The 72,089-nt window shown below is 35.8% G+C and overlaps 4 protein-coding genes across 5 annotated transcripts in view; all 4 read right to left on the reverse strand.

The window, feature by feature from the left end:
• Positions 1–2,387: 2,387 nt before the first annotated feature.
• Positions 2,388–3,014, reverse strand: LOC123315298. The gene has a single exon (XM_044900947.1). The coding sequence runs from the start codon at positions 3,012–3,014 to the stop codon at positions 2,388–2,390; it is 627 nt and encodes a 208-aa protein (XP_044756882.1).
• A 4,152-nt stretch (positions 3,015–7,166) lies between these two features.
• On the reverse strand, positions 7,167–24,054 carry LOC123315299. The gene is made up of 3 exons (XM_044900949.1): positions 23,539–24,054; positions 13,420–13,520; positions 7,167–9,852 (listed from the first exon to the last, which is right to left on the reverse strand). Exons 1-3 carry the CDS (start codon positions 24,052–24,054, stop codon positions 7,167–7,169), a joined length of 3,303 nt encoding a protein of 1,100 aa, XP_044756884.1.
• Positions 24,055–60,290: 36,236 nt separating this feature from the next.
• On the reverse strand, positions 60,291–64,975 carry LOC123315687. Its single transcript, XM_044901511.1, has 3 exons — positions 64,539–64,975; positions 62,571–62,644; positions 60,291–60,461 (listed from the first exon to the last, which is right to left on the reverse strand). Exons 1-3 carry the CDS (start codon positions 64,856–64,858, stop codon positions 60,418–60,420), a joined length of 438 nt encoding a protein of 145 aa, XP_044757446.1. The 5' UTR covers positions 64,859–64,975; the 3' UTR covers positions 60,291–60,417.
• Positions 64,976–70,595: 5,620 nt separating this feature from the next.
• Positions 70,596–72,089, reverse strand: part of LOC123315815 (MFS-type transporter clz9-like) — a 5,912-nt gene continuing 4,418 nt past the window's right edge. For both annotated transcript variants that reach the window (XM_044901678.1, XM_044901677.1), the window contains one exon: positions 70,596–72,089. This exon is cut by the window's right edge and continues 217 nt beyond it. In XM_044901678.1, the coding sequence (XP_044757613.1) occupies positions 71,511–72,089 (579 nt within the window). In that variant the 3' untranslated portion in view covers positions 70,596–71,510.

Raw genomic sequence — 72,089 nt, forward strand, 5'->3', positions numbered from 1 at the left:
TTTGACTAAACCAAAAATAAAAAGTATGTTAATCCTGCAAATCTATGAGTGGAGAAACAAGAAATTGATTTCGCCATCAAATTTTCCGTGTTGATTTTCCGATCAGCGAAAATTGGCTTTCACAAAGCTTTTTCAGTCGTTGATCGGGGAATCAACAACCTCTGACTTGATTTCCGAATTCTTGGCAATAAACGCTTTATATGGCAGATGTGAACCGCGTAAATTTTTACGACTTTCTCCATCATAAAAAGTAAATAAATTATTATAGAATGGAAACAATAGGTCACCTCACACACAATTCAATACTGTTGGGACCTCACATCACTATTACCATTAACTTCACTGTAGAATTGTTATTTTGCTAAGTAAAAATTATGATTCGATTCACTTTCATCATTATCTATTCATGGCCTAATGTGTAAACTGGCAAATTCGTCAAGCCATATTGATAATGAAACCCCTAAATGTAAGTCTTCTCCTTCTTGTGCATAACCCAATATTTCTGTATTTTATAAACGTTCGCTTGTTCTTTTTTTAGAGTATACCATCTTCCCTCAGCAAATGAATAGGTTCTAGAAAAACCACCTCCCTTACTTTATCATTTCAACTGAATATTCAGGATAATAGACACTCAGTACTCATTAGTTGAACATAAATCTGAAGCATATTACCTACTGGAAAATGAACAAAAACTAAAAAGATATGTTTTTATTGTTAAAAAAAGCATAACATTACGCATCCACATTCTTACACCTGCTTTTGTATACATTTTATGTTTTCAGAACAACATTGTAAAATATCCTTTGGAATATTTTGTGATTGAAACGATAACCTAGTAAGTTGATTTTTCATCAGATACTTGAACTGAAATAGATATCTAGTTGTAGTCTTATGTTATCTCCTAGTAGAGGCCAAACTTATCATTAGTTATTATTATTGAAAATTTCTTCCTGTTCTTAATACAAAGTTAATACCAAGGAAAATTGTGCAGCAACCCAAAAGAATCTTTTTTCAATATTTTCGTGCTTGTTCATCTCACACATCTTCAACTGTTACATTCTTCAATTCACAACATAAATTTTCAATTGCAATTTTGTTTTGTTCTCAGTTTTGTATTCCATTGAGTGTTGGGTTCATTGTCCTGTACCTATTTAGTAAATTTAAAGATTCGCGAAACTAATGCTAGACTTTTTTTGTCAAATTGGAATTCATTAGGTATTTTATGTTCTACAATTATATTTGCTTTGCTACCTACAAGAAATCGACAAAAAGTCAGGTTAAGTGTTAAGGTTAAGGTTCTTGCTACAAATGTTGTACTCACGCATGTATTTGGAAACTTGCATGTGAAAGATGTGACCTTTCGTCACACCAAAACGCAAAATACCCGAGGTGCCAAGCGAGGGTATCCACGGCTCACTCAGTGAAGATGTGGTGGGTTCAGTATTCGGAACCGATAAAAGAGAGTAGGGCGCCAGATAGATAGTTATATTAGACTATTTCAGAGAAGATTCCTGAATATTTTATTATGTTCAAATTGTTTGATATTTTGAGTGTAAAACCATGTCGGAAACCTCAGATAGTGAGGGTTCCTACATGGAAGCGATCGATGCTGAAGAATTCAGCGGCGGCGAACACGAGGAGCTTGTAAAGCCCAGAGAAGAAAATGGGCAGTTGAAAGCTCAAATTGTCAAACTGACTGAAACTGTGTCACAGTTGGTCAGTGGTCGCCTTTTGAGGGAGGAAATGACCCGAAATAATATGCCGAAATCTCCCATTTACGCCGCAATTACAAAACCGGTAGCGGGTTCCTAAAATAATTCCCTTAAAGGAATTGTTTCACAACCCGAAACAAGGCAAAATGATGCGACGCTGGTTGCGAAGGCCCCAAACGCGCCCCCAACTAAACGCGCGCGAAAAGAAAGCTCTTCTGATGAGGAGACCGTCAAGAAGACAACGGGAGTTCCTAAAAGGGATAAAATCTCACCCATCACGATGATGGGTACATCAGGTTGGGTAAAGATCTCATAAGCTCTCTATACCAAGGAGCTCAGTTATAACTGGGCTACCGTAGTGAAAGACGGTATAAAAATCATCGCGTCAACCTTAGATTATTATAGAAAAATTGCTAAATTTTTCGAGCAGCATGGTAAAGAATTTTTTACCTACGCAATTGTTGTGTATGTTGTAGGTAATTAATATAAAGATGAAATAGAACACTTTCTTGTACTTTTTTAATAATGTACGTTTTTACAATAATCGTGATGACTAATTTTTCAGAATGGCGGATGGCCTAACCTAGAACTACCTAGAACCTAGAATAGAACATAGAACAACCTAACATAGAACAATATATAACAATTCTCCGTCACTAAAAAAAAAAATAATTTTCACAAATTCAAACGATCAATAGGTTTTCTTTCCCGTCGCGAACGACGCAAAGGTTGCATACTGGATGCCTCTCCTGCATTAGAGTCCCTATGACTTCCTGGGGGATGCTCTTCAATGCTACTATTATTCTGCGTTTCTTCAAATACTTCATCTGAAGTAACATGTTCTTGACCTTGCATGTCTTCTGGTTTATGAAGATTCGAGAATGTACTAGTTTTTTCTGATTTCGGGGTGAAATTCCATGATTTTCCCATTCCTGGAGGTGTTGTATCAAAAACTTCAGTTTCCCTTAACTGATTGATATGCCTCTTAAGTATATACCCATGGTCAAGTTTTATGAGATAATGCAATCTTCCTAATTTCTTTATAACTGTTCCAAATTTCCACATTTCAGGACCGGAATAATTTCGAGCTTGAACTCTACTTCCTGGGTAAAATTTTCTAACTGGAAACGTTTCTTGTGTATCTGTATTATCAATAGGAGGTTGAATCAAATGAAGTCGAGTTCGTAGTTTCCTATTCATGTGAAGTTCAGCTGGTGTTTTTCCATTATTTAAAGGTGTACTCCTATACTTGAAAAGAAATGCATTTAATTTGTCTCTTAGAGTTCCTGGTTCTTCACTCATAGCTTTAAGTTTTTGCTTCAAGGTTTGTATAGTGCGTTCAGCAAGTCCATTCGTTGCTGGGTGATTTGGTGCAGAAAATTTCTGTTGTATGCCATTTGTTCTGCAAAAATTGATAAATTCTTGGGATTTAAAATTGGTGGCATTATCTGTTACTAAGTCATGTGGTAATCCATTTCTAGAAAAAATTTCATCTAGAGCCAGGATAGTTGATTTTGAGGTTGGTGCTCTAGTAGATATGGAAATTTCGACACATTTCGTTTTTGCATCGACCACAACAAAGAAATAGTGTTCTTTAAATGGACCAGCATAGTCTGCATGTATCCGCTGCCATGGTAGTTCTGGTTCTTGCCACGTATGTAGCGGTGCTTTTTCTGGACTTTTCTTTACTTCTGCACAACTGCGGCACGCTTTAACAAGAGCTTCGATTTCGGCATCAATTCCTGGCCTGGAGGAGGAGAAGAAGATATATGCCGTCATCAGGCATTCACCAATCGACGCTGATCTTACGTTGATTAAAGACGACCTGATATTCCAGGGAATATCAGACGCTGAGGTGTCCAGAATGACATCGAACAAGACGAAGAAGCCCATACCTCTCTACCTGGTTAAAACCCAGAAAAAAGAAATCTTCGAAGTGAAGCGACTCTACTGTAATGTGGTTGAACACAAAAAGAGGCCTGAAAGTCCAAGCCAGTGTTTTAGGTGCCAAAGGTATGGACATGCACAGAACAAATGCTCCTTCCCGTGGAGATGCGGAGTGCTCAGGAAGCCATAGCAGCAATGACTGCACACTCACCAGAAAAGGTGAAGAGAGAAATGCCACATGCGTGTTATGTGAAGAAGAGGACCATCCAGCTAGCTACAAAGGATGTAGCGAGTTCAAGTTGGTGACCAGAAAGAAGAATTCCCGAAAACAAGCTGAACAGAAAAGGCCGGTAACAAAAACAACAACTACTGTTCAAAAAATTCAGGAAGTTCAGAAAAAAGTAGAACAGAAGAAGCCTCCAATGAAACAGGCTGTGAATTGTCAACAGGAGAAGAAAAAGATATCTGAATCAGCCGATGATTTAGTTATCTTCACGGAAAAAATTTTCAACAAGATAATGTTGAGAATTGAGAGGGAAATGGAGAAAAAACTCCAAGCATTATTCAGTAAACTGAATTAATGGACCTTACGGATATTAGGAAGAAATCCCTCAAGATAATCTCGTGGAACATAAACGGGATCAACACTCGGAAAGCCGAGATAGAAGAAATAATATCAGAGAGAAAACCTGATATTATAGCCCTACAGGAAACCAGAATAAACCGGAACAGACGACTGAATTTCATGAATTATGAAACATATAGATGTGACAGAATTACAAACACCGGAGGAGGAGTAGCAATATTGGTGAGAACAGGTCTGAAACACTACTTCAAATGTATATTCGACAAGGAGAAACAGGAACAGTGACGACTGTTGCCGAATTAAATCGTCAAAAAGTCGAAATTACCTCGGCATACAAGCCACCACAAAACAATTCATTAGAAGAAGAGATGAACAACATGTTGGAAGGGACAAACCCGAAAATCTGAATCGGAGATTTCAACTGTAAATCTCTATTATGGAACAGCAGAACAGAGAATAGAAATGGCAAAAAACTCAAGGATATCGCCGAAAAACAAAATGCCATAGTGATTGGACCAGAGTTACCGACATATCTTGCTTGTGGTATAGGAATACCAGATGTAATAAATATCGCGATATTGAAAAATATGACTCAAAAATTCTCGATTGAAACTTTGGAAGTTTCCAAAACACAATCCCGTGGAATTGACAATTGGAAAAGAACCAAGAGAAAAACTGATGGAAATGAGAGAATATACCAATTGGGCTAAATACAGTCATGTAAAACAATCAGAAATATCAAAAATTCCAACAATAAGCTCTCCAGAGGTTCCGAAAAATCCAAGAACCATGCTAACGTTATATTTATTTATTTATTTGTTTAAGGCCCGGTACTTTCACGTGCGAATAAATAAATTTATTCGCATTTATTAAGTCTTATTCGTAAGATTAGTAAAAATGCAGTCTTTTCAATTTCAGATAGTGTTATTCATCGAATAAATCTGTCTTTGAAACTTAATTAGAAGAGTTTATTTGTCATAGATCGAATGTCGGTAGGTCATTATTGGTTGAATAAAATTTATTCGAAGGTGAAAGTACCGAGCCTAAGACAAATAGGAATACAAACAGGTGGTAACACCCAATACAGCATTCACAGTTTAACAATATATATATATATATATATATATATATATATATATATATATATATATGATATATATATATATATATATATATATCATACAAAATACCAAATCATTGAAATGAAAATTTACACTATTCTATAAACTAAAAACGAAACATAATATGAATCTAAAAAAGATGAAAAAACTATGAAACGTAGGGCAACTTCAACTTCAGAAATTTCTTCAATTGATGGAGTTTTATATTGAAAATATCAACACCACAGGAATATAAGTTAAATGTTGATAGCATTCTACAGAGTGGAGAATTTTGAGTAATATTAATTCTACGGTATGGAACAGCGAACAATTCACGGGACCTTAGCCTTCTCTCGGGAACTCTAAAATCGATAGATTCGAGAATTTTCGGGACATAAAGTAAACCATTAACTATTTTGAAAAACATACACATATCGTTTAATCTTCTTATATTTTTCAAGCTCAATATTCCAAAGCTTTGTGTAATCATGATCAACAATTTGAATTCTACTTCTGAAAGACAAGAACCTCAGAAACTTATGCTGTACACTTTCTAATCTGTTCACGTAACATCTATACTTTGGACTCCATATTGACGTTGCAAAGTTAAGCCTATTGAACAAATGAATAATAAAGGGTTAGTAGAGTTTCATTTTTCCTGAACAACTTTCCATGTCTAAGAGTAAACCCGAGCATTTTATTCGATGACTCGATAACTCCGTTAATATGTACGTCATAACTTAACAGACCTCATATTGCTCAATAAGGATGAGGACAGAGCACTAATCATCGATGTGGCGATTCCAAATAATAACAATCTTCTAGATAGGCATACTGAAAAAATTTCAAAGTTCAGAGATCTCGAGGAGCAAACCAGGAGACAGTGGAAGCTGAAAGATGTCAAGACCATCCCTATTGTCGTATCATCTACAGGCCTGATACCGAAGAAACTATTGGAGAACTTGTGGAAACTTCAGCTGGGCGAAAATATCTATAGAGTCATGCAGAAGGCGGTACTGCTCGGAACGGCGAGAACTGTACGCAAGTACATGGGAAATTCAGAGGAACACCGTCTGCTCCGACAGGAAGTGCGGATGGAGCAGGAATCCAACCGGCGGCAGGCAGCCGAGGAACGACCACGAGCCCGAAAACCTGGAAAGGGCTCCAACAGAGCTTAATCCTTTTGATATCTGAGATATCTGGGATAAATGAATTTTCCTCTGGAGAGGAGTGTGAAAGCCGCAAGGCTAAAGTCATAATAATGGTTTGTTACGGTAGCTCAATTAACGTTTGATTTAAATTAGAAAAGAAAATGGAGAATACAAAAGATACGCTGGAAGCACTCGAACCTACCTTTATTGGAACGATCGCCAGAATGGGGAGCTGGTACTATCCTGGTATCTATTTGCAGTCCTTGGAAAGCTTTCACACACCTTTTCTTGAAATTATGAGATTTCGAATATCGAGAATTCAATGAGAAATTTGCTTCGCACTTCGTGAACCGAGAATTCGAATTGAATTCATCTCTCGTCCATATGTTCCCATATGTAGCCCGAGATTTTCCAACGTATTTATTTACAACATAAAAATGAAACGCGGCTATTGATTCAACGCTCAATTCAAATCCGAAAAATAAACTTTACTGAATATTAATAATGAATAATTATGAAACCGAATAAATACTATAACTGAGCGTTGCAGTAACATAACCGCCCACCTAAAATAGTTATATTTTAAGTAGAAGATAAGAAAGAAGAAAAAAAAAACACTAATATACATTTATATAATATTGTGAGAGAGGGAAAAAAAAATATTATATAATTACTTGTAGTGAAAATATATGAGAGAGAGAGAATTAAAAAAAAAAATAAAAACTCGTCGCTATTGTTCGGGAAGCGGACAAAGCTTAACGACAGGTCGCTGCAGTGACCCATTAACGGTTCTGATTGTAGCCACACGAGCTATTCCATCGGAGCCAGGGTGTAATTTTTCTATACGTGCCAAGCGCCAACGTAAAGGTGAGATTGGCCCGTCATTTACAATGACCAGAATTCCTGGCTTCAATGGATAATTGGATGATTCATTCCACTTTTTCCGCTGTTGCAAAGTGTGTAAATATTCCCTTTGCCAACGCTTCCAAAAATCCCGATGCATTCGTGTTAATAATTGCCATCGAGAAAGCCTTCTCATCGGTAGATCGGACAAATCTTCATCAGGTAGTGCTGAGAGAGGCGCAAGAGTTAAAAAATGTCCTGGGGTTAAAGCTGAGGTATCGTTGGGGTCACTGCTAAGAGGGCATAGAGGGCGCGAATTTAGAACGGCCTCAATTTGTGTGAGCACAGTGTACAACTCCTCATAGGTGAGCTTTTGTTCACCTATTACTCTCAGGAGATGAGTCTTCGTAGATTTTATTCCCGCCTCCCAAAGTCCTCCAAAGTGAGGGGATGACGGGGGATTGAACGTCCACTCAATTTTTTCACTTTCTACCGCATTTTTCATCAAATTGAGTAGAATTCCGTGAGCACCTCGGAAATTGGTACCTCCGTCACTAAAAATTCTCTGACACCTACCGCGACGGGCAATAAATCGTCGTAATGCTGCCAGAAAGGCCTCTGAGGAGAGATCAGAAACTAGCTCAACGTGTACTGCCTTCACAGCAAAACATATAAAAAGGCATATATATGCTTTGGTATATTTAGTTCCACGACTTCGTGACATGGTAACGAAGAAAGGGCCCCCAAAATCAACGCCAACGCACCTAAAAGGTTTAATTTTATTTAAACGAACAGCGGGTAAATTTCCCATGAGTGGTTGGACAGGTTTTGGGTTTACTCTGAAGCATGTATTACATTTAGAAAGTACACGATGAATCGCTCTTCGTGGTGAAAGAATCCAAAACTGTTGGCATAATAAATATTGTAGCATCTGATGCCCTGGATGCAGATAAAGAATATGAAAATGTCGGATAATTAAATCTGTTAAGAGATGGTGACAAGGAAGAAGTGCTGGATGTTTATTCTCGTAGGAGAGTCCAGAAAAGGCAATACGACCGCCCACCCTGAGAATTCCATCTGAATCAAGAAACGCGTTTAATTTTCTTAGCGGTTTGGAAATAAGTTTCTTTCTCTGAAGATTGAGTATATCATCACTAAAAACCTGTGATTGAACAGTTTTCACGATGAGATAAAGAGATTTCTTTAGCTCCGAGGAAGTCAAGCCACCACGTCGGCGTAGAGAAGGATATCTAGAATTGAAACAAAACCTCAAAACATAAGCCAGAACATTCTGAATTTTGGAGAGCGTAGAAAACCTGGACAAAATATCATCAACCAAGGTTGTTTCGATACAGGTTGTCAATGCAATTTTTCCTGCCTCTGCTGAACATAAGGGATCATCAGAACCTGAAAACTCCACCTCCAAGTTGAATGGAGCTGGTGAGGACAACCAACTTGGTCCCGACCACCACATGGTGCATCTCACCAGTTTTGATGGCGTGAGTCCCCTAGATCCAAAATCAGCAGGATTGTCTTCAGACCTCACATGAAACCAACGTTCCGGCGGTACCAAATCCTGAATTTTTGTCGTTCTATTGCTGACAAAGGATTTCCATTTATGAGGAGAAGATTTAATCCACGCTAGAGCAACTTTAGAATCTGACCAAGCGTATATATCATCTATTTTAATAGATGAATAAGTGGATTTGATGAAAGAAATTAATTTGGCCAGTAATAAAGAGGCACATAACTCTAAACGAGGAAGTGAAATTCGCCTAATTGGAGCAACTTTAGACTTGGCGCAAATGAAAGAAATCGAGACCTCTCCTGCAGTGTTTAAAAATCGGAAGTAGGCCACTGCAGCATATCCTCTCTCGCTTGCATCACCAAATCCGTGTAGTTCACATCTCACCCTTGAACTAAGACTTAGACGTCGCGAAATTTGTAACTCCTGCAGATCAGACAATTCGGACCTGCACTGACTCCAATGATCGACAAATTCCGATGAAGGAACCTGATCCCACTGCAATCCCTGAACCCAGAGCAGCTGAATAAAATATTTCATAAGAAATGTGAAGGGTGTTAGAAAACCCAATGGATCATAGATGCGTGCAAGTTGTGAAAGAATACTCCGTTTCGTACAACTATTTTCTATTCCTGTAACGGCAAATGAAAAACAGTCTGAGCAAGGATTCCATCTCAAACCCAGAATTTTGACAAAATCGCCCTCATCGAAGGAAAAGGATTGTGACAACTGATGGTCATCTGGAATACCTTCAAGAATACATGGATTATTACTTGACCACTTTCTCAACTCGAATCCACCCCTACCCAATAGAGCAATCAGATCATCCCTGAGGTTGATGGAACCTTGGAGATCATCAGATCCCGACACGACGTCATCTACATATACGTCATCACGAAGGATTCTAGCTGCCAGGGAAAAAGATGTTTCTTCATCATCTGCTAATTTATGCAATGTTCGAAGGGCCAGAAAAGGCGCCGAAGAAACTCCATACGTGACCGTGTTGAGTTCATAGCATTCAACCGGATCTGATGGACTGAACCGCCATATATATATTCTTTTGAAAAAGAGTGTTACAAACTTTTACAATCTGAAAATAACAATGAAGCGGGTGTAAAGAAATGGAACAAGAAACAGATCCTAAAAACCTGTTCCAGGTTCCAGATCTCAGTGTAAGCAGAGGAAAAATGTCAACGGGGTACCATACATATCTTCGTATGATACATGAAAAAAACAGAGATAAAAACCTCAGAAAAAACTCTCTGTTTGCCCGTATAAGTGTAATGATGATGTATTTGTGTAAAGAATAAGCTGAAAATAATTGAAATTGAAGGACATCTTCTTCATATGCCAAAATCCAAAAACTTCCTCCCATTCTTTGTACTATGATGGTTGACGAAGAATAATCTGAAAACAAAAAAGAAAGAAAAAACGAGAGGGGTGTGTTGCATTTTATATTACTCATTAAATAATTTTGAAATTAGTAACCCAACTCAAAAAAGAATCGGTAACCGAATGAATACCTTCGAAACCACCCCGAAAACGATATATTCCACAACTGTTCACCAAGTGGTCTATAGTTTCTTCTTCTGCACCACACTCACATCTTGGACTATCAACAGCATTCCACCTAAAGAGCATGCTATTACACCGACCATGGCCAGTCCTCAGTCGATTTAGTGTACACCAAATTTTTCTTGGAAGATCAAAGCCAGGAACTTTTTTTAAAGGATCAGTAATCAAATCTTTATTAAAGAGATTACATGAATTCCATTCTGATTGCCAAAATTCTTTATGGTTATTAGTTGAATACAGAAAATCATTAGTCCATAAAGGCTTACGAGATTTTAATCTGGCACTTCTAGAATCTGGTAAATATGATAAAATTGGAAATGAATTTGGGTAGGAATGGAATTTATTCCAAGACTTCGAGACTGCCACCTGTCGGCGAATATGAGGTGGTACGATGTTTGACAGAACGGGTAACCAATGCAAAGGTGTAGATTTGATAGTCCCCGTAACGATCCTCATAGAATCATTGAGTATGGTGTCGATTTTATTGACGTGAGCACTGTTGAACCAAACAGAGCAACAGTACTCAGCAGCAGAAAAAACTAGGGCCAAAGCTGCCGTACGAAGTGTGACGGCATCAGCACCCCATGAAGAACCAGCTAATTTTTGAATTATATTGTTCCTCGATTTTAATTTCAAACGTAAACTCTCCAAATGAACCTTAAAATTCAATGAAGAATCTAATTTTATTCCGAGATATTTAGGATTGAAATTATGTTGTAAAACATCATCATTAAAAGTTACTTTCAATTTTCTATATTTTTGCTGATTATTTAAATGGAAACAGGAAACTTCTGTTTTATTTGGATTAGGACATAACCGCCATTCAAGGAAATAATTTTTCAGGATTTCTAAGTCTTGCGTTAAAGTATTTTCTATCACTTCGAAATCAGAATGGCGAAAAGCAAGAGCAATATCATCGGCGTAAATAAATTTTTCGGAAGACGTATCGGGGATATCACATAAATATAAATTGAAAAGAAGAGGAGATAATACCGATCCTTGTGGAAGTCCATTATTTAAAGTTTTGAAACTACTGCTTTTATCATTAACAAAAACACGAAGTCTTCGATCAGATAATATATTTTCTATCAAACGAACCATTTTACCACATTTTAAGTGACTGTGAAGTTTAAAAATTAAACCATCTTTCCACACCGTATCGTACGCCGATGATAGATCTACAAATGCTGTTCCTGTTTTCTTCTTATTATTGAAACCCGATTCAATAAAAGTAGTCAGGCTCAGTACCTGATCAGAACAATTTCTATTCTTTCTAAAACCTCCCTGGCAATTTTGTAAAACATCCTCAACATATGTTTCAATCCTAAATTGGATCAATCTCTCAAGAATTTTAAAAGGGACACTTAATAAACTTATAGGACGATAATTATTCGGATCCGAAGAATTTTTACCATGCTTCAAAATTGCAATAACTTTTGCTTTTCTAAATTCAGTTGGAAAATTACCAGAATTCAAAATATCATTATAAAACGATAATAGCCAAGATAAAGCTTTTACTCCCAAGTGTTTTATGAATTCTGGGTAAATGCCATCAAACCCAGCAGCTTTTCGAGATTTCGTGCATCTAATTGCAGATTTTAATTCATCCATATTAAAAGGATTAGAAATAACATCTACAATAGATGCCGATTTCCTTAATTTATGTAATTTTTTCCTCATGTCTTCAACTTTCGATTGGGAGATTTTAACTGTGTTCGCTACATTTACAAGTCGGCGAGCAATCAGTTCTGGATTCACATTTGAAGGGGCTTTAGTTAAAGGAGCAGCTTCTCCTAATTTCCGTAAAACATCCCAAGAACTCCTACTCGAATGAGTAAAATTCATATTAGACACAATTTCATTCCATTTTTCTTTACGACCGACATTAATAGATTTTAATAATGCATCTGATTTCTGTTCTGTTGGGGATCGTTGATATTCCTCATACAAACTTTCTGTTTCCCTTGACCAACCAGGGATATAATTTTTTCGAAAGCCTCTAGGAATAAATTTTTTCGCAGCAGCTTTAATAACACCCATAAATCTAAAGTAATTTTTATAAGAAGGACGAAACCATCTTATATCACTATCAACTTTTTCCTTAAATTTATCCCAGCGAGCTTTCTGGAAGTTCCACCTTGACTTAGGTAAGGAAGCATTTGTGTGAAGAATATTACCTAAACAGAGTAAAATAGGTCTATGTTGACTGTGTGGGAAATTATTTAAAACTTTACGGTTTACAGAAAGAGGTCTGGAATTTACATCAGAGGAAACTATACATAAATCTGGATTATATCCTCTGTTCCATCTGGCCGAATGAAAAGTAGGCCTATCTTTTGCATCGAAAATTAGATGAAGGTCGTTATTTTCAATCCATTCAGTTAAAGCTGTCCCATTATAATCGTTAACTGCATAACCCCACATAATGTGATGACAATTAAAATCTCCACAATAAATTGAAGGATGAGGAAAAATAACATCGAAATTTCGAGGCCAAAGAGTATTGGGGGGTTTGTAAATATTGATAATAGAAATGTCATTAAGTTTGAAAGCAATGAAAAACACTCCGTCAATATCACCTTTTCGAATTAAGTTAATATTACCAATTAAAGAATTCTCAACGTAACAAGTCAGACCATAAATGGGACTCAAAAGATAATCAAATAATACATAACCTGCTAAAAGGCCTCTTTTTTGGAGTTGTTCTTGGTTTGCACAGTGAGTTTCTTGGAGAAGAATAATGTCTGCACCGCAATCAATCGATAATTTAGATAAATAATCGCCTTTGTCTTTGGAGATTCCTTCAATATTCAACGAAATAATTCTAATAATTCCACTCTCTGACCGGGAGATTCCTTTGGAACAGGTCCGGTCTTCCAAGTGATGATTCAATCGTTCTTCAGGTGTTCGAGGAACGCTACAGGACCCTAATGTTGGGGAATCATCTCCCGTAGATGTACGGTTATTAAACATTGAAAAATAATTAAAAAAATCAGGAGCAAATTAGAAAACTTCTGACAGCTATCTTGACATTAGTCATAGAATCCGCTGATACTTACGGTGAACAGGGTCAACCAAGATCTGACGGTACATTTGCCGAATGTCGGCTGTGAAAACATACTTATGCTTGTAGCTTCGGTCCTGTAAGAAGGCAGTCGTTTAAGGAAGGATTATCCATAACCTTGGCTGAAGCATCAAAGACGACTCTCAGTTTCGTAGACGAACTATCCGGCTTCACAACACAATGATGGGGAATGAAATAAGAATCATTCAATGATGAAGCCAAATCTACTATTGTCATATGACCCGAATCCAGATAATCCTGCATAAATTTGCAGTAATCATCCCGAAGGGTGGGATTCGTGCGAAGTCGACGCTCTAAGGAAAGAAAGCGACGTGAGGCCATGGAGTACGTATCTCCAAATGATATAAGTGGGGTAACTTTAAAAGGCAGAGAAACACTATATCGTCCAGACGCAGATCTGCTGACATCTCTGCTGAAGATTTCTTCGCATAAAATCTCCTCTGGCGATCTGCATTCAGAATTTGGAAGTTCTTCTACCTCCCAGAAGGATTTCAGAGTAGAATTCAGCGAAGAATCAACAGAAATATGTAGTGAACTGACACCTTGGTTTGGAATTATCGTTCGACCCATCAACACCCAACCAAAAACTGTTTGAAGGGCAGAAGGCTCTCCTTTCTCCCCAACAACACGACCACCGAGAAGTAATGAAGGAAATACCTCGGCGCCCAACAAAAGATCGATATTACCTGGGGTGTCAAAGTTGGGATCAGCCAAGTCCAAAGTGGATATTGAAGGTGACGAAAAGGACACTCTCGAACTCGGCAGGTGAGAACAAATCTTGTTCATAACAATTGCATCAAATGTAAATGATGGACTGAGGGCAGACCTAGGACACACAGTGCATATAACACTGGATGAGGATGGTATCGAACTATCTCCTATTCCCCGAATACATAAAAATGATTTAGAAAGGTGAAGACCTAACTGAGAAGCACACTTCTTCGTTATTAGATTCGTTTGGGAGCCACTATCGAGGAGAGCTCGAATCATTTTGAAGTTACCATAGGCATCTCGGATTTTCACCTGTGCAGTAGCCAAGAGTACACCGGAATCTGAAGAAGACGTCATTATAATAGCTTGAGAAGAACCCGATGAATTCGACGGTGCGGCAGAAGATACAATTGAATTAGAATTTTCTTCAACAGTTTGGGAATCGGAATTTGGAAAATGAAGGAGGGAATGATGTTTGCCCGAACATGAACGACAGGTAGATTTCGAGGCGCACTTAGATACGTCATGTGCTGAGTGAAGGCAATTGAAACACCATTTGTTCATTTTAGCAATTTGTTGCCTTTCAAATGGCGATTTCGCAAGAAAAGAATAACATTTATAAATGCTATGAGCAGATTGACAATAGTTACACTTCAATTTATTTTTTGTACTATTATTCATGGATTGAGTCATGAAAATTGATGTAGATTTCTGAGATTTTTTAGATTCGTTCTGTGAGAGTGGACTGTATTTTGATTTAGCAGATATAGAAAGAGCAGCAGATTCAAGAGCAGCGCATTGATTCAAAAGAAATTTTTGAAGACTTGCAAATGAGGGTAATTCTGTAGAACATTCCTGTAATTCGAAGCGTTTAATAGTCGAATTATCAAGTTTTTGCATCATCATATGAAAAAGAATGAAATCCCATTGATCAACCGGTAAACCTAGATTTTTCAAGAATGAAAGATTTTCCGAAAAAACATCAATTAGTTTGCGCAAACCTTCAACGGATTCTTGTGACAGCTTTGGGACGTTTGTTAATTCTTGCCAAAAAGAATTTGCTAAAAGACGTTTGTTTTGGTATCTTTTAGTTAAAGTATTGAATGCAATTTGATAATTTTCAGATGTTAATGAAATACCCTTTAAAAGTGAAAAAGCTTGTGAAGTCAAGGAGCTCAGTAAATACTGAAACTTTTCAACATCCGATAAGTTATCGTTATTATGTACCAAACTTACGAAGATATCATAAAAGGTAGTCCAATGTTTATAGTTTCCACTAAACGTTGGCAACGAAACTTTTGGAAGCTAGACGTTAGGTGCACCTTTAGTAATGCTGACTACTGAACTTCTACTGTCATCATCAGAAAATAAATTTTTATAAATAGTTTTGATGGTGAAAAAGGATTCATTAACGGATGACTTCAACAATTTTTCCGCATTTAAATCAGAGCCTTCAACTACTGATAATAAGGCAATAATAGCACTATGAATGTCATGAAACTTTTGGTGAATATGATCCAATTGTTCATAACGCAGTCTGAAACGAGTATGGAGGCTCTCATCACCAATGGCGGATTGTGCCAACAAAAGTACTTCCTCGATATCATCGATATGAAGCTGACGAAGAGCAATATTTTGCTTTAATTTATTAGCACTCATTATGAGATAAATAAATTTGAAAACTGCAACCCTCAGTTATGAAGTTGAATGAGAGAAAAAAAAAAAAACTAAAGGAATGAATGAAGAGAAATACGAACAAAAAAATCTAGATATTATTTTGAATGAACGCTGAATCAACAGATAATATCCGGCTCGAATTAGGGCCAATGTTACGGTAGCTCAATTAACGTTTGATTTAAATTAGAAAAGAAAATGGAGAATACAAAAGATACGCTGGAAGCACTCGAACCTACCTTTATTGGAACGATCGCCAGAATGGGGAGCTGGTACTATCCTGGTATCTATTTGCAGTCCTTGGAAAGCTTTCACACACCTTTTCTTGAAATTATGAGATTTCGAATATCGAGAATTCAATGAGAAATTTGCTTCGCACTTCGTGAACCGAGAATTCGAATTGAATTCATCTCTCGTCCATATGTTCCCATATGTAGCCCGAGATTTTCCAACGTATTTATTTACAACATAAAAATGAAACGCGGCTATTGATTCAACGCTCAATTCAAATCCGAAAAATAAACTTTACTGAATATTAATAATGAATAATTATGAAACCGAATAAATACTATAACTGAGCGTTGCAGTAACATGGTTCTTTATTTAAAATCCTATCCAAAATAACAAGTTATGTGGAGACGAAGTGAAATAGTGTCAAAAAACAAAGACAAACATAGGTATATCCGATGGGTGCAATCACAATCAACTTAGAAATTCCTCTAGACTGTAAGGCTCCAGTTCTAAGAGAAATTTATATAATCTCCTCTTGAAAAATTTTTCATCCCTTATAGTTTTGATATTTATCTTAAGGCATCTAAATTCAACCTGTCTCTGAGATGTTGTCATATTCAACCTGGGATAGAGATAGTCCACATTTCTTGTCTCGTAGAAGGATTTCTGGTTCTCGTATTTTCCAAACAATTTATTATTGACTTTAATGAAGAGGACACACTCTTGTATATATATAGCATAGATAGTTAAAATTCCTGTCTTCTTGAATTCGTTTCTGCAGGATTGGCCATATTTCAAATTATTCATTATTCTGACCGCCTTCTTTTGTGCAATAAAAAGTGAATTAATATTTTCTGCCCCATAAAATACGATACCAAACCTCAGTTTTGATTCTATAGTTGCATTGTACACTGTTTTCAAGTAAGTTTTACTGATATATTTGGATATAGTACGAAAACCATAAATAGATGTCATTACTCTTTCGCCTAGATAGTTTATATGTCTTTTCCAATTAACATTTTTATCTATATAAACTGCCAAGAATTTTGTGCATTCAGCAAGATCATATTTAACTTGATTCAATATAATGTGATCAATTTCTTCTATCTTTGAGTTGGTCGGTGAGAAGAGTATTAATTGTTTTTTTTCTGTATTTATTATCAGATTGTTTTGTTCAAACCATTATTTTGATACGGGTGTGAAGGCAGCAACGGTTTTTTCATTTTCGCTTTTACCATACAGATTGTGAAAATACCTGTTGTTCGGGATTTTTTGATACGAATGGGTTATTTAGAACATTATAAACACAGTCTATAGGGTGAAATAATTTGTGCATCGAAAACTACCCCCACCAACCCCCCGAAATTAAACTATCTTGATACACAGTGAAAAAATCCCGTTGCTCGGAGTTTTTTGATGGAAATGGGTTGTTATCCACATACTGAACACGATCTATAGGGTGAAATAATTTGTGCATCAAAAACTACCCCTCCTTCAACCCTCTGAAGTTGAACTAAAATGCTATAGTGAAAAGTGTAAAAAAAACCGTTGCTGGGTGTTTTTTGATGGAAATGGGTTGTTACCAACATACTGAACACGATCTATAGGGTGAAATGATTTGTGCATCAAAAACTACCCCTCCTCCAACCCTCTGAAGTTGAAATATCTTGATACAGTAAAAAGTGTGAAAAAAACCCGTTGCTCGGAGTTTTTTGATAGAAATGGGTTGTTACCAACATACTAAACACGATCTATAGGGTGAAATAATTTGTGCATCAAAAACTACCCCCCTCCAACCCTCTGAAGTTGAAATATCTTGATACAGTAAAAAGTGTGGAAAAAAACCGTTGCTCCTGGTTTTTTGATGGAAATGGGTTGTTATCCACATACTGAACACGATCTATAGGGTGAAATAATTTGTGCATCAAAAACTACCCCCCTCCAACCCTCTAAAGTTGAAATACCTTGATACAGTAACAAGTGTAAAAAAAAAACCGTTGCTCGGTATTTTTTGATGGAAATGGGTTGTTACCAACATACTGAACACGATCTATAGGGTGAAATAATTTGTGCATTAAAAACTACCCCCCTCCAACCCTCTAAAATTGAAATACCTTGATACAGTAAAAAGTGTGAAAAAAAACCGTTGCTCCTAGTTTTTTGATGGAAATGGGTTGTTATCCACATACTGAACACGATCTATAGGGTGAAATAATTTGTGCATTAAAAACTACCCCCCTCCAACCCTCTAAAGTTGAAATACCTTGATACAGTAAAAAGTGTGAAAAAAAAAACCGTTGCTCCTAGTTTTTTGATGGAAATGGGTTGTTATCCACATACCGAACACGATCTATAGGGTGAAATAATTTGTTAATTAAAAACTACCCCTCCTCCAACCCTCTGAAGTTGAAATATCTTGATACAGTAAAAAGTGTGGAAAAAACCGTTGCTCGGAGTTTTTTGATGGAAATGGGTTGTTATCCACATACTGAACACGATCTATAGGGTGAAATAATTTGTGCATCAAAAACTACCCCCCTCCAACCCTCTAAAGTTGAAATACCTTGATACAGTAAAAAGTGTGAAAAAAAACCGTTGCTCCTAGTTTTCTGATGGAAATGGGTTGTTATCCACATACTGAACACGATCTATAGGGTGAAATAATTTGTGCATCAAAAACTACCCCCCTCCAACCCTCTAAAGTTGAAATACCTTGATACAGTAACAAGTGTAAAAAAAAACCGTTGCTCGGTATTTTTTGATGGAAATGGGTTGTTACCAACATACTGAACACGATCTATAGGGTGAAATAATTTATGCATTAAAAACTACCCCCCTCCAACCCTCTAAAGTTGAAATACCTTGATACAGTAAAAAGTGTGAAAAAAAAACCGTTGCTCCTAGTTTTTTGATGGAAATGGGTTGTTATCCACATACTGAACACGATCTATAGGGTGAAATAATTTGTGCATTAAAAACTACCCCCCTCCAACCCTCTAAAGTTGAAATACCTTGATACAGTAACAAGTGTAAAAAAAAACCGTTGCTCGGTGTTTTTCGATGGAAATGGGTTGTTACCAACATACTGAACACGATCTATAGGGTGAAATAATTTGTGCATCAAAAACTACCCCTCCTTCAACCCTCTGAAGTTGAACTAAAATGCTATAGTGAAAAGTGTAAAAAAAACCGTTGCTCGGTGTCTTTTGATGGAAATGGGTTGTTACTAACATACTAAACACGATCTATAGGGTGAAATAATTTGTGCATCAAAAACTACCCCATTCCAACCCTTTGAAGTTGAAATATCTTGATACAGTAAAAAGTGTGAAAAAAACCCGTTGCTCGGAGTTTTTTGATGGAAATGGGTTGTTACCAACATACTAATCAAGATCTATAGGGTGAAATAATTTGTGCATCAAAAACTACCCCCCTCCAACCCTCTGAAGTTGAAATACTAACACTTTTTACTGTATCAAGATATTTCAACTTCAGAGGGTTGGAGGAGGGGTAGTTCTTGTTGCACAAATTATTTCACCCTATAGATCGTGTTCAGTATGTTGGTAACAACCCATTTCCATCAAAAAACTCCGAGCAACGGGTTTTTTTCACACTTTTTACTGTATCAAGATATTTCAACTTTAGAGGGTTGGAGGAGGGGTAGTTTTTGATGCACAAATTATTTCACCCTATAGATCGTGTTCAGTATGTTGGTTACAACCCATTTCCATCAAAAAATACCGAGCGACGGTTTTTTTTTTACACTTGTTACTGTATCAAGGTATTTCAACTTTAGAGGGTTGGAGGGGGGTAGTTTTTGATGCACAAATTATTTCACCCTATAGATCGTGTTCAGTATGTGGATAACAACCCATTTCCATCAAAAAACACCGAGCAACGGTTTTTTTTTACACTTTTCACTATAGCATTTTAGTTCAACTTCATAGGGTTGAAGGAGGGGTAGTTTTTGATGCACAAATTATTTCACCCTATAGATCGTGTTCAGTATGTTGGTAACAACCCATTTCCATCAAAAAATACCGAGCAACGGTTTTTTTTTTACACTTGTTACTGTATCAAGGTATTTCAACTTTAGAGGGTTGGAGGGGGGTAGTTTTTGATGCACAAATTATTTCAAACTATAGATCGTGTTCAGTATGTGGATAACAACCCATTTCCATCAAAAAACTAGGAGCAACGGTTTTTTTTCCACACTTTTTACTGTATCAAGATATTTCAACTTCAGAGGGTTGGAGGGGGGTAGTTTTTGATGCACAAATTATTTCACCCTATAGATCGTGTTCAGTATGTGGATAACAACCCATTTCCATCAAAAAACTAGGAGCAACGGTTTTTTTCCACACTTTTTACTGTATCAAGATATTTCAACTTCAGAGGGTTGGAGGGGGGTAGTTTTTGATGCACAAATTATTTCACCCTATAGATCGTGTTTAGTATGTTGGTAACAACCCATTTCCATCAAAAAACTCCGAGCAACGGGTTTTTTTCACACATTTAACTGTATCAAGATATTTCAACTTCAAAGGGTTGGAATGGGGTAGTTTTTGATGCACAAATTATTTCACCCTATAGATCGTGTTTAGTATGTTAGTAACAACCCATTTCCATCAAAAAACACCGAGCAACTTTTTTTTTTACACTTTTCACTATAGCATTTTAGTTCAACTTCAGAGGGTTGATGAGGGGGTAGTTTTTGATGCACAAATTATTTCACCCTATAGATCGTCTTCAGTATGTTGGTAACAACCCATTTCCATCAAAAAACACCGAGCAACGGTTTTTTTTTACACTTGTTACTGTATCAAGGTATTTCAACTTTAGAGGGTTGGAGGGGGGTAGTTTTTAATGCACAAATTATTTCACCCTATAGATCGTGTTCAGTATGTGGATAACAACCCATTTCCATCAAAAAACTAGGAGCAACGGTTTTTTTTCACACTTTTTACTGTATCAAGGTATTTCAACTTTAGAGGGTTGGAGGGGGGTAGTTTTTAATGCACAAATTATTTCACTCTATAGATCGTGTTCAGTATGTGGATAACAACCCATTTCCATCAAAAAACTAGGAGCAACGGTTTTTTTTCACACTTTTTACTGTATAAAGATATTTCAACTTCAAAGGGTGGGAATGGGGTAGTTTTTGAGGCACAAATTATTTCACCCTATAGATCGTGTTTAGTATGTTAGTAGCAACCCATTTCCTTCAAAAAACCCCGAGCAACGGTTTTTTTCACACTTTTTACAGTATCAAGAGGGTTCAACATTGGAGGGTTGAAGGAGGGGTAGTTTTTGATGCACAAATTATTTCACCCTATAGATCGTGTTCAGTATGTGGATAACAACCCATTTCCATCAAACAACTAGGAGCAACGGTTTTTTTTCACACTTTTTACTGTATCAAGATATTTCAACTTCAAAGGGTTGGAATGGGGTAGTTTTTGATGCACAAATTATTTCACCCTATAGATCGTGTTTAGTATGTTAGTAACAACCCATTTCCTTCAAAAAACCCCGAGCAACGGTTTTTTTCACACTTTTTACAGTATCAAGAGGGTTCAACATTAGAGGGTTGAAGGAGGGGTAGTTTTTGATGCACAAATTATTTCACCATATAGATCGTGTTCAGTATGTGGATAACAACCCATTTCCATCAAAAAACTCCGAGCAACGGGGTTTTTTCACTGTGTATCAAGATATTTTAATTTCGGGGGGTTGGTGGGGGTAGTTTTCGATGCACAAATTATTTCACCCTATAGACTGTGTTTATAATGTTCTAAATAACCCATTCGTATCAAAAAATCCCGAACAACAGGTATTTTCACAATCTGTATGGTAAAAGCAAAAATGAAAAAACCGTTGCTGGAAACCGTTGCTGCCTCCACACCCGTTATTTTGATTTCTCCAATGTGATTTCTATTGTTATTGGGATCTTAATATTAACACTCTCGGTAATATTTAATATGATTTATTATATCCAACTTATATCTCGATACAAAATACACGCTACAATGCTACAAAATCTTCTCATCGTGTCATGGCGCTTACACCACCTTTTCTTTACGTCACATGCATAGATATATGTGGAATCATAGAAGATTAACTCTTCTTTTATTTTAGCGGGTTACAACACCCCCCCCCTCGCTAAAATCTTTCAAAGCCAACATATTCCTAAACTTGACAAATAGGCTTGTTGTTAAACCTTTCGTGAGGAAATCAGCTTACTGATTGGCTGAATCTACATAAATCATTCTAATTGTTCCCTTTTTTACATTTTCAGATACAAAATTAAACTTTAAGTCCACATGTTTGACCCTTCTATTATTTGCTGGGTTTTTGAATAATGCTTAGCATCCTTGATTATCCTCATAAAAGCTTATACAACCGAAATTAACACCCAAATCCAAAAATAGTTTTTTCAACCATAATCCTTCAGAAACAGATGAACATAATGCTACTAACTCTGCTTCTGTTGTAGAAAGCGATACGCTAGTTTGCTTTTTTGTTGTCCAACATAAAGTGTTGCCAAATATTTTAAAAACATATCCAGTGATGGATTTTCTGTCCAACGTATCACTTCCCCAATCTGCATCCACAAAACAACGAAATTCATTACAATTGTTTCTCTCATATTCTAATCCAATAGAAATTGTAGATTTTAAATATCACAAAATTCGTTGATTATATGCTTCATCTGTTGCCTTATCTTGAAACCTACTGAAATAATTTACAGCCAAACATATATCGACTCTAGTTCCTAACATTAAGTACATCAGACAACCTATTAATTCTCTGAAGGGTTGTGATGTCTTATTTATATCATTACAGAATTTTAAGATCTTTTTCAATAGGTGTTGAACTACCATTACAATTCTCCATGTTAAATTCCTTCAAAAGTTTCCTGATATAATTCGTTTGACTAATCCTTAAAATTCCATTTCGTTTGTCATATACTATTTCTAATCCTAGAAAATACTTCAAACCTCCCTTATCTTCATTCGAAACCTATCCATTAATTTTGACTTGATATAATCTAATTCAGTTGTACTTGGTCCACACAAAATTATATCATCCACGTAAATTAGTAAATAAATCTTATGTCCATTAGATTTATACAGTATATAAAGGCAAAAATCATTTTCAAAACCCGATGTCCAATAAAAATCTATTAATTTCGTCATTCCAACACTTTGAAGATTGTTTAAGACCATATAGCGATTTCTTTAATTTCAGAACTTTATTTTCAGGTAAGTTTATTCCCTTTGGGGGATATATGTATAAATCTTCTTTCAAAATACCATTCAAAAACGCAGTCTTTACATCTAATTGCTGAAAAATGTAACCAAATTGATTTCCCAAAATCAACAGGGCTCGAATAGATGTCATTTTTGCCAGAGGTGAATAAATTTCATCATACCCTTTTTGTGCAAAACCTCCCACCACCATTCGTGCCTCAAATTTATCCATCTCATTCTCTTCCATTGATTTATATGAAAACACCCATTTTGTGTCCAAAATTTGAATACCTTGAGGCTTATCAACTACTTGCCATGTCTCATTTATTTCTATTGACTCAAGTTCTCTTTCCAAAGCTTTCATCCAATTATCCCTATCTGTTCTATTTTCTATTTCATCAAAATTTTTAGGCACATTCTCAATAAAACTACATGCATCAAACGCCATGTATAGTTCGTAATCATTAAACCTTTCAGGAATTTTAACTTGTCTCTTATTCCCTGGTCTATCTACAGTGTCTCCTTCATCCCCCTTCTCACACACTTGTTCATCATCATTTATTTGTTCACTCACATCATTCTCATCGAACCACTGACTCTTATTCATGCATTCATCTCTCTCAAACCTAAATTCATCTTCATCAAACACAACATCTCTTGCAACTATCAATTTTTGATTTTCTAAGTCCCACAGTCTATATCCTGTCTGAGCATAACCCATCATTATCATTATACACTTTTTTACTTTTGAATCAAATTTTCTTCTGCACTCTTTAGGTATATGACAATAACTTGTACAACCAAAAGTTTTAAGATTACTAACATCTGGTTTCTTATTGTACCAGATTTCTGCTGGCGTTTTATCAAGTTTTGATGATGTTCCCCTGTTCATGAAATAATTTACTGTCAAAATAGCTTCTCCCCAGAATTTTTTCGGCACCTTTGACTCTTCCAAAATTGCCCTTGCTCTCTCAACTAAACTTCTATTTTTACGTTCGGCTTTTCCGTTCTGTTCAGTTCAAATATCCGCGCCGACACGCTCCCACGGACGCTTAGAGATAGGATAGGAATGTAGTTTTTCTTTGACATTTTTGTTAGCAAATTTTACATTTTTTATATAGTTTTCAATATCTTGATTCATAAGTGGCCAGTAGAAAATTTGTCTCGTACGGGCTTTAACTTTTTCTATTCCCAGATGCCCTTCGTGAAGTTTAAACAACATTTCATCCCTCAAACCTTTCGGAACAACTAATTTGTAATTAAAAAATAACAAGTCATCTGATACTGATAGTTCATTCTTGAGTTTAACGAAATGACGTACATGAAATGGTATTTTCGCCCGATTGTTGGGCCATTCTGTTTCAACAAATTTAACCACAGTCTGTAGTTGTTCATCATTTTTTGTAAATTGTCTAAACAAGTTCATTTTTTCCTCTGACATAGGCAAATAACTCGTGAGGGAATGAACCTGGTACTCTAAGTCAACTGAAGCAGTTTCATCCAGAAATGCACGCGATAAAGTGTCTGCAATATATAAGTATTTACCTGGCTTATACGTAACATTCAAATCATATTTGAGTAACTGTAATAACATGCGTTGTAGTCTAGGTGTCACATAAGATAAACTTTTTTTAAAAATCGCCTCTAATGGTCTATGATCTGAGTTCACTTTAATATTTTTTACTCCATAGATGAAGTAATGAAACTTTTGGCAACTGAACAAAATTGCCAACAACTCTTTTTCAATTTGAGCGTATGAGGTCTCACTTTTTGTCATACTCCTTGAAGCAAAAGCAATTGGATGACCATCCTGGAGCAAGCAGGACCCAAGACCATCCTTTGATGCATCAGTTTCAATTTCTATCGGCAATGCCGGATTAAAAAATCTGAGAACTGGAGCTGTAATCAACAAATGCTTTAATTTGGTTAATGATTGATCATGCTTATTAGACCAGTTCCACTCAATATTATCTCTAGTTAAATTGCGAAGTGGAGCAGTCACTTTTGACAAATTAGGAATGAACCTACCTAAGAACTTTGCCATACCCAGTAATCGTAAAAGATCTGTTTTATTCCTCGGCACGGGCATATCAGCGATAGCTTTAACATACGATTGACAAGGTTTAACTCCATCTTTGGAAAATATTTGCCCAAGAAATTTGACCTCATTAGATTTAAACTGAATTTTAGACTTATTGAATTTTATATTATACTTTACAGCACGATCTAAAACTTCTTTCAAACATCTATCATGTTCCGCCTCTGTCTCACCTGCGATAATTAAATCATCAAAATATATTTGTACTCCTTCAATACCTCCAAAAAGTTCGAAGTTTTTTCTCTGAAAAACTTCGGGAGCTGAACGTATTCCAAAGGGTAATCGACAAAATTGGTAACGACCAAATGGGGTGCCAAATGTGCAGTAATCTGCTGACAAATCATCAATTTTCACCTGGAAATACCCATCCTTCATATCGAGTACTGTAAAATAGGCTTTATTACTTAATTTACTTGCAATTTCATCTGCAGTCGGGATTAAAAACTGTTCCCGCTGTATATTTTCATTCAAATACTTAGGGTCTAAACATAACCTCAAATCCCCATTTTTTTTTCTCTACAATAACTAAAGCATTCAACCATTCAGTTGGCTTTATTACTTTTCTAATAATTCCTTGTTTTTCTAGATCCACTAATTTCATTTTCACACGTTCAAGAAGTGACTGAGGTATGCGTCTGACTCCTTGTACACGAGGCACCGCAACTTATGTTTCTGAATTAATAACTTTGATTTTTAAAAAGCTTTATTGACTATTGTTGAAGTGGACAATGTTAAAGTCTCGACATTCAATACAATAATGCCTTAACTATCGTAATTAATATTACATGTAACCTACTATTCCCCTACTCATAGGATAATTCCTGGTATCAGTGTAATATGATATCCCAAGATGAACCATGGGTCTTTTATATGAAGATAGGAGGATTCTAATATGTAACTCCTCCGCGCTTAAGTGAGAAAATTGGGGATTTTGAAAATTCTAATTTTTGAGCTCAATATCCTCCAATAGATTATTTTTATTTTTTCTAGTGTAAGGGTTTCCTCTTTTCTTATATTAAACTTACTAACTATAGACCATAAAATTATAAAAACTATGATTACATATATTATCAATGTGCAAAGACTCAAATTATCATAGTGGATGATTGGACTTTTCATTGAAAGAATTTGTTTCTTTGAATGTTCTATTTGTAGTCCAATATTTCTTATGTTATCAAGTTCGATATCGTCTAATTCTAAAGGAACTTGATCAATTCTTTCAAGAGTCTTTGATTCAAATATTTCTTGAATTTTTATGTTCGGTAAGTGGACAATGTTCATTCTAGAGGGGCTATGCTTCCAGTTTTTTAGAATTTCTTTGTCCACATTCACTTCACAGCCGTGAGGAACGAAAATAATGTATGTTCCGCACAACACTATTTTTTCGGCACTGTCTGCGCACTTCACTCTGGCAATCTTCTCCTCAGTTGTGATGACCATCCAATAATCAACGGCTAGTTGATGGACATTTGATCCCCTTAGATTGGTAACTTTTGGGCTGCAGCTCGTGTAGTTTTTGGTGACACTCAGTAGTTCGACTTCACAGGGGTTGCTTGATGATATGGGTTTTGTATTTTCCTCGCATAGGAAATTGGCGGGAAAAACTTCTTTGCATGGTTGGTTGAATAGAGCGTATTTTGTTTCACATAAGGAAAGGAATTTTGTGTGGGGGATGATAATTTGATAAGAGTTATTTTTCAGAATTGGCAATGGAAATAGCTCAAAATAATTGTAATTATTAATTTCCGTAAGAGGAATTTCAAGAATGAATCTTACTTGATTTTTACTTATGAATCCTTTGACTTTAATACAAACATAATACTGAATGATGTTTTCATCTTCAATGGCGAAGGGTAATTGATTATTTTGAATTTTTGCTTGAATATGAAGAGTTCCTGTTTGGGCAAAAGAAATAGCTATTTCTATATCGCTCAATATTTGGTTTATGATGTCTATTGCTAGAGTAATGTGTGTGAAAACTGAGTTTAGAACGGTTAAACGGCTTAAAGCCCGTTTGCAACAGCCGAAAATTCTCTAGAAAATTTACTCGAGATTTCATGCGCCGTGAATTATGTACCGTTACATACGCACTTTCGGTAGAATTCTCTGTTCAGTTGCGTACTAAATAGTCTCCGCCCTTTTCTTGCGAGAATTTTGTAGAGAATTCTCCAGAGAATTCTCGGCTGTTGCAAACGGGCTTAAGATATATTTGTGATTAGAGATTTCATGTAAATAGCTTTTGCCGTGTGTTGAACTGTGAAATGATGTGTTCATATTTTGATAGCTAGATATTAATTTATTGAATTCCACCGTAATGTTGGATAAATCGAAGATTTGAATAAGTGTCCAATAGTTTACAATATTTTGAGATGATCCCTTTTTCAGGGGTAACATGCCGGGATTATCTGTTATTTGGGTTATCTTTACTTCCGTACATTCTACGATGATGGACCCGCAGATTGTTGCGAGGGTGATGAGCCTGTAACAATAGGTTGTCTTAGATTTTTCAAATGAACTGTCCGGCCAATGTTTTGTTTCAATTTGTTACCTTCAATTTTTTGAATAAGCGCTTTATTACCTGGTAATATTTTTGTAATGGTAAATGGTCCGCTGAATTTAGGTCCGCTTTTGTTTCGTGCATATTTATAGCTTTTTTCGTAGACTGTTTGACCAACTTTGAAAGGGTTTTTTGTATTTTCGTTAATTTTTTCGACAATCCTATTTTTATGAGTAATTATATTTTCGTTGATTTTATCATAAACTAAAGCTAGTTTTTCCTTATGTTTTTGTAAAAAGTCACTATACATTTGTTTATCATACAAGATATCTAGGGGGTCTTTCAGTTTTGTATGGCCGAATGTGAGTTCGATTGGGGTTAGTTTGGTTGTGGAATGAATCGAGTTGTTATAACCTATTATAGCATATTTCATAATGATTCCTATGGCGTCTTTGGATTGTGACCTTAGAATTCTGCAGTGTTCTGCTATTGTTGAATGAAATCTCTCAATTATTCCGTCAGAATCTGGATGATGTGCTGTTGTGAAATGAGTGTTTATTTTATGTGTTTCTAGAAGTTCTTTTATAATATGTCCGAAAAATTCCATTCCTTGATCTGAGCTTATAAGTTGCGGTGTTCCGTAAAAAGAAAAGTAATTTAATAGGGCATGAAATATATCTACAGCATTTTTGGATTTCAGTTCTATAGCTTGACCTAATTTCGTGAATGCGTCAACAATAGTTAGAAATTTCGTACCTTCCAAGGTATAAATATCTAGATGTATTTTTTCAAAAGGCCTGAATGGGGTATCTGTTAACATCATATCGATTTTTGGAGGGTTTCTCTCGTATTTATTTTTTTTGCAAATTTCGCAGTTCGCTATATAGTTCGAAACGTATTCTTTCATGGATGGAAAATAATATTTTCGCTGAAGTTGTCTCAGGGTCTCGTTTACACCTCTATGATTTGTTTTTCCCTCGTGTTGGAATTTAATCGCTTGGTTGATAAGTTCGTTATCTTGGATTACTTCTCTCCTTTCAGTGCAGTATATCATCTCTGGTCCGTTTCTGTTGAATAGCTTGTTTACAACGTTGCTGAATGTTTCAAACATGTTCTCGGATTCGAAGTGGAAATAATATCTCTTCTTATCTGCAGTATATTCTTTTAAGAATTTAATGATCTCGTCTTCGTTGTTCGAAGTGCTGATTTGCACATAAAATTTTTTTATGTTTCCCATGGATTCTTTTCTCACGGCTTTCGGGTTATTATACACTTCCTGAATAAAATATTGATTTGGTTTCGAGTGAATGATGTCGTTTGATATTTTTATCGGTGATGAGTTTTCCGTGTCCGTATTTGTAGAGTGCATTGTGTCTTCATTACTTTCTGAATTTTCTTTATGTCCCTCTTCCACCGTATCTAGGTTTTTTAGGATTTCATCCAATTCTGATTCTGACATCTCGACTGATGAAGTGTCTTCCAATAGCCTTTCGATTTCGTCTTCGTCTACGTTATTTATTAGAGATTCAGTGTCTGTAGTATTCAATTGTATTCTTGATAATGCGTCAGCATTCTTGTTTATAGATCCTTTTTTGTATGCGAGTTGGTAGTCATACTCTTCTAGTCGAATTTTCCATCTTTGTAATTTTGAATTTGGTTCCTTGAGTTTGTCTAACCAAATTAGAGGTCGATGATCAGTACAAATTGTAAATTTCCTTCCATATAGGTATGGCCTAAAGTACTTCACTGCCCAAACTACTGCTTTTTCGATGGTGCTGTAGCGTTCTTCAGATTGATTAAGGGTTCTTGATGCGTAGTATGTTGGTCTATCAGAACCAATGGGTCCTTGCGATAAAATAGCTCCAATGGCGACGTTTGATGCATCTGTAGTGACTATGAAATTTTTACTGAAATCAGGATATTGCAAAACGGGGGGATTAGTTAATATTTCTTTACATTTGTTGAATGATTGTATGAAATCTTCCGATCCCTTTTTTAGACAAACAGTCATCGGTTTTGTTATCTTTGCGTAGTCTTTTATGAACTTACGGTAATATCCCGTGAGTCCGAGAAATCCTTTTAGTTCTGTTGGTGTTTTGGGAATTGGGTATCGTAAGATTGAATCAATTTTTAGTGGGTTTGGTTTAAGACCTTCTGATGTTATAATGTGTCCCAAGAATTGAACCTCTTTTTTTAAAAACTCGGATTTGTCCATTTGGATTTTTAAGTTTGCTGCTCTAAGGCGATCGAAAACCTTACGCAGTTTTTCTAGATGTTCTTGAAGTGATGTTGAAAATATAACTATATCATCCAAATAAACTACACACGCTTCATTCATAATGCCTCGTAAAATGTTGTCCATTATTCTTTCAAATGTTCTTGGTGCGTTTTTCAGTCCAAAAGGCAGTCTTTTATATTCATAATGTCCTCTTTCTGTGGAAAATGCTGTCTTAGGTATATCTCTAGGATGCATTTCGATTTGATGATAACCTGATGCTAGATCGAGTGTGGAAAAATATTTGCAATTTCCTAGCTTGTCCAATACTTCCGTGATTCAATGCTCTTTTTATTAAGTAATCTATAGTCTACACATAACCGATATTTCTGTTCTCCAGATGCGTCAATTTTTTTCGGAACTACGATGACTCGGCTGCTCCATGGACTACTGGATGGTTGAATAATGTCGTTTTTCAAAAGTTCTTCAACCTGCCTTGCAACTTCTCTCTTTTGTGTTTCTGGCATTCTATATGCTTTTTGGAAAATTGTTGTTTCGTCCGAAGTTCTTATTTCATGTTTGACTACATTCGTGAAACTTAAGGGTAACTTTTTGCAGTGAAAAACGTCCCTATATTCAAAGCATAATTTTCGAATAGCTTCTTTTTCTTCTTTATTCAGGTGTTCTAAGCGAAGATTTTTCATGTTTTCTTTCAAGAGATTATCAGTTTTTGCGTCATTTTGGGTTGTTGTGATCGGCGTAATATCGGATTCATTAATTTCGATGATTTCTAGTGGGTTTATCGTAATTTGTTCTTCCGTCTCATTACTATTCGTTATTGTTAGGTAAGCTTCGTTATTTTCTATTTTAATTAAACATTGTGGAATTTCGATACCTTCTTTCAATTTCACATACTCTACAATACCTTGATTGACTTCGATTGAATTTATGGGTACTTTTATAACTTTTTGAGATCTAGGTGGTAGGGCGTATGAGTAAGAATTATTTTTGAAATATAAAGGAATAGGTCCATTTTTTGTGTAGAGCACATTTTTTTTTAGATCGATATTAGCATCTAAATGGGTCAGTAAATCCATTCCAATTAATCCGTCATACTCTTCATTAAACTCAAAAATGTGGAAATCGAAGTATTCTTTAGTTTTGAAAATTTTTGGTAGTCGTATATGCGCAACGTATTCATGATATGTAATTTTGTGAGCTGTTTTTATTTTGAAGGGAGAATATCTGATGAATTTTTGATAAAATTTTTCAACAGTTCGGGGGCTGATTAGGGTTTTTGAGCTTCCGGTATCAATCATAAATTTCAAACCGACTTTTGGGATTTTTATGAAGGGTAGAGCAGAGTTGTTAATATTTGTGATGTTGATTAGGTTTGATCCTGGTGGGTTGATAGAGACTGAAAATTTTCATCAGGTAAATCAGAGTATTGATTATCGTTACAGAACTGCGGCGTAACTTCATACTGGTCGCTTGAACCGTAATTGGACATGTTAGAATAATCATCGTAGTATGAATCGTTTGCATCGTACTGATTAATACTTTCATTGATATCATGCTGAAAGAGTTCTTCGGAAATGAAATTTCTTTGATTTATCCGATTGGGTTGAATTCGACTTTGCGGTCTTTCCGTGCGTCTTGTATTTGCTGAAGATGTGTCCATAGGGACCGGTTGTGAACGGTTTGGTGTCACATTTCTAAACTGAATGTTCCTTGGATTATTTTGACTTGAATTAATTAAATTTTGGCGAACTTGTGGTAATGGTGTTTGATGAATAGGACTTAAATTCTGATACAGGGGGCGTGCAATATTTTGTTTAATCGGAAAAGAAGGTTTTAATTGAGGACTTGGAGAATAAGTGTTTGTTAAATTCGCATATGCAAAATTCTGTTCTTCAATTGTAAATGAAATAGCCTGTTCTAAGGTTTGTGGATTTCTCAATCTTATAGGCAAATTAGAATGAAGACCCCTAAGAAAAGCATTAAGTTGATTTTCAAACAAAGTTTTCTTCAATTCGATAATATTCGGATCTACTTCCGTTAACTGAATTTTGTTGAGCAGTAATCTTAAAAGATCTTGACATCTGTGACCAAAGTTGACCGGATTTTCGAATTTTCCCTGTCTTAAATGCATCAAATCGCCAACTAAACAATTTTCATCTCGCTGATCTGAGAAAAATTGCAACAGTAAGTTCTTAATTGATAGCCAGTTTCTCAGATTTCCTCTACTACCTACTAAATTAAGTGCTCTTCCGGTTAACTTGCCAATGATGGCTCGAAGCAGAAATTCATTTTGTGGGTTAGCAATGTTATTTTGATCGGAAAAATTATTAATCAAATACTCGCTGGATTGAATAAAAATCGCCAAAGTTCCTGGATTTCCGTCATATTCTGGAATGCAATCAATGTGATGTTTTTGAATTTGAGGAACTGCCATTATTTGTTCTCTGTTTTCTCTTCTTAAAGGACTACGATCTCTAATATTGTTCATCTGAATATCAACTATATCACAATAAAATCACGAGAAAAAATCAAGTATGCCAATAATGAGAAAAAAAATTAAAATGAGCATAAAACTATGAAGTGATTGGATTGTGGAAAAAGGATGTGAAACTTACGCTATTGGCTTCATAAAGATTTCTTCTTTCTTCTTTTTCTTCTGCTTCAGGGGATACAGCGATTATAGCAGGCAGTTTCGTTCTAGAAACTCCGTACCTAACTATAATTTCTCCTCCTGAATGCTGATGATTGGTTGTCCTAACTATGAGCTTCCGCGATGTTGACTTCTGCTCGCTGGTGTTGTACCACTGGGTTGAACTTGGTCGATTTTGGGGCCAAGGTTCGATGAAAATTTCAGAATACCCAACTAATCGTTGAAACGAACACAATTTTCTTTGCGATGTTTGTCAAAAAAAAATGTTTTGGGTATCCTACCGACTGCGCCACTTATGTTTCTGAATTAATAACTTTGATGTCTTAACTAACGTAATTAATATTACATGTAACCTACTATTCCCCTACTCATAGGATAATTCCTGGTATCAGTGTAATATGATATCCCAAGATGAACCATGGGTCTTTTATATGAAGATAGGAGGATTCTAATATGTAACTCGCATTTTCTCGTAATATAATTTTATGTTCATTAGGAAAACACCCCAATCCAGCAAATAACATAGGATAAAGTTTCTCAATGTCACTAATACTATTAATCTGTTTTACACCTAAATTATCTACTTTCTTAACTAATTTCAAAATCATGCATGCTTTTAATCCTAGCAAAGGGATCTGATTTTTGGTCTCAACAATAACAAACGGTAAATCTACAGACTTATCTTTGATACTACATTTTAGAGTAATCTGACCAACAGGTTTAATTTTGAAATTATTACTTCCGTACGAAATCAACATTATATTCGTCTGTTCCATCTTGGCATCTTGCTTCAACTTTTTTTAGCACATTAAGTGGAATCACACTCACCTCTGCACCAGTATCAAGCTTGAACTTAACAGGTTTACCTTCTACTTTTATCAGCTTCAACCACATAGACTCACTTCCAGATTGAACACCATCAACTTTCTTCTCGAGTGAGCTGACATAAAATTTTTCTGCTTCACTGTCCTCAGGCTGAGGCGTATCATCTTCAGCAAGCACTTCATGAACTGCTTTTTCCTTTTTCTTCACCTGGTTAGTTGGAGCTTCTCTTTTTCTGCATACATTGGCAAAGTGGTTCTTTATATTGCATTTCAGGCATATCTTTCCAAATGCAGGGCACTTGCCTTTTGGATGCTGGTGACCACAATACTTGCACACTTTGTTACCTGGTGTGTTTGTGCTAGACAACCTGTCTTGTTTATCAATTTGTTTCCTTCTCGTTATTGCATTTACTGACATTTCAGTTTGAAAGGCTTTTGCTTGAGACTTACTAGCTTCGATGGCTCTACAGAAATTAATTGCTTTGTCTAACGTTAGATTTCTTGCTCTTAGCAATTTTTCTTGCGTTGTCTTATCATAGATTCCCATGACTATTCTGTCTCTTACCATGTCCAATTGATCAGCATACTCAGTCGTTTTTACTGCTATTTTCAACTCTGTTAGAAAACTATCAAAAGTCTGTCCTTCTTTTTGAATCAAAGAATTGAACACGAATCTTTCATATATTACATTCTTCTGAGGGGCACAATGCTCCCTAAACTTCTTCCTTATTTCGACCAGGGATTGTTTCTCTGCTGCCGTCAATGTGAACGAGTTATAAATATTCAGTCCATCTTCCCCAATTAGACTCAAAAACACTGCAATTTGTTTCTTATCTTCTTTTGAGTCCAGATCTGTAGCAGTCATATACAATTCAAACCTCTGCTCAAATTTCTTCCAGTTATCTGCGAGGTTTCCTCGAACAATCAATGGTTCTGGTGGCTTAAACATCGACATCGAATCCATGGTTCCAAAGTTTCAATCGTAATTCAACTCAATAATCCGGGGTTCAATTGAGCCTACCTGACACCATGTATTATTGAGACTCGTGATTAATTCAGTATAATCTTTATTTTCAGCTTTCAAGTTTTACTATGCCAAACTACTTAAAAGAAAAATACAAAATACTACATGAGGCACAAGAACACATTGTTCGTGGCCATCGTCTCATTTAAGATGTCTAAAACTCTGGTGTATTCACGATTTTGTTTTTAATTTCGTGGGGATATGGGATCAGTTTCGTTTTTCCCACTGTAGGTAGCGCTGTTTGGAATTTGACAGAGCATTGTCAATTGATATTTGAGAATGATTTGAATACTTCCTACGACTCACGATTATTGGTGTGTGAAAATGTATTAGTTTCGAGAAAGGGATGTAGAACATTCATTCATTCAACATGTCTTTCAGTTTTCTGTATGGACGATCAAGAACTACAACTAAGAATTCGGTGTTGTTGGAATTTGAAGCAGAACCAAATGAGATGAACGAACATTCGGGACCGATATAGCTAAGTTTTATGGAAACTTCAGCAATGTTTCAAAGAAACTGTATTGGAAATACGTAATGTGAATTGTGAGCGTGTATTGAGAATCAGAAATACATACATCTATTCGAGTCTGTTATTTGAAATATTCTTCCTGAGTAGATATAGTGAAAATTCCCTTTCCGTCAACTGAATATATTGGATATTTCACCAATCAACTGTGTTTTATTAATATCATATTGAATTATCCCCCTCACGAATTCAATTTGTCAAACGGAAATTATCTTGAAGAAAAATAGTAAATACTCCTCCGAACCCTTATTCGATAGTGTTGAAAATATTGACAGATTTGTTTTTACAAAGAAAATTAAAGTGTAAATCACAAAGAGTCGTTAACAGCTGACAAAATGGGCCAGTTCATATTTCGAACTCGTTGATCGATAATCGATATATCAACGCAAAACAAAATAAAACGAGAGATCATTGGACTTTCTTTGGTAGAACAAGGATAGAACGAAGCAAATGACATGGTGGCGCCGCCACGAAACTGATCCCATATCCCCGATTTTCTGAAATGTTGATGCTTGCAAAAAGTGACAAGTGCACACACCAGTGTTTCAGACATCTTAGTCTCATTTCTGTCTATCTTCTTGTCATGACTGCGTCATGTCAAATGTCATGCATCATAGAACTATATTATATAATACAAAAATTCATTATTCTTTGCAACAGCAATCTTTATAGGATCTTTCAACAAAATTAAACTAGAAAAATATTCCTTCTTGTTAACCATATGGTCAGTACAACCTGAATCAATAAAAAACTTAATTACCCCTAGTTGGTCTTCATTTTTCTCCATTCTTCTTTCCCCAAGGAAACATACACTTTTGTCCACTTGGTTGTTTGTTTCTGTCCCTTGTTCTACTAGTGTTACGATAGCTCAAAGAATATGAGAAGAAAAGATGAAAAATAGAAAATATAAAGATACGCTGGAAGCACTCGACCTACCTTTGTTGGGATGAACACCAGAAAAATGGGGAGCTCGCACTTCCTGCTATCTTTCGAAGTCCGTTTTGAGAGCACTATCTTAGAAAGCACTATTTGAGAAAAAAACGGAATCTGAACTTAGAAAAAGCGACGAAATTCGGTTGTAATTCGCACAGTCTCCGTCCTTCGTCAATCGAGAAGATATATTAATTCATCTCGCCCATATGTCTCCATATGCAGTCCGAGATTTTCCAGCGTATTTGCCGATGATGAATTGAAATATACACAAATGAATGGATGAAAGAAAAAAAGGATAATCAATTATAGAAACTGACGCGTTGATTCAGCGATCGTTTCGAAACAAAAGAAAATATATATTTTGAATTTAGAAATTCAATTCACTAAGAGTGTTGCATAAACATAACCGCCCACCTAAAATATACATATTTTAAAGAGAAGAAAAAAAAATAAAAAAAAATTAAAATTCAGCAATGATTATTGCTGGGGTAATGGACACAACTTTACTATAGGACGTTGCATCACACTTTGGCTAGTACGAACGGTAGCTACACGAGCTATTCCATCTAAACCTGGATGCAGTTTCTCAATTCGTGCCAACCGCCAGCGCAAGGGAGAAATAGGTCCATCATTAATTAGGACAAGCATACCCGGTTTTAGGGTAGCATTCGGATGTTTTTCGTTGCTGTAACGTATGTAGATACTCTGTGTGCCAACGTTTCCAAAAATCTGCATGAAGTCGCGAGAGCAATTGCCATCGAGATAGCCTATTGATTTGCAAATGAGACAAATCATCATCTGGGAGCGATGTTAAGGGTTCAAGAGTCAAAAAATGACCTGGCGTCAAGGCGGATAGGTCATTTGGATCACTGCTCAACGGGCAAAGTGGTCGCGAATTCAGAACCGCTTCGATTTGCGTCAGAACCGTATACAGTTCTTCGTAAGTCAGTTTCTGTTCACCTATTACCCTCATTAAGTGCGTTTTAACTGACTTTATTCCGGCTTCCCAGAGACCGCCAAAGTGAGGTGCGGATGGAGGGTTGAAGCTCCAATCAATATGCTTAGATTCGGTAGCATTGCGGAACAAAGTACGTAAAAGGCCGTAGGCCCCACGAAAATTTGTACCACCGTCACTAAAGATCATATTACACCGCCTCCTGCGGGCTATAAATCGTCGTAAAGCTGCCAGGAAAGCTTCGGAGGAAAGGTCAGAAACCAATTCTAGATGTATTGCCTTAACGGCGAAACAAATGAAAAGGCAGACGTATGCTTTAGTATATTTAGTACCTCGTGATCTTGACATAGTGATAAGGAAAGGACCACCAAAATCAACACCAACACATTGAAATGGCTTTACCTGGTTTAAACGGCTAGAAGGCAAGTCTCCCATAAAGGGTTGAACGGGTTTAGGATTTGAACGGAAGCAAGTATTACATTTTGAGAGCACGCGATGTATAGCTCGTCTCGATGAAAGTATCCAAAATTGCTGACAAATAAGATACTGCAATGCTTGGTGACCTGGGTGCAAATGTTTTAAGTGGAAATGGCGAATTATAAGATCCGTTAGAGGATGTTGGCAAGGAAGTAAAGCAGGGTGTTTGCTCTCAAAGGAGAGCCCTGAAAGAGTAATTCGACCGCCCACCCTGAGGATATCATCCGAGTCAAGGAAAGGATTCAGTTTCCTGAAAGGTTTTGACAAAAGTTTGCCTTCTCGAAGATGATCGATTTCCACACTAAAAATATACACCTGAATTTGCTTTACAAGAAATAGTAAGGCATGTATTAACTCCGAAATAGTTAATATGCCGTGGCGATGCGATGAAGAATTTCGAGCATTGAAACAGAACCTCAGAATGTATGCTAAAATCCTTTGAATTTTCGAAAGAGATGAAAACTGTGATATTAGGTCGTCAGTCAAGGATTTCTGAACCGATGTTGTCAAGACAATTTTTCGTTCTTCTTCCGAGCAGAGAGAAGAATCTTCAGTATGGGTAAATGGCGTGCTAAGAACTTGATTCGATCTTAACCAAGTCGGTCCCGACCACCACTTAGTGCAATTTACCAATCTGAACGGAGTTAAACCGCGAGAGCCGAAGTCAGCAGGGTTATCCTCTGATTTAACATGAAACCATTTTTCGGGAGGAACCAGATTTTGAATTTTAGTTGTTCGATTGCTCACGAAAGATTTCCACTTATGAGGCGACGATTTGATCCAAGACAGAGCAACGGTTGAATCAGACCAGGCGCATAGTTCAGAAAACCTAACAGATGGATAAGTGGAGACCACAAATGAAATTAGTTTGGCCAACAATAGAGCAGCACATAACTCGAGACGAGGAAGAGATATGCGCTTAATAGGAGCAACCTTGGATTTCGCACAGATGAGAAAAGTTTCAATTTGTCCTGATGAATAAATGAAACGAAAATATACTACAGCTGCATAACCTCTTTCACTGCTATCGCCGAATCCATGTAATTCTAATCTGATATGTGATTGTCGAAAAATGCAACGTGGAATACGTAGATCTTGTAGATGAGAAAGTTCTTCCTTACATTGATTCCAACAGTGCACGACGTCAGGAGTAGGCGTCTGGTCCCACTGTAAACCTTGAATCCAAAGAACCTGTATGAGATGCTTCATGAAAAAAGTAAAAGGTGTTAAAAAACCCAAAGGATCGTAAATTCGGGCAAGTTGCGATAATATGCTACGTTTCGTGCAAACTGAATCTATCTTCGATGCTGCAAAGGAAAAGGTATCACTATTGGGATTCCAGCAAAGTCCTAGAATCTTCATAAATTCGCCATCAGTGAATGAGAAGGACTGCATCAGCTGGTGTTCCATTGGAATTCCTTTGAGAAGCTTTGGCTCATTACTCGCCCATTTTCGCAGTTCAAAGCCCCCTTTATTCAAAAGAGAAATGAGGTCATTTCGGAGATTTATAGCCTTTCGAAGATCATCGGAACCCGAGACAATATCATCGATGTATATATCCTCATTTAGGATCCTAGAAGCTAAAGGATAGCTATCCTTCTCGTCGGCAGCCAACTTACGCAAGGTTCGAAGCGCCAGAAAAGGAGGTGAAGACAACCCATAAGTAACAGTGTTTAACTCATAACACCTTATTGACTCTGAGGGCGAAAATCTCCAGAGAATGCGCTGATATTTACGATGACCTGAGTGAATCAGAATTTGGCGATACATTTGTCGTATATCGGCCGTGAACACAAACTTATGCGTACGAAATCGGAGAAGAATAGTGGCAATATCCTTCTGCAGTTTTTGACCTGTGAGAAGACAATCATTCAAGGACGAGTGACCAGCAACCTTCGCTGAAGCATCAAACACAACCCTGAGTTTAGTGGAAGTGCTATCGGGTTTGAGAACGCAATGGTGTGGATGAAATAAGAAGATTCATCAGAAGGCTTTGACTCTACCAACGTCATATGGTTAGATTCTAAATAATCTTGCATGAAGTCATTATATTGTTGCCGGAGAGAGGAATCTTTATCGAGTCGTTTCTCCAGCAACAAGAAACGACGCAATGCCAATGAATAAGTGTCGCCAAATGAATCGGGAATAGACTGCTTGAAGGGAAGTGAGACACTAAAACGACCCGTTATACTATCTCGAGAGATATCTTTCTTGAAAATCTCTTCACAGAGAATCTCATCGGAAGAATGTGATTCCGATGCCGAAATTGGAAGGTCTTCGAGTTCCCAAAATGCCTTTAAAGTTGCGTTCAGAGATGAATCTAGGGTTACATGCAATGAATTCACTACGTTACAAGAAGAATGAGTTCTGCCCATCAAGACCCAACCGAAAACAGTTTCGAGCGCTGAAGGCTCTCCTACCCCACCATCCTGACGACCATCAAGAAGTAAAGAAGGAAATATTTCTGCTCCTAGTAGTATGTCAACACTACCAGGTTTATTGAAATTAGGATCTGCCAACTTCAGTGATTCATATGATGAAAATTTGGTTGTGAAATTTGGCAAATCTGAACAAATTTTTGGGATCACAACAGCATCGAAAGTAAAGATTGGATGCGTAATTTCTCGGGGACGGATTGTGCAAGTGACAGTAGAAGATGATGGAGATGATCTTTCCCCTATTCCTTTAATGCATAAAAATGATTTGGATAATGTCCAAGTGAAGCAACGCACTTTCTAGTGATGATATTAGTTTGGGAACCACTGTCTAAAAGAACTCTCACAGTTTTATAATTTCCCCAGGCATCGAGAATTTCTACTTGAGCTGTAGCGAGAAGAACATTGGAAGTGATCGAAGATGCCGTGGTAGTGAAACTCTGAGCAGAACTACATGAATTATTTTCTGAAGATGGTAAAGTTTGTTTTTCCTTTTCATCGGAATCGATATGTAGCAAAGAATGGTGTCTTCTAGAGCAAGAACGACAACAGGATTTAGAAGCGCATTTCGAAATGTCATGTGCCGAATGCAAACAATTTACACACCAATTGTTACCTTGGGCGATCTTCAATCTTTCAGTTGGCGTTTTGGACAGAAATGAATAGCATTTATAAATACTATGCGATGAATTGCAATAATTACATTTTATTTTTGAAGGCGTATTATTAGATTGAGCAAGGAAAATAGAAGTTGATTTATTTGAAGAAAGATTTTTTTGTTTAGTTTGAGTTTGAGAAAGTGGACTGTATTTGGGTTTAGTTGAGGTAGAAAGAGCAGCAGATTCTAGAGCGGTGCACTGATTTAGAAGAAAATTATGTAAATTTGTGAATGATGGAATATCTGAAGAGCATTCTTGCAATTCGAAACGTTTAATCGTAGCATTATCTAATTTTTGAATCATCATATGGAAAAGTATAAAGTCCCACTGATCAACAGGCAAACCTAAGTTTTTCAAGGATGACAAATTTTCCGAAAATGTATCAAGTAGGTTCCTTAAACCTTCAACCGACTCATGTGTCAACTTTGAAATGTTTGTGATCTCCTGCCAATATGAATTTGCCAAAAGACGTTTATTTTGATATCGTTTAGTCAGAGTTTCGAAGGCAATATGGTAATTTTGTGCTGTTAATGGAAAACCTTTCAATAATGACAAAGCCTGAGATTTTAAAGAACTTAGAAGATATTGGAACTTTTCAATGTCTGACAGATTAGCATTTTTGTGAATCAAACTGGTGAACATATCATGAAAGGTTGTCCAGTCTTTATAATTTCCGCTGAATGATGGCAACGAAATCTTCGGAAGTTTGACATTAGGTGTGGCTTTCGAAGACTTCACCGAAACATCATCAGTAGTTGTTGAAGGAAATAAATTACTATAAGTTGTTTTTATAGTGAAATAATTATCATTGAATGTCGACTTTATCTGTTTCTCTGACTCTAAATCAGGGTTTTCCGAAACTGACAGGAATGATATTATGGAATTGTGAACAGTATGAAACTTTTCATGAATATCCTCCAATTCTTCATATCGAAGTCGAAATCTGACATGACGACTTGCATCGTCGACAGCTGCTGTTGCCAAAGAAAGAATTTCCTCAATATCATCAATTTGTAACTGTCGAATAGCGTAATTTTGTTTTAATTTATTAACACTCATTATGAATGAATTGAATAAGGCGTAAATATGAGAAATCAAATTGAAATGCAACACTCAATATGCGAACCGAAGAAAAAGCAATGAAAAAAGTACCGGAAGTGGATAAAGAAATGAAATAATTTCGAAACAATCGCCGAAGCAACGGAAATTGAAGAAAATTTGGCTCGAATTGGACCAATGTTACGATAGCTCAGAGAATATGAGAAGAAAAGATGAAAAATAGAAAATATAAAGATACGCTGGAAGCACTCGACCTACCTTTGTTGGGATGAACACCAGAAAAATGGGGAGCTCGCACTTCCTGCTATCTTTCGAAGTCCGTTTTGAGAGCACTATCTTAGAAAGCACTATTTGAGAAAAAAACGGAATCTGAACTTAGAAAAAGCGACGAAATTCGGTTGTAATTCGCACAGTCTCCGTCCTTCGTCAATCGAGAAGATATATTAATTCATCTCGCCCATATGTCTCCATATGCAGTCCGAGATTTTCCAGCGTATTTGCCGATGATGAATTGAAATATACACAAATGAATGGATGAAAGAAAAAAAGGATAATCAATTATAGAAACTGACGCGTTGATTCAGCGATCGTTTCGAAACAAAAGAAAATATATATTTTGAATTTAGAAATTCAATTCACTAAGAGTGTTGCATGAACAACTAGATTATTATCCACATTTTGATTTCGACGAAAGCTATCTGGTCGAAAACCTTGGGAATAACCTCTATGGAAACATCTGCCACCTCTCATGAATCCATTCCCTTTAAATCCTCTTCTTGAACCATTGAATTGTCTATGTGAAGATTGACTTGCCTGTGAATTATGTTGCAATTGACCCTGTCGACAGAATCGTTGAATATGACCTAGCAAACCACATCTGAAACATTTAAACTTTTGATTTTTGGTGAATAAAAATGCTGCCTGCCCCAGTGTGCTACTTGTTGGATTGTCAGTGAAGAGTACTCTTTTCTCACTTTCTCCTAGCAGCTTATTTTTAGCTTCTTCATAAGTTAATTCATTAGAATTTTCAATAATAGCACTGACGGTTTCATAGGATCTTGGCAACGTCAGTAATAGGCTACCAATTTTATCGGAATCCTTCATGTCACATCCAGAAGTGCTTAGTTGTCTTATAATGTTTTCAAATTCGGCAATATGTTTTTCCAAGTTATCATTTTCTTTCATTTTCGATGATAAAAGTTTTTTCTTCAAAAATATCTGGCCTGGCAGTCCCTTCTTTTCATACCTGTCTTCCAGGGTTTTCCACATCTGAAAGGCATTTTCCTTGTTCCGAACTACATCCAACTGATCATCATCTAAGCATTGTACAATAATAGATTGGCACAAATTGTCCCTCTTCTTATCCTGGTCTCTCTTCGTAGAATCAGAGTAGTTCAGTGGAATGAATGGGTTTTCAATACATGTAGCTATACTTTTTTCTTCGAGTAATACTTTCACCCTAAACTTCCAAGCTGCATAATTAGCTCCATTTAATAATTCGACATTGAAACTGTTTTTCGTCGCCATCCTTCTGGTTTGGTACTTTGGTTTCTAATCTTCTTATTTCAACTGAATCTTCCTTGGAAAATACACTGGGCCCATAACCTATTGTTATTGGGATCTTAATATTAACACTCTCGGTAATATTTAATATGATTTATTATATCCAACTTATATCTCGATACAAAATACACCCTACAATGCTACAAAATCTTCTCATCGTGTCATGGCGCTTACACCACCTTTTCTTTACGTCACATGCATAGATATATGTCTTCGTTTATTTTAGCGGGTTACAACAATTTCACATAGTTGTTTCAGCTCCTGGAAGTATTTTTCAAATATGAGCTTATTAGTGTCATCGACATAGTTCACAGTGGTCACTTTACTTTTATCTGCTTCAAATACAGGGCCGCGCCTAGCCATAGATGCGCCCCTGGGCTAATAATATAAATCCGCCCCTTTTTGTTATTCTTTAGAGTGAAAGTGTAAATAATCATTAACTGAAATTTTTTTCTCTTTTGACATCTACAGTAAGTATTCTTCGGATATAAACTTGAATTTTAAAACAATTCCAACGAGGTCGGCAAATGTTGTTTTTTTGTCGAAAAAAAAAAACGAAATGAATGAATAATTATTCTCATACTCCATTCATTGAATTGATATGGCCGATATTTGACGAAAATCCATAGTTGAAGTCAAAGCAGATTATATGGTTTTCACAAATTGAGTTTCAACAACGACACGTGTTTCGCTATCACAATATTCACCCTGAAGATGCTATGGTGATACCGAAACGCGAAACACGTGTCGTGGTTACTTTCCTCAAGTTATCAGCATAAGAATTCTGGCAGCGAAAAGGCTTTTTACCACTACTAACAAGTAGGAAATATTCTTATTCAGTGGTGAAAAAACAATAATATGAATTTGGGCTACGTCACACTGTATAGAAATTATAAATCAGAACTGCACCATAAATATTTAAAAGAAGAATATATCATCTTCCTGTTATTTGTGGAATCATTTACGGGAGTACGATAGTAGAATTTTTTTTTTATTATAATATGTATTACAAGCAATCAAAGGGCCGCCGTCCTATCAGAATCGTAAATATATCAGTCGACCTCTCACGGTAGTGGACACTTTTTTTGCAAATTATATTGGATATACCTTATCAAGTTTGTCGGCATTCTCTTTTATGAGCGATATTCCATTACCGATCGTTCTTTGATTTCGGGGAAGCTTCTTTGATATTTCAGAAAGGATTTTTATTTTCAATTCTCCAATCTAATCACATAATTGTTTCTGGAAAGGGGTGCAAAATACAACCAAGTTTCCATATTCTCATTCTATAGAATGAATATATAGAAATATACGAGGGGCTCATAAATTTTCGAGATTCATATTATTTTATGCATCAATTATCAAAAAGTAATTTTCGGATGATACTAGAATTGTGCAAAATTTATTTCTGAAATATGATTAATGAAAGACACGTTCATTTAATTAATGCTACCGGGTTGCCTATGGCGCCCCTAAAGACTCGGCGCCCCTGGGCCCTGCCCATCTTGCCCCTGAGGGCGGCGCGGCCCTGTTCAAATATTAGTCCATAATCATTAAGGTATATTATAAAGAATAGGGGACCAGCTATGCTACCCTGGGGTATACCTAGAATTATATCTTGTATCTTGTATGGTTGATCTTATGGTTTCCTCATTCAATTCAGTCATATGCTTTAGATAGGTCCAGGAACATACCCAGGGCAAGCTCCTTGTTTTCAAAAGCTTCAATGATTTTAGTTATAAACTGATGAATTGCAGTTTTGATAGACTTTCCTTTCAAGTACCCATGCTGATAGCATCCAAATATTTCATTCTCCAGAAAAAACTCCATTATTTGTCTGCAAAATGCCATTTCTATAATTTTGGAGAGACTTGGCAAGATACTTATAGGTCTATAATTGTTGTAATTATTCATATCACCTTTTTTATGGATCGGCTTGACAACTGCAATCTTCAATTTATCTGGAAAAATGCCATACGTGAAAGAGTTGTTGATTATATTTAATAACTGCAGAAAAAATGTTGTATACTATATGTGACAAATCAAATTTTGTATTGAACGTATACCCAAAATTTTTCTGGAATACAAACAAATTTGTTTTATCAAATGTTGTTAGTTATATATTCGTTATAAACATATGTATGTCCTTTTTAATTAAACAAAAGTGTATACTACTTTCTTTATTATCTCATCAACCACAATACTACATCAGCTTCAGCTTCACAATCGTTATTCACCTTTTTTATGTCAGTATACTTTCATAGAAAACGACTTGATTGACATTACAGTGGCTTTCGTTTATGCAACAAATAATACACATTCTTGTATTTAAAATAGCCCAACACTAAATAAACATAATATTCAACACTTCCTCTTGTTGAGGTAATTTTTTAACAAAAAATAAAAAAAAATGTTTGCACTACAAAATTACAAATATAAACTTAATCAAAACATTTCAATCCTAAAATGCATCTGATCTCCTTGGTTTTATGAGCAGGTAGAATTTCAGTAAAAATATCTGCCAAGTTATCACCAGAAAAAAACATAATTAAAAATAATTTCTTTCTTTTCTACCATGTCTCTCAAGAAATGTAATTTTATTATATGTCAATATACTTGGATCTACTTGAGATTACACTGCTTTTAGCTGAACTAATGGCACCTTGATTGTCACAAAAAACCGTACATGGTTCAGGTAAAAACTCACTCAATCCAGTTTTAATAAAAAAATCTTTTATCCACAGCCATTCTTTGGCTATGTCGGTCATCGCAACATATTCCGCCTCCACTGTCGATAATGATACACTGCGTTGCTTTCTTGTTTGCCATATAACAGCAGCTCCGGCAATGATAACTACCATTCCACTCCATGATTTTCTATCACTTTTGTTATTGCCCCAATCAGCATCCACAAAAAATTTCAATTTTTCACCAGTTTTCTTGAAAAATAATTTGGTGTTCAAAGTACCCTTGAGATAACGAAGTAAATGTTTAACTTGATTCCAGTGGCAATTCATAGGAGCGTTGTTGAACTGACTCAAATATGAAACAGGAAAGGATAGATCAGGTCTAGTTCCATTAGATATATACAGAATATATACAGACTTCCAATAGCTCTCCTGTATGTATTCTCATCAAATTTATCTGTACCTTCAGTATTTGTTGGATCTAGAGGTGTCGATATCCCTTTACATTCACTCATGTTGAATTCCCTCAAGACCTTTTCGATATACAAATCAGTCACGTCCTGACTGATGTAAACCATAGATGCTTTTCTTCAGCTTACATACATATTCTTCTCTATTTTCCTCTTCGAAGTACTCTGGTTGCTCCATATATACTTCTTCCTCAATTTTGCTATTTAAGTAGGCAGCATTTATATATTTTTATATGCTCACAATGCCATTCCTTTTCAACTGCAATTGCTAAGAGTATTTTTAGAGTATTTTTATAAATGACTGGACTGTAGGTTTCTTTAAAATCGACTCCACGAATCTGTTTAAATCCTTGTGCCACAAGACGAGCTTTGAATTTTAAATTCTCATATTCCTTTTTGATCTTAAAAACCCATCTACATCCTATGATGTTGACATTTGGAGGTCTTTTAACAAGTTCCCATGCTTCATTTTTCTTCATATTACTCATCTCAATTTCCATTGCTTCATACCATTTTTCAGCATTTTTTCCATTTAATGCTTGAGTTGTTGATTTTGGTTCTTCTTCCATTATATTTGTGACCTTGTTACAATAATGGCAATTTTTAATTTTAATTCTTCTTGAAGATCTTCTAATCTCTGCTTCCCCTGGATCAGAAGTCTCTAAATTCATTGGATTTTCAATATCATCTGCAACGTGTTCATTCTCTACAATAATTCGGAACTACAACAAGAAATGATGCCGCATCAGAGAAAATTCCGAAACCAACCCCAATATTCATTTATGGGATAGTTCACTACCCTGAAATGGCCAAAAAACTAAAAAGCGTAGCAGAAGATGATCAGTATACCACGAAATGCTTGCCGACAATACTATCAAAGTAAATAGCATAACACCAGAAACTTACAGAAAATTTATGCGCGACAATAATGTTATCCATCATACATACCAACCCAAAGATGAGAGAGCTTTCAGGATAGTGATAAAAAACTCACATCACCCAACTGATGTAAATGAAATCAAGCAGGAATTAGAAAACTCTGGACACAGAACAAGGAATATAATGAATGGTAGACACAGGTCAACAAAAGAACCACTAAATATCTTTTTTGTGGACTTGGAACCAGCCCCAAATAATAAAGATGTGTATAAAATACAGTACCTAAGTAACAGAGCAATAAAAATAGAACCACCGAGAAAATCGAAAGGAATCACCCAATGCACAAGGTGCCAACAATATGGCCACACCAAGACATATTGTAACAGACCATTCCTCTGTGTGGAATGTGGAGGACCACATAACACAACTGCATGCAAGAAAAGCCGAGACTCTCCAGCAACGTGCGGTTTATGTGGTGGAGCCCACCCTGCAAATTACAAAGGTTGTGAATTCTATAACAACCTTATGAAAACTAAACAAAATACAAATAACAGACTAAATATCCAACAAAACAAAAAGTCAACAACCGATAATAATAAAACTTCAATAACGCAAACACAATATGACCAATATCCAAAAACCCAACAAAATCAACACGAACAAACAAGAACTTTTCAGAATTATACACAACCCAGGAAAAGCTATGCAGATGCGGTCAACAACAACAGGGAGCAACTAGGAAATATCAACGACACCATGAATCATTTTCTTGAGGAATTCAAAGCTATGTTCCAGCAAATAATCCAACAAAACAGTATGATAATGAATATATTGACAACGCTCATAAATAAAATTCAATAACATAATAAAAGTTGCAGAATGGAATGCCAATGGCCTTCTACAACATAAGAATGAAGTAGAAATTTTCTTTCATAATAACTCGATAGATGTCTTACTGGTGAGTGAAACACATTTTACTGAAAAATCGTACTTCAACATACCACAGTACAAAACTTACACCACCAACCATCCAGACAAAACAGCCCATGCAGGTACTGCAATTGTGATAAAAAACACCATAAAACATGAAGAACTGCCAAAGTACGAAAAAGAATTTCTACAAGCCACAACATTAAGAGTACAATCGTTATCTTATAATCTCACAATTGCAGAAGTCTACTGCCCGCCACGACACAGCATCAAAAAAGAACAATTTGATGACTTCTTTTCTACGTTGGACTCTAAATTTATAGTAGGTGGAGACTTCAACAGCAAACATACCACATATGGCTCCCGGTTGACAACTCCAAAAGGAAGGCAACTAGTAAGTCTTGCAGAACAAAAAGGCTATTCCTTCTTATCGACAGGGTCACCCAGTTATGGGCCAACCGACCCAAAGAAAATTCCTGACCTTCTGGATTTATTTGTTACTAATGGCATTTCTTCAACAAACATGGATGTAAAATCTAGTTTTGACCTGTCTTCAGATCACTCACCAATAATAGCGACATTTAGCAGCTTTATTATCTACAGAAAACACACCACCAGACAACACAATAGAAAAACAGATTGGGATAAGTATCGAATTAATATTGAAGACGATTTACCTCGGGGAATAAGTCTCAAAACTCAAAAAGACATAGAAGAAGCTCTAAGCACATTCAACAACGTGATCACTAAAGCTGTTGAGGAGGCAACTCCAACAATAGCTCAGCCAAATAAAATCTACCACATCCCAACAGAAATCAAAGAACTTATAGCGCACAAAAGAAGAGCAAGAGCAATATGGCATTCAACACATTCTACAGTTGAAAAGAACAACCTGAACCGAGTGACCAACCAACTGAAGGCTAAAATTAATGAGGCAAAAGAAGCATCCTTCTATGAATATGTTTCGAACCTGAACAGATTTGACAACTCCCTTTGGAGACCAATAAATAACCGCAAGAGGCCAATAATACGTAATACGGTTACGTAAGGGTGGAATGTGTATACATTCGTATACCAGTCAGATTCCAACTGGGCCAGAAGTGATGGAGAAAAAGACTTTTTGCAGACCATCTAGCCAAGGTATTCACTCCAAACAGCAATACTATGGACAGCGAAATCGACAGAGAACTACAGAAAACATCTGATAGAACAAGATTCATTAGACCTTTCAAATACTGCGAAGTAAAATCTGAAATTAACCACCTAAACGTAAAAAAAGCTTCTGGAGTGGATAAAATCAGTTCAAAAATGATCAAAGAGCTACCAGAAAGAGGAATTGCCCAATTCATGATTATACGCCATCATCAAGCAAAGCTACTGGCCAGAACACTTTAAAGGAAATAATCATGATTCTAAAACCAGGAAAAGACCCAAACTGTGTTACCTCTTACCGTCCAATCAGCTTGCTACCTGTTGTCTCGAAAATTCTCGAAAAACTGGTCCTTCGAAGAATAAAGAATGACCCAAATACAGAAGAGTGGATTCCACTTCATCAGTTTGGCTTCCGGTCAGAGCATTCGACAGTGCAGCAAGTCCACAGAGTCACTCAAGAGGTGAATAAAGCACTTGAAGAAAAGAAATACTTTATATCAGTGTTTTTGGATGTCAGCCAAGCTTTTGATAAAGTTTGGCATCCTGGCTTGCTATAAAATAAGAAAGCTCCTACCATCAACCTACTTCAATCTACTACAATCCTTTATTACTGAAAGGAAATTCAGGGTCAAAGTAAACGACAACATCACAGACTATCTCCCCATAACATCTGGAGTTCCGCAAGGAACTGTCCTGGGCCCTCTATTGTACTTGTTATACACAGCCGACCTACCAACACACAGAGTAACAACAACTGGTACATTCGCTGATGATACCGCTATATTAGCAAGCCATGAAGATCCAAATATAGCTTCTCAAATGCTTCAGAACCACCTCCTAGAAATTCAAAAATGGTCCAACAAGTGGAGAATAAAAATCAATGAGACAAAATCAGTACAAGTTAATTTCTCTCTTCGCAAGGAACAATGTCCTAGGATACAATTCAATAATATCCAGCTACCGGAATCCACATCTACAAAATACCTGGGCATGCATCTTGACAAACGACTCACCTGGAAAGAACATATAACCAAGAAAAGAAAACAAGTCGACTTGAAAGTCAAGGAGCTTTATTGGCTAATTGGTAAAAAATCAAAATTATCTCTGGAAAACAAACTCCTCATATACAAAACCATCATTAAACCCATTTGGACCTATGGAATTGAGCTCTGGGGATGTTCAAGTAAATCCAATGTCTCCATAATACAGAGAAGCCAATCAAAAATTCTAAGAATGTTAACAAACACACCCTGGTACGTTACGAACCAAACGCTCCATACAGATCTAAAGATCCCATACGTGAAAGAAGTCATCCAGGACAGAAGTTGCAGACATCACGCAAAACTCGAAAGCCATCCTAACGCCCTAATCCGACCACTGACCGAACCCCCAGATACCAGACGACTGAAGAGAAACTGGCCAGCAGATCTGAAGGATGCCTGAGGACTTATCACTGGATAAGACCTCATAACGCCACTTAGGAGCCTACAGCTCTGAACCAGCAAACAGGCCCATAGAATGATACATTCTGATTGCTTGTATACGTACTAATAAAAATTTTTTTTTATTTATTTGATAATAAACCTTACAAAAAATGTTCAAATTGCTTGCCGCCAGCATCAATACACGCACGACATCGCCTTAAAAATGAGCTTTTAATGCTTCGTGCATATCTTTTTCCACTGATATGAGCCGCAGCTTGACAGATTTTTTGCCGAAGTTCGTCGAATGTCGTGATGGGTGTCGCATAGATCCTGTCCTTGAGACAACCCCGATAGAAAAAGTCCAGGGGGTTCAGGTCGGGTGAACGGGATGGCCATAAGATAGGGCCAAGTCTGCCGATCCAACTCCCTGGATACTCCTGATTCAAGTATTCTCGTACAGGACAGGCGTAGTGTGCTGGGCAACCATCATTTTGGAACCACAGGTTTTGTAAATCACTTAAGGGGACGTCTTCTAATAATATTTGCAAATCATTTTGTAAAAAGTTCAAATAACTATCTCCATCTAAGTTTCCTTGCAACTCAAAGGGCCCAATCACTTGTCCATTTAATATGCCCGTCCATAGGTTAACCTTGAATTGATATTGGGATTTGTCTTGTCTCATCAGGTACGGATTTTGATTGCTCCAGCTGTGCAAGTTGTGAAGGTTCAAATAGCCATCTTTCTTACATGTTGTTTCGTCCGACCATAGAATTTTGTCCAGGAATTGGGGATCTTCCCGGTGTTTTTGCAACATCACACGGCAAAATGCGATCCGTAGTGGATAGTCCCGGGGTAATAGTAAAGAGATTTAGGGATCGTGGTGGGCAGCAGTACTACTTAAGTTGCCGACACAAAAAAATTTACAAAAATTTTTGAAAAATTGTGGCCGTGGTAACTCAAAATGTCATGAAGGGTGTTAATTTTCGAAGAATTCCTAAGTTATTTTGTAATTAAATAAAAAAGTGAACTGGATTTTTTTTCTTTTTTTTTCTGAAGTAGTCACGACCATGTACACCCTACGGCGCCGGCTTATCGTTGAATTTTGGGACACGTTGTATAATTGAACTGCAAAATATATTTCATATTTTCAGATTTTTTGCATTTACTTATTATTCATTATATAGGTACCTAATAACGCTGCTTGTATAAAGAATGTTGAAGAGGAAGACAAATTTGCAAATATTTTCAAAGTTTATTCGTAACAAAATTGAAACATAATGTACTGAATTACAAATTTATTTTCACAAATATAAAATATACTTATTTGCAATAATATTTACTCTAGCGTAAAATATTTATGATATGATATGATATGAACCATAACGCAATATCGGTACATAATTGATAATGATGAATCAATTTCATTGGTCACATATGATATATTTTTTATTGTTATGCTGAAGTAGAGTATGTGTCTTAGAAAAATTCACATATTCTTCGTGTTGAACAACGCTCCTATTACATTTTTCTGATGATATATTGACCTCGTAAGCCATCAAGTGTTTATCTAGGAATGAGGATATCACAGAAACTATAAAAGACACATATGTTTCCACACTAGATATTAATATCCCATCAATTTTTCCTCAGATTTTTTTTGTGATCGAAAAATATTATATTCCGCACTTTAAAACTAGAACTGTTATCTTATTGGCTTCAGTGAAAGATTGGTTGCAATCGATGTTCATATAACAGGATATAAATGTCTGTTTCAGGTCATTGAAATATTCTCCTGTGGTTTCTAATATAGTACCAGACTCAATATTAAGTTTATCAGAAAATCCCTTATGGGATACAAATTTTTCACATTGTATCAACTTGTGTTTAATAATGTTCTTGTAATATTAACTCTTGAGACTACTACAGACGAAGATAATTTGGATTTGCGATGTTTAGCCTCGTACCTGAACGATGAGAAATTAATAGGGGGTCCAGTTCATTCAATTATCGAAATAAAATCTTTTGTTTGCACTGAACAACTCATTTAATTATTATTACTATAGAACCCAGTATTACCCCAATGCAATTCGTTGTGTTTGTGATAGAGTAAACAAAAAAATAAATTTATCAAAAACTTTTTTTTATTTATATATATTAAATGTTCATAAAACTTGAAACATCCTCCAAAAAATAACCTATAATATGATATACATATAATAATATACTATGCTGTTTTCAACAAAAAAAAATACATATATATGGTATAATAATGACTAGCTTTCTTAAACATAGCATAATATTTAGTATAAGAATGTATATAATTTGAAAGGTGAAAGTTTCGCAAACATAGAGTGAAGGTGAAATTGATTAAACTTAAACCATCCTCCAAAAAACAACCTATAATATAACATAGATATAATATATGCTATTTTCAACAACAAAAAAATACATATATATGGTATATAATAATAACTAGCTGTCATGATATTTGGTAAAAGAATGTATATAATTTGAAAGGTGAAAGTTTCGCAAGCATGGAGCAAAAGGTGAAATTAATTGAAATTATTCCAAAATAATGTTACATATAAAATACCGTTAATTTCGAAATGGTTGGGATGAGAAACAAATTTAGGAGTTTCTAGCTTTACGACAATAATTTCTCTTGATATGGATATTCTGTAGGCATAAAAATGAGCGTTGAACTCTATAACATCAATTTTTTTGTTGACAAAGCATACATCCTTGTGCTCATTAACGAGAATAGCTTCAATTAGAGCTAATTCAGGAAACTTATTTCTTTTTCCATTTAGAATAAGATCACCTTCTCTATAAATTTTATTCGTTATTCTAATACTTTTTACTAATGTTACATTTTTTTTTAATTCATCAAAGAACACTACATTTCTAAGAGCATTCAAATAAGCCTTATCAAAATTGCTAGTGTTGATATCATAAATGAATTTTCCTTTGTACTCAAATCCTTTACTGAATCCTTTCTTGCATAAAAATTTATTACAAAGTCGAAGCTGTTGCTTTACCGCTAAAGTATGTGTAATATTTACACGTGACGAAACAATATTAGCATTAGCTTTAAACTCTCTATGTTTTGATTCATATCTATAAGTTGATAAATGTATTAGAGGTCCCACAGTTCGAAGGATGGTTTGATAATGTGTAACAATGTGATGTTTTGGCTTTAATTTCAAATTGAAAAGTTGCATGTAAAGTTCATGATTTTTTTTATGAGCTGAGCTAAAAAAAACTGGATCTGTTTGTTTGGTACAATCAGAAAGAACAATATCCAATATTCTTGAATTTACTTCGCAGCAGTGTGCTGATGTGATTTTTATGAATAATACTCTTCTTCTAACAATAGCTTTATTCTGTCTCAAATACCACCATCTTAGGTACAACCATTTTCCTTACTCACTAATCATAGAAAAATTACTAACCTAAAAAACATTCTAACCATAGAGGAAAGATTGACACTTCAACATTCTCCCTCAATCGTTCCCTCTTATCTACTTAATCCTAATTTCCCAACTAAATAATTGAATGTAACTTTATTTAAAGGTTTTGTAAATATATCTGCCAATTGTTCATTAGTATTAATATATTCTACATATATAAGTTTTTCCTCTACTTTCTCTTTTATAAAATTATACTTAACATCAATATGCTTCAACCTTTTTGGATCCGGATTTTTGACAGCACTTATGGTGCTCTGATTATCTTCAAAAATTTTCACAACATCTATTTTAATGTTTAAATCATTCATTAACTTAGCGATCCAACATGCTTCCATACTCGCTTCATATAAAGATATAAGTTCTGCTTCAGCAGTACTGAGAGCTATGGTTGATTGTTTTCTAGATCTCCAAACAACAGTATTTTCAAAAACTTGAAATATATATCCCGAAGTAGATTTTCGGTCATTTCCTCTAGCCCAGTCAGAATCGGCATAACCTACCAAAGGTGAACTTTCTTCATGAACACTATAATGCAATTTCAAATCTAATGTTCCGCGAATATATCGTAAAATTCTTTTTCTTCGATAGCTTTTATTACTCCATTTTCCCTTAAGATGCTTCTTATTCTGAACTCCCAGGCCAGAAAATTGTCCCCAGAGAAGGGTTTCAAGTTGAATTTCTCACGTGCGTTCATCCTTTTTAATCCTGGTTACCTTCAATAATCAGCAAACGCTCTGGGCCCATAACCCTCTTGAATTTACTTCGCAGCAGTGTGCTGATGTGATTTTTATGAATAATACTCTTCTTCTAACAATAGCTTTATTCTGTCTCAAATACCACCATCTTAGGTACAACCATTTTCCTTACTCACTAATCATAGAAAAATTACTAACCTAAAAAACATTCTAACCATAGAGGAAAGATTGACACTTCAACAAATATTTGTCTCAAAAGGAAATATAATTCCCAACAAGCATTACCAGGAAGAATTAGATCGCCGAACATTATTCCAAAATACAAAATAATGTTTTCATTTCCGAATGTGACATTCTGATTTTTTTAGATGTGTAGATAACTCACTTAAATGTATGTAGATAAGTCACTTAAATAAAATGCCTTTGTTCTTCACACATTTATTGAGACTCACACAATCGTATTACAATCAGCTTATACACCTAGCCTGACGCTCTCCCAAGCCTGAGTGATTCCCCCGTTCATTAAGGCGGGCATCTCCGCGTAAGTATGACGGAACTACTACTATGTGACCTACTGCTATCTGGCCTAATATCTACTACAACTCGGCCATCCTGACACTTGATTGACCTCAATCAACTAATAACTTAATACATACATAATAATACATAATAATAACTTAATACATATCATAATTTTGTTTAATCCATGGTTTCATTTTTCCTGCTTCTAAAGTTCCTTCGTAAGGGCGATTTGTTGAAATCCCGGAATATTTACAATAATATATCTGTCATTCGGAAGAACTCTTTCAACTACATAAGGCCCTTTATATTTAGGTAATAATTTTTTATTGATATCAGGTGTAACTACAATATTTTGTATCATTACGTAATCTCCTTCCTTATATTTTATTGCAGCTTTGTGCTTTCTATCATACCCTTTTTTATTTTCACATTGAACTTTCTTTATTTTCTCTGATGCAGTTTCTCTTATTTCTTCGAAATTTCTATCAATGTCGTTTGACAGACAATTTTTTATTAGATCATTCGTTTTACCTTTCTGTTCGATACCGAACAATAATACTGAAGGAGAAGTCCCTATACTTATACAAAGAGAATTGTTAATGGCGAATTCGACTTCACTCAAATACTGATCCCATGATCCTGGCGAACTTGATATTTTACTTAAGATAGGAATAATATCTCTATTAATACGCTCCACCTGGCCATTTGCCCTAGGTGTTCCCGTAGCTATCAAAACGTGTTTTATGTCTTGGTTTTCTAGAAACTTTAAAGTCTTTCGAAGTAAAACCTCTATCCGAAATTATACGGTCCGGTCTTGAATAGTGTTCAAAATACGTTTTCAAGTGTTTTATTACTTCTCGTGTGTCCGTGGAACGACAAGGGTACAATTTCAAAAATTTTGTGAACGCGTGTGAACTGTTACTAAGATATGCTTGTTTTTCTGGAAGGTTTTTTCAAGTGGTCCCAAATGATCAATATGAAGGGTATTGAATGGAACTTTACCCTTTTCGGTACTATGAAGAAATCCTTCCCCTTTACCATGATGTGATGAATATACAATGCACTTCAAACAATTGGATATATAATTCCTTAATTTTTCTTTCATGTTTGGAAACCAATAAGTTTTCAATATCGCGTCACGGCATTTGTCGATATCTAAATGACCTAAATCATCATGACAAGTGCGTATCACATTATCTTCTATGCATTTTGGAACATAAAACAGAACGGAATCATTTAATTTGCCTTTTTCTTTTCGAAACACCAAACCGTTTTTCAATTCAAATAACTTGTGTTCTGATCTTTCTAGCTGATCTCTAATTTTAGAAATTTCACTATCCTGTCCCTGTTTTATTGCTAACGTTTTACTTGAGTTTTCGTACTGAACCAACCAAATAGTATTTCTGCTTAAAGCATCTACATACTTCATTCTCTCGCCGCGCCTGTGTTCCAGAGTATAATCAAAATGTTGCAACTCTTGTGACCACCTGTATATTCTAGGATTTATATCTTTTTTCTCTAGCGCGCATTTTAATGAATTACAATCTGTTACTATCTTAAAATTTATACCAATAAGATAAACTCTGAATCTTTTTAGTGCCTTAATAATACTCATCATTTCCAATTCAAAACTATGTAATTTACTCTCTGACTCAGTCGTTCTTTGACTTAAATAAAATACAGGGTGCAATTTACCATCTAGTTGCTTTTGCAGAACTATAGCTCCAAAACCTAATGCGCTCGCATCTGTATGCAATTGTGTTTCAGCTAAAATTGGCTGTGCCATTAACCTATCTTTCAGTTCAACGAATGCTCTGTATTGTTCTGGGCCGAAATGAAATATTGCATTTTTTCTTACAAGCTCATAAAGTGGCTTGGCAATGACCGAAAAGTTTTGCACAAATTTACGAACTATGAAACTAGACCTAGAAAACTGTGGACAGATTTAACATTGGTAGGAATTTCGAAGTTTTCAATAGCACTTATATACTCTTTACTCGGAGTAATTCCTTTTTCAAAATTGACATAACCTAAATATGTAATACTCCTTTTAAAAAATGAGCACTTATCTAACTGCAGTTCCAACACATTTTCTACTAGAATTCTCGAAACCTCGCATAAAATAATTACATGTTCTTCGAATGTCTCCGAAAAAATTAAAATGTCATCAACAAAGACTAAAATTTTCTTCCTCCTAATTAAATTTTCAAATATCTTATTTATATACCTCATAAATACTGCAGGAAGATTTCTTAAGCCAAATGGCATTTTGAGGAATTCATACTGCGAATCAGGCGTTACAAAAGAAGTAAATTTGATACTCTTTTCATTCATGTCAACATGATGGAAGGCGCTTTTTTAATATAGACTACTAAAATATTTTTGATCTCTTAATTGACTGATATGATCCTCGACTAATGGCATTGGATAATTGTCTCTCATCGTTATTTTATTTAGATACCTGAAATCACAACATAATCGATATTTACCTGACTTTTTCTTAACCAAAACAATTCAGACTCGCTTTGTCTTATTATTTTTCTTTCAAGCAGATCATCAATAATATCAATTTTTGTGAATATGCCATACCTCTAGGTTTGAAAAAAAAGGTGCATGATTTTTTTCTACAACTATTCTCATCTCAAATTTCGTCAAAGGATTTTCAGGTCTGGTTGCGTTTTTATATTCTTTCTCAAAGATTTCCTCAACTAACTGTTACTCTTTACATTATAAAGTTTCTTCAATATTTAAAGGATTACTTTCCTTTGGACTCACATAACCAATTGCTAAAATTTCTAACTCTTTCTCAACTAAAATGTTTGCAGAACTAATTTTTACATTACCACCCTCAAATGAAATTTTCAAGTTTGGTTTAGTAAAAAAGTCTCTACCTAGCAGAACTTCATATGGCATGGTGTTTTCTGCCACTACAATTAAGTCTAATTCTACTTCTATATTATTGGTAAGTACTTTACATTTGCTAATGATGCCTAATATATCTAACTTTGAGCCGTTCAAACCTTGAAATTGAAGTTTATTACCTACTGGCTCTAACTCTGAAGTTACATTATTTATCAATGAATAATTGACTGAAGAAATAGGACTGCCTGAGTCTAATATTGCGTTCATACACTTTCCAATACTAGGATGGTCTATGAACAAAGGCACTGTATACATTGGAGTAACAGTTACAAAAGCGGCTGTAGAATTTTTTGCCTGTGTCGAATTCCTTTTAGCTTGCTCGTTCGGATAGTCTCTCTTCACATGTCCCAATTTACCGCATCCGAAACAACTTCCCTTTTCTCTGGTCGGTTTCGGGCAATTTTTTGCAATGTGACCTTCTCCCAAACAGTTAAAACAACGGTGCTGTTTACTTTCAGAGTTGAAAGGTTTTGCTCCCTTCTCACTTCCATTTGATGTTGGTTTACTATCGTTAGTCATCTCGTTGAACAGAGTAAGCATATGGTTTGAAGATCTGAACTCCTTCAACACGGCTTGTGTCTTCAAAAATGTGTGGTCGATTCCATCAATAATATGGGCAATAATTGTTTTCTCATCTAAGCCCAACTTATTTGCTAGAACGACCTTTTCAGTATAATAGTCGCTGAATTTCTCACCTCTTTTCCATTTCCTTGCTTGGAATTTTTTCATTTATACGACGGTGTCGTCCTTAATTTCGAATAATTGATATAATGCTTCTTTCATTTGTTTTAAATTGTAGGTGACATGTTCGGCCTTTGAATCGAACCATTGTCTCGCTTTGCCTTCTAATTTAGCAATAATTTGTAAATGAGTACCTGTTCTTCTATATGGTAGACTGATTGGATTGCTTCGATCCTTTTCCACCATTGCACTATCGATGTGTCGTTTTCACCACTAAACTTGGGGATTAATGTGGATACTTCAGTCCCTATTTTTGCCCTGTTTCTATCACCTACACTCAGTGTTCTCACTGTGTCTTCAACGATGTCTTCAATGGAAAGGACGCCCTCGTGCTCCGCCATGTCGTAATTTGATCATGAAATGTTTCTAAACGTTCTCCAACAATGATTTCCTCTGGAATAACGAAGTATCCTGATGCTTGAAATTTCTTGTTTCAGATCAAATTTTGCCAAATAATTCTTGAAAATTGATAAAGGTTCCGAACTCATTTCTTTCATAAGTCTGATGATAGTTTGAACATGTTTTCTGTTTAATGATTTGTCTGCATAAAGATTAGCACATTACGATCAATGGAATCCTTGAACAAATCAATTATATTCATTATGTGAATTGTTAGAGATATTTTCATCCGTTTGGTGGAATAGTTTCGTTCTGTTCAATCTGTTGGAATTGATATTTTCATTAATGCACAGTTTCATTTTTAACCAGTTTCGAATCTGCAAGGTGTAATATATGTTTACTATTGACATGTTGTCTGAATGATGAACAATCAATTTCACCACACCTTATCTGGCTACAATCATGACATCGATGCTCTAATTTCAAGTGGAGCATCAAAACCTTCAAACTACAAGGAGATATTCTGCAAAAACCACAAGTCAACATTTAGCAAATTGAGTCAATCTTTCATCTTTCAATTATATAACCTGATTTTTGAGATCAATTAAAACAGTTTTTTTCAAAAAAAAGCAATATCTATGTTCACAACTAGCACTCACATTAAATGATGTTTAATATCAGATAAGACACTAGATTAGGGCTGCCATAAATGTCGGAATATCGACCGGGACAAAGACAAAAGAAGGTTCAAAATCCTAAACGTTAAAAACTCATCTGATAGGTTTATGATTTTTTTTATTATTATTATTTTTATGTTTGATGTCTTGTTTGTCTACATGTCATTAATTTATCATTTGTTTATTATGCACTGTATGATCATCTGGGAAAAACTCTTTCAATGGCACATATAACTTTAGCAATCGTTCGACAGCTGGAAGTAGTGAAAGCCATCGACTTCTAGAATGAGAGAGTTTATTGCTATAAGTTATTTCACCATACTCACTAAAGCTATTCAGTCGTTCTACCCCTACAGTAGGTAAATTTGAAAATTTTGAGAACAATAGACTCCACATCAATGGACATCATATCGGCGGCACTGGAAGCAGTATTGTGAAGTATGTGCGCAGGACAACCGATGCCTTTGATGTCTTTAGACAAAATCTCTTTTAATTTAAAAAAAAACATTACCTATTCACTCCACGCCTATCTTTTCCTCCGAAATAAGCATTCGTATTATCCGCGCTGAAAGCAGCAATATTTTGTATTGGAATATTTAGATTCTCTGAAGATTTGATGAAGAATGAATCAGACGATTTATTTGGCAATGCATCTAATTTTAATAATTTTGATCCCAAACCGCAAACATCTTTTCGGCTTTATGATTACTGGAATCAGTTGAAATTCCATTAAACGGAATATTGAAATAAAACACCCCTTATCTGGAATCAATGGAAGAGCGGCTTTCCACTGAACAGGGGTGATTATTTTCAAGATGTTAACTACACAAAATTGAAGGCCCCTTTAAAGACAAAAATGGTGGATTCGGCCCGTCGCGCGAAGGACAGGTCTTTGATATTTTTCTATATTTTCTGGGGAGAAAATTTTAATGAAACTCAGGTGAAATTTAACGAATAAATCTATTGCAGAAATTTGAATACTTTTTCACAAGCATGTATCTCAACTACTTTCACACATGCAAAGTACGCAAAGCAATAAACATTAAAATTCCGTCAATAAAATCTTGGATTAAAATTCTCTTTTCTCAATTGCACAACAACAATCAGAATATGATCAAAAATCAGATGAATTCTAGAGGAGCTTTCAGGACTCTGGACAAACAAAAATTGGAACCTTCTACCTTTTTCTGCGACCAGCGACCGTCGTTCGCCTGGGGCTGCTGGTGAACTTTTCGATCACCAAACTTTCCTCGCACAGAACGGTGAATTCTTTACACTCTACCGCACTTTTCGTCGTCAACGATTAACGCTCTGCGTTTCGACTCTATCGAAAATCCCTAAAATTCTATATCCGATCTATACCACAAATAAAAACAATTATTACGCCCTAAACTGACTTTAACCACGGTACAAATTCTCTTACACTATTCCCCGAATAGCTTGTACCCGTCTCCCTTTTTGAGACCTAACTCCGAAAAATACTTCTAAATTTCTCGAACTTCCGAATCTACTCTCGGATTTCCAAATCTACTCTATTCAAATCCGATATTCTACTTCCCGTCTTCCCGACGTCTATTTTCCTTTACTAACTCCCTTCCCTTTTTTGGTTCCTTTTATCATTCCCCTTCTTAGATCAAAAATCCAAATTCCTTCTCCACCTCTCGTGGGTGTTTCCCCAATTATTCCACGACGCGCTAACCTTGCATTTTTCTGAACTAATTGAATTAGCCGGTTAAAACTCAAGAGCCTGCTAATTCTTACAACGCCGAATCAATTATCTTCGAATATTGAATTGATATATAAGCTCTTATGGGCGAGTTATTATCTAAACTAAATGGTTTTCCTTTTAACTTAAAATCGGCCTCATGTCCGACATGAAACTCTACTTCTTCGACACTTATCTTCCGAGTGGAAAATTATCATTCATACGCTTGTCATCAAAACCTTTATTTTCAATTCGTTGAGAGCCCGAGAAAGAATTTCCTAGCCCAATATTCTACAGCATATATATCTCGTCAAAATTCCTATTTACTACAATATTTTCCATTTCTGTTTTGATTTGCTCAATGGAGTGTGGAGCTAATAGTTATTTATACAACAAGTGAGTTGAATGAATGTTTATTCATGAGAAGAAAGTTTAACCCACGAGCCCGAAGGGCGAGTAGGTTTATTTCTTCGGATGAATGTTGCTAGGGCATTATTCAATCCATAGCGACAAGATCAAGATGACGGTTATCTAGTTTAGTTCATGTTATTTGATTCAACTTGTGAGTTAAAAAAAATTATTTCACTGAATGGATAAATGTCAACTTACCCTTGTTTCTATGGGTTGAGTTATGTCGTGTATAAACGTCAAAATGGAATAAAATATTTTTAACTATTGTCGTACCCTTGGTTCTGGCAGTTGATTGTTTTACTGCGATGCTCGAATCCGGATACATGATAGCATTCAGTTTTGTCGAACTGTTAAAAATTGAGCGAAGCCCTCCTCCGACCTCTCTCTAGTCTACGCTCCTGACCAGCTCCGGTGGCCGCGTATGGTACTCCGATTCGGCGGTGCGCTGGTTGAACGACGCAGCGGCCCCACTTTCAGTGTTTTTCAGGAGTGAAAAACCACACTTTTACACATTTTTCTAAAGATTCTCTTTGTTAGCTCCGTTGAATTGACTTCGCGCTGCTATCAATGTGATTTTGTAACACCTCATTTAAGTTCACCTCTTTTAGTTGTTCTCAATTTTCAAATCATCTCGCATCAATCCTGGTGCTAAATTGTTCATCTCATAAGGTAAAGTACTCTCAGACTGCTCAACATCATACATTACACCATTTTCATGATAATTTCATTGTACTGAAATTAGTCCACGTGCAAGAGATTCAGAATCTAGAAATAGATTCCGAATCCTTGCGAGCACTACTCAATTGAAATGTCTACTCAACTCAAATCGAACTATTGTCTTCTCAGAACTATATATTTTATTATATTTCATAATTTATATAGATTTTCAGACTTCTCTAGATCATCTCACATGAAAATGGGTATGTAGCACCAGGATTGAAACTTCTCAAGTTCATCTCCATAAAATTGATATCTGATTCATTGTCTTCTCTTAATATTCTTTATTATTAGAATCAGTTTTATCATTTTTATAACACCTCGTATGATCACCTCTTATACATATGACTAATTCATGGTGTTGTGTTTCAGATGAATGAATCCTCATATTCTCCAGGGTGGACCCTGGACGTAGCTGTTTTCCTCAGAAAAGGATGTGAACACCTCAACGTTGGTCAAACGATCAATGACATTGCTCGATACACCTCGACCTAGGCTCCACCCTGGAAAGTCTGCTCGAACACTCATGTCTACTCATTTGGTATGGTCTACTCTTTATAATATGTACTCTCATTGTTTCTCTTCTATATTCATTCATCGGACTCAACATGCATGTTAGTTTTCTCAGCCTTCAGCACATCTCAAAATCTACGATTAGAGATTTATTCAACTCAGTACTCTCATGACTTCTCTTAATTTATCAATCGTTTCTTCTATTTTTGTGATGAACGTTCTAATCGTGCTTGCTTGTAAGCAGTTCGTCTCTGTAAATGCTGAATTCATTGATAAATTTTTGCACTCTTCAAGATCATCTCAATGTATATGAATTGTACTATGTTCTTCTCATATTGATTGTGATTGTCCTTTTCATTTAATTAATTATCATTGAACTTCTCATTTAATTGGAATTTATTGCCCTTTTCATATTATTTTTTTTTGATATTCTAGTGCTTCTCAAATTCATTAATTCTGTGCTTCTCATTTAACTTGTGCTACTCTTGTTCTGCTCATACTTACATTAACATTATTGATCAACTCAAATTTAGTGTATCGATTTCTCGTTGATGATCAGACTTAGACATTGCAGTTTCACCTCGGGCCTGTTTCTCTGTACTCTCGCGTCTTCTCTTTAAAATTCAGTATTCTAACCTTCGCGTTTTCTGATAGAAAAAGGAGGCTCTCGCAATCAATTTTCAATTGATTGCCCTATCACTGTGTAACCGTTGTGTTGATATTGAATTTATTGAACTCCTCAACGTTTAAGTCTGACATCAAGTGACTTCTCATTTGAACTGCTCTGGACCATCTCTTGTTTTTAATTGGATATTGTCTCTCTGAGTTTATAGATGTGGTTAATATTAGTTGCTTTTTACTGTATTAGCTTCATGCAGGTGACATATTCATTTTATGGTTGTGAATGATACTTAATAAATGTTTTTATACCATCTCCAACTCAATTATCTTTTAATACAGTCCACTACTCTTTAATTAAAAATCATAACACCCTCGATTTTTTAACACGAACAATCTATCGAACTAAACGATTGGTGGTGCTTCACAACTTTATAAGCAGTGGTAAGTTCAGCAGCGCATATCAGAGTATCTTCTGTCGAATTTTGTTTGATCATAAAAGACAATATATCTTTCGACGTTGATGCAACTGACAATCTGGAGTTGTGATTTTTGCTTTGAATATGATCTTTCACACTCGATTTACCGCCATGACTTACGGATATATAAAATTCAAAAATTGAACATAAAGCTTCCTGGTCATTTCTTCCTTTTTTAATGAATGACCACTTTTTAGTGTATTCGGCGGAAAAACTACACTTTCTCTTCGGCATAACTTTTTTTGAATATTGAGTATTACGATTATTACAAATCCTACGTAAAACTGGGCAGCGCTGTACGTTTTCGACTGAATGGTGAATATGTACTTATTATCCGCCGCGCCGACGCCGTACGTGGGGTGTGGGTGACATGCCATTGGTGTGCGATTGCGTAGAGTGTAGACGTAGCGTAGACCCTCCTTTGTTGGACTGCCAGGGAGACGTCGGCTGATTACGTGCTCACCTCTTAACTACCATATGTTAGGAAATATGAATCACGATAACGACCAAATTAATGACCGGGACAACCGAACAACTAACCGGGACACGGGGACTCAATGCCTCAAACCGGGACATGTCCCGGTGTACCGGGACGTATGACAGCCATACACTAGATGTGCTTGAGTTTTTCTCCTTACAAGGAGTATAAAACACCAACTCCTGCACCAAGTTCCAAACGCTCTTTCCTTCTGGAGGATATTCAAGATTTAATGTCTGGTATAGTTTATAAAGAAGCTCTATGCAACGAGTACAATTCTGAACATCAATTTTGTTTCAATTTTGTTTGTTTTCCCATAACAATGCATGAAGAATGTAATCTCCCCCAACACAAAAACAGCATAAGCTAAGGGCTGTAAGGGAAGGTTACCCTTATCTAAAAACAATTTCCTTTTTTCAATCCTCTCCTCTAATTCTTCATCATCCTGAAAAACAAAAAAGCAAAGAAAACTATAGCAGTCATGTCTAATATTTAAGCATAATGATATACAAGTATGAAGAAGTTTATATAGGTACCTTGACAACACAAAAAATGCTATCCTGCACCTCAGTTCTTGATGGCCTCTAGTGGAAGTTTTTTCCCTTAATATTAGACTGGGAAAACAAATACAAGTCAATTTCAGGTAAAAAAAATCAATATCTGTATAGAAAAAAGTTGAACAAACCTAGTTCATGGGAGTTGAATTCTTTAGCTACCGCTATTCTTCTAATTTATAACTCCCTCAAAATAGCTGGAAAAACCTTAGGCCACTGAGAATAAATGATATCCACTCTTCCTGGGTTATCCCTATTGAAATCAGTTTCGAGCTAAAAATAAGACAACTTGATAAATCTCAATATGAATGTAATATTTAAATTAAAATATAATAATCGAATCAATTTCAAGATGAAAATAAGAGAATTTCAGTAATCACAATATGAATGTTTTTTTTTATTGAATTTATAGAGATTTACAATCTACTTTCAATTCAATTCAATTCAATTCAATTTTATTCATCACAAAGAAAATGTACATTTGAAATAAGAATTCACAAAATTGAGTTGCAGAACCTGCAGTCTAAGCAAGCTTGTATACTGTCAAGCTCTGCAAGAACCGATGATGAACTCTCTCCATCGAAAACAAACAGAAAATGAGAACTGCCAAAATACAAAAAAACACCAATGAGTTCATTTCATTGAATACAGAATACCTACTATGCAGAAATGACATCCTCGAATCTATTTGAGTTTAATCTTATATATGTACGGAGTTGGTTCTTATATACTCTACTCCTTTGTCTAGATGATGCCTTCAATTCATGAGGGAGAAGATTATAAAATTTGGGACCATAGTACAAAAGGCTACTCTGTAAATGTTTTCTATGGAATAATGGTATAACAAGATTCCCTTGCTCAACCTGTCTCGTTTGGACTGCATGCAGAACAAGATTTTTTCTCTTTTTCATCTGATTCAGAATGACTTCATATATATATAGTTGTTTAATACTTAATTGCTGAGATTCTACGTACAGTCTGTCAGTTCCAAATCTTCTCCCAACTTTCAATATTATTTTTATTATGGCCTTATGTACTATGTCCAGACCTCTCATGTTAGTTTCACCAGCACCACCCCACACCACAATACCATACCTCAACAATGATAATACCAAAGCTTCATACACCTGTAAACACACTTTACGTGACAAGACATTACGAACATTATAAAAAACATAATATAGTTTTTTTATCCTTTTCACCAGGTGAGCTATATGTTCACTCCATCTAAGATGTTGGTCTATTAAGATCCCCAAATACTTTATTGACTCGGTTTTGTTGATGCCAGTGCACTGACAGCACACCTGGTCACAATTATCCTCATGCAGAAATATCGTTTCAAATTCTGGTTGTTCAGTTATTTTAAGGGAAAAAGTGATAAATTTTGTTTTATGGGTGTTCAAACTTAACGAAGACACTGACAGCAACGCAAAGATCCTTTCCAAGCCCATCACAGCACCGTTATAAACTTCCTCCCATGTGCTCCCTTTAAAAGTTACAACAGTATCGTCAGCATAAGCAATCATGTCAAGACCGGCAGCACGAAGGACCCAGTCAATGAAAACCAGAAAGAGGATCGGGCCAAGTACGGTTCCCTGTGGGACGCCAACATCAACACCCAGTGGAGAACTCAATGCACTCCCCATCTTGACACGCTGAGTTCGATTTTCCAAGTAGCTACGAAACAAATTCAAGCCAACACCCCTGACACCAAGATTTTCCAGTCGATCAAGAAGCTTCCCATGATTCACCGTGTCAAAGGCCTTGGCTAGATCTAAAAACACCGCCAGTACCTTATCACCCCTATCCATAGGTTGAATGACACCTTCAATAAATTCCTGAATCGCATCAGTTGTCGACATATTTTCCCTGAACCCAAATTGTCTGTCACTCAGCAATTTATTCTCTTCAAAGTAGGATATTAATCTTCTTTTTAGACATTTTTCAAAGATCTTAGCAAAATTATTTATTACTGAGATTGGACGGTAATTCGTCATTTCAGTTTTATCCCCCGACTTGTAAACGCAAGTAACATGAGACTCCTTCCACTCTGTCGGTACTATACCATTAAAAAAACACAGATTTATAATATGAACTAGAGGTCTCAAAATAAATGAATGTATATGTTTAATAAGGGATGATGAAATACCATCGGGTCCAGGGCAAGAACCGTTTTTAAGTGAAGCAATAATGCACACAATTTCATTTTCATCAACAGGTTTGATGAACATGGAGGACCGACTTGGAGGAACATGCGCAGTAACAGCACTGGAGGACCTAATTGTATCTTGTGTCAAGCGTTTACCTATGTTGACGAAAAAATCATTAAATTTCTCAGCCTTCTCCTTCAATCCTGTAATAATATGACCTTCCTCATCACATATTTCATTAGGGATACCGGATTTAACAGTATTTGTGTTATTTAAATGATTCAGAGTTTTCCAAAATTTCTTAACATCTTTACCTGCCAATCTGAACTGTTCTGCATAAAAAGATTCTTTAGCTTTCCTCAACAAATTATTCAGTGAATTCCTATAATTCGCAAAACTGCGCTTATTTTCAACAGTATAATTCTTTTTCAGCCATAATTTCATTTTATCTCGTCGCTTTATAGATGTTATTAGCCCAGACGTGATCCAAGGCTGCTTTCGTCTACTGTTTTTTACTGTCTCACTTTTTGTATAAGATGATTCCTTTATATATTTTTTTAAAGAACACACAAAGTTAGAACAAGCCGTCTGGGGGTCAGAATCATCCAACACCGTCCGCCAGCTTTCCCTTTTCAGACAGAACACTAATTTATCCTTGTCTAGGAATGTTTGCACCGCTTTAAAAGCTTGTGAATTATGACTATCAACAATCCTAGATTTAATGGACAAAAAAACCGCCCAGTGATCCGTAATCGAAGTTCTAATAATACCAGAACTAACTAAAAAATTCTTTCGAAAACTATTTTTATGTTTCACGTAATAATATATATGGTCTATTATAGTGGCGGAACTATCAGTTACCCGAGTGGGAGAATTTATCTCAGAAATGTAACCATTTTGTCCCATACAAGTTTCATATGTTAATACATCCAAGTTATTTGTATCCCCAATATTAATATTAATATCACCCAAAAAAATTTCTACATCCCCAGAACTCAAGTTTATCAAATATTCATTCAATTCCTCAATATAAAGTCTTACGTCAGTAGAAGGGGGCCTATATGATGCAGTTAATCCATATTTCATATGGTTCATCATGAAAGACAAATGCAAAAAGTTAGACTGAGAGAGATGCACCACTTGAACATTCACATTCATGGTCGACTTGACATAGATTAACAAACCATCATTTTGATTATATCTTGATTCATTATAAAACACATCAAAACCAGAAATATTATAATTTGATTCATCGTACAATTCCCAACATTCAGACAGAACAATCACATCAAGATTATCCAAATTCAAGGCATTCAGATATAACAATAAATCATCATAATTTTTACGTATACTACGTATGTTGAAATGAACAATATTAAGGAGTTTGTCATGTGCAATTTCTTCTTTAGCACCATCAATATCATAATATCTATCCGCTTTCTCATCAAATTCCGACTCGAGGTATTCCATTCTACGATTGTGAAAAATGAACAGAACCAAACATTAAAACAATAGTCCAAATTGAAATAATAAAAATCAATTATCAAATATGTGATAGAAAATTATAAATAAGGTAACTCTATTAATTAGAAATTTATAAACAAGGCAACTATAATTTACGACAAATACCGCCAATAAGTTGTACACTTTCAAACAAAAAAACAAATCCCTTATCAAATATAGACACATAGAATATATTAATTTTCACCCAATGAACAAATCATGGAATCTATATCGTGTTTATTCCTAATTGTAATTATTCCCTTGTCAGTTTTAACCTTAATATCACCATTAACTGTCCACACATTTTTATGATATATTCCTTTAGCATACTTAAACAGTTCAATGCGTTTCCTTGTAAGGTCTTCACTAACAAAAATCTTGTTCTTGAGAAAAAGTTTTCTTGCTGAATAAAATACATCTCGGTGTAATTCATTCATAAATTTTGCTATGACGGGACGTGGTTCCTTTCGGCCTTTTCTTCCCAAACGAAAACAATATTTTATTGATTGTGCATTGATGTTTACTTTGTTATCTTGACACATGGTGACAAGGTTCTCTTTCACTTTCTCATCTTCGGTTTCCGGAATCCCAAATATTACCAAATTAGTTCTTTTATTTTCTTGCTGTAATTGTTCCAGGTTTGATTCCGTTTTCTGAAGTTTCAACTGTATTTCCTTGAAGGCTTCTTGAACAGGAATGATTTCATCCTCTTTGATTCGTGACTGTAATTGTTGATACTCTTCTTCCATTCTGTCCTTAATCTTCACCATGACCTGATCAGCTAATTTATCTAGGTAACGATCAAGTACTGAAATGACCGTATCCTTTATGATTTCCTTTATTTCCTCCTTATTTTCACGGGTTAATACCATTTTCCAGGATTGTCAATAACTATATATATTAATAGTAACTTAACTTATCGGAGCGGTAAACTGACGTCTAATCGCAATGACACATGCGGAGAGAATGTATTAAGTAAATGTGTTGTATGTAGAGACTAAGAGAAAGTATTGAACATCAATTCATAGTTAAGATTATCCAGTTAGGTCGTTTGGCCAGGTTCTTTTCAACCTTCGTGAGTTGAACGGATCTTCTGTCAGTTGGTCGATCAGTTGGTTGGCATGTCCTTCTAGCTTCTGATGACATATGGGACTCTTAAATCCTCATGGATGGTGTTGTTGGGGACATACCAAGGGGCACTAACCACTGAACGTAGTATTTTAGATTGGAGTCTTTGGATGATTTGAATATTTGATGGTTTAGGGCAACAATATTGTTATGTTTGTGAGTTCTTGATGAATTGAACAGGTGAGAAATAGAAACTGCGGTGGAATCTACACGTTTATTCTATTGTTTGTACACATTTAGTAAGATGTAGCCCGAGGTAACATAATGTGAACAGCCGTAGTAACCACGCGTGTGCTTCGCCTAGGGAGGTACGTTCTCGATTGCCTTGTTTCCTCTTGTAGGAACAATTTCCCGGATACTCGGTTGGCGGTCGCTGTGGTAGCTTCCGGTCGATTTAGGCGGGTCATTTGAATGGACCCAACACCTCCCCCTTTTGACTAGAGGCTTCTATGTAAGGGAAAGTTAGATGGTTCCAGTAACCCTACAGAAAAACATATTAATTATATGTAAAAGAGCATGCTTTGTGTGAGCTGTAAACAAAACACAGTGAGATAATTGTATCTCACCCAAAAGGACTTTTCTTTTTCAAGGTCACTGTACCGAAGAACTCCCTACTGTCTAAACCTAGCAGGCTTTGTGATGTTCCTTTTCGGTCTTATCTGGTGTATCTCCTATATCAAAGTTACTTCCGGGCATGCCATTCCCTTCGGTAAACCCTGGCGTTGTTGCCTTTTTATTTTCTTGTCTTTCCACTCCTTTAACTTTACTTTCGGGCATGCCATTCCCTCCAGTAATACCTGGCGTTTCCGCCATTGTGTTCTCTTCTGGTCTGTTGTATTCCAAACCGTTACTATCGGGCATAGGGGAGAGTTCCCTTGAAACGGACAATTTAATTATTTTTGGTGTAAAATATTATTTCAAAGGAAAAAAGTTCAAATTTTACCGTCATAATATGAGCGTAAGATCTGTGGATTCACTATCTCAGGAGAAGCTAGAAAAAAAAAGCTAGTCACTCGAAAAAATAAGTCTTAGTTTATTATAGAAAATGTCCATTTCATGGGATGTTTCCCTTGTTATGGACAGTTATTCCCATGAAGTGGACAATGGTACAAAAACATGAAAACAGGTAAAATAAAAGAGAATAAAATTCGAAAACACTTTTTGCAGAAAAAATTTAAATTTCCAATAATACCACAAGATTTGTGGGACCACTGGTTACACAAACGGCACTGAATAAATTCTTCTCTACTAAGTCGATATTCACCACCACAAGCTACGCATCTAGAATTATCTTCTTCGGAATCTTTCTTCTCTTCGACATTGGAAGGATCAAGTTCTTGTTCTATTTGATTAAAATTTTCTTTAAGATCCCGTGGAGGTGTCTCTGTAATGATTGAACATTTTCCTTTTTTTCGGCCACGAGTTCTACATTGTTTTCTCAAAGGTGCTGAAGGATATGGTCTTAACATTTCTGGAGAAACTATTCCTAACTCTTCTCTTCCTTCCTTCGTTCTCTTCACAGTGCCGATGCCGCTTGTAGAAGGACGATTTGGATCAGCAGAAGTAGATGGCTGATCTAAAATATTGTCGTTCTCTGGTAGGTTGCCTTTCGATTGTGAAATGGCTGGGATTTCCCGATTTATTATAGATGT

The sequence above is a fragment of the Coccinella septempunctata genome, chromosome 6 (genome assembly GCF_907165205.1).
Source record: "Coccinella septempunctata chromosome 6, icCocSept1.1, whole genome shotgun sequence".
Taxonomy (NCBI): domain Eukaryota; kingdom Metazoa; phylum Arthropoda; class Insecta; order Coleoptera; family Coccinellidae; genus Coccinella; species Coccinella septempunctata.

Excerpts from the sequence above, each read along its gene's own strand:
- LOC123315298 (XM_044900947.1), bottom strand. The coding sequence starts at position 3,014 with ATGAGTGAAGAACCAGGAACTCTAAGAGACAAATTAAATGCATTTCTT.
- LOC123315299 (XM_044900949.1), bottom strand. The coding sequence starts at position 24,054 with ATGGGTTATGCTCAGACAGGATATAGACTGTGGGACTTAGAAAATCAA. Across the intron at positions 13,521-23,538 it reads AATTTGAGGCACGAATGGTG|GACCGAAGCTACAAGCATAA; the intron begins GTGGGAGGTTTT and ends GCCTTCTTACAG. Across the intron at positions 9,853-13,419 it reads CGTAAGTATCAGCGGATTCT|ATGGCGGTTCAGTCCATCAG; the intron begins ATGACTAATGTC and ends AAGAATATATAT.
- LOC123315687 (XM_044901511.1), bottom strand. The coding sequence starts at position 64,858 with ATGCCGAAGAGAAAGTGTAGTTTTTCCGCCGAATACACTAAAAAGTGG. Across the intron at positions 62,645-64,538 it reads TCGTTTAGTTCGATAGATTG|TTCGACAAAACTGAATGCTA; the intron begins TTCGTGTTAAAA and ends AATTTTTAACAG. Across the intron at positions 60,462-62,570 it reads ATCAACTGCCAGAACCAAGG|AAGTCGATGGCTTTCACTAC; the intron begins GTACGACAATAG and ends CTCTCATTCTAG.